The 70,984-nt window shown below is 50.6% G+C and overlaps 1 protein-coding gene across 2 annotated transcripts; it reads right to left on the bottom strand.

The window, feature by feature from the left end:
- Positions 1–26,311: 26,311 nt before the first annotated feature.
- RRM2 (ribonucleotide reductase regulatory subunit M2) lies at positions 26,312–70,632 on the bottom strand. Of its 2 annotated transcripts, none has more exons than XM_088841185.1 (10): positions 70,473–70,630; positions 70,315–70,389; positions 69,815–69,958; positions 69,411–69,527; positions 68,962–69,095; positions 67,260–67,354; positions 67,013–67,146; positions 65,844–65,948; positions 65,646–65,759; positions 26,312–26,514 (listed from the first exon to the last, which is right to left on the bottom strand). In XM_088841185.1, exons 1-10 carry the CDS (start codon positions 70,569–70,571, stop codon positions 26,479–26,481), a joined length of 1,053 nt encoding a protein of 350 aa, XP_088697311.1. In that variant the 5' UTR covers positions 70,572–70,630; the 3' UTR covers positions 26,312–26,478. The 2 variants fall into 2 exon arrangements, with proteins under 2 accessions (XP_088697311.1, XP_055256750.1); XM_055400775.2 differs by lacking the exon at positions 26,312–26,514 and adding an exon at positions 63,519–65,567 and having other exon boundaries at positions 70,473–70,632.
- Between the last annotated feature and the right edge of the window lie 352 nt (positions 70,633–70,984).

Below are 70,984 nucleotides of genomic sequence, written 5' to 3'. Positions count from 1 at the left end.
ACATGTTTAGTAAACCCTGGAGTAGATAAAGCCCTGTTCATGTGTGCATGCTCGTTGTTTCAGTCATGCTCTTTGCAACCCCATGGACGGTATCCCACCAGTCTCCTCTGTCTATGGGACTTCCCAGGAGGAATACTGGAGTGGGTTGCCATGCCCTCCTCCAGGGGATCTTCCTGACCCACGGATGGAACCCACTTCTCCTATATCTCCTATATTGCCAATGGGTTCTTTATCACTGAGCCACCAGGAAAGCCCTAGATAAAGCCATGCTGCTGCTGCTGCTGCTAAGTCACTTCAGTCGTGTCCGACTCTGTGTGACCCCATAAACGGAAGCCCACCAGGCTCCCCCGTCCCTGGGATTCTCCAGGCAAGAACACTGGAGTGGGTTGCCATTTCCTTCTCCAATGTGTGAAAGTGAAAAGTGAAAGTGAAGTCGCTCAGTCGTGTCCTACCCTTAGCGACCCCACAGACTGCAGCCTACCAGGCTCCTCCATCCATGGGATTTTCCAGGCAGGAGTACAGGAGTGGCTTGCCATTGCCTTCTCTAGATGAAGCCATACTCCAGCCCAAATGTGGCAAAAAAAAAAAAAAAAAACACCCTGGGGAATTGTTATAGCTCCTGAATCTAATGATTGGTGTCTTTCTTTAAGTACTGCTTCTCCCCCATTCTCTGTGTTACCTCCTTCTGGAATTCCAGTTAGAGCTTGTTAGTCCTTCTCACTTTACTGGCCACCGTGTATTTTTTTTAATGTTTTTTTATTTATTTGGCTGCACCAGATCTTAGTTGTCGCATGTGGAATCTAGTTCCCTGACCAGGGATCAAACCCCAGTCCCTGCTTTGAGAGCATGGAGTCTTAGCCACTGGAGCACCAGGAAAGTCCCCAACCAGCTACCGTGTCTTTTTATCTCTTTTGCATTTTTCACATACTGTTTTCTAACTCTCTTCTTCTGTTTTTTTAAATTCATTCAGCAGCTCGATTTCCCTCATATTTATTTTCTTTAAGAAAAACTTGTTTGGGTGTACACGCAAAAAAGTGTACCTCATAATTTTATGGCTTGATGAATTTTCACAAACTGAAGCCACTCATGTAGTCAACACATAATTCAATAGATATTACCAATGACCCCCTCTCTTTTATGCATCATTTTTTTTCTACTTTTTGGTCACATTGCGCAAAATGTGGGATCTTAGTTCCCTGACCAGCAATTGAGCCAGTGCCCCCTGCATTGGGAGCACGGAGACTGAATAGTATTCCAATCCAGGTCTATTCTTTCACATATTAATAGATGCTCAGGTTGCTTATATTTTAAGTTATCACAAATTAAACTGTTATGACTGATCTGAAGTAAGTCATCTTTATGAACATGTTTTCATTTCTTGTGGGTAAATATCTATGAGTAGGATTTCTGGACCATAGGTTGGATGTGTGTTTCACTGTGTAGGACTCTCCCCAAGCTGTTGTTTGATTTTCACTCAGCATCTGTACCATAAGCTTTCTTCAGACACCCAAACTCCCAGGTTCCTGAAAACGGAAGTGATACACCTCTCTTCCCACACCCAGGGAAACTAGAACCAGAAAAGTGAAAGAACAGACCCCTCCCCTCACCTTCAAGTCCCCCAGGCCAAGTCCACATGCACAGAGAGAAGAGGAAAGATAATCCCTAAAATCCGTGCAAGATCTGAGTGAGCTGGTCTTTATTGTCTGAAAGTGATGAGAAAACTCTGGGTTTGCCCGAAATATTACTCAGAGCTAGGAAAGAACGATTAAACAGAACATATGGAGGCAGCGACTGGAGAGCCATGAACCCTATTTCCTGTTCACTCCCCTGGTTTAGAGTATCAGAACCCAGCCCCCTCCTCTACGCTCTCAACTTACTTCCCTCCCCTCCCATCTTGGCCTCTGATACCTGGCTACCAGCCTGGACTTGGCAGGACAAGAGCCAAGACTCAGGAAAAGCTGACAGAACAGAAGGGAAGGCAGAACAAAGGAGCCGTGGAGAACGGGCTCTGATTAAAAAAGCTCATTTGGGACTTCCCTGGAAGTCCAGTGGTTAAGACTCCATGCTTCCAATGCAGGGGGCACTGGTTTGGCCCTTGGTCAGGGAACTAAGATCCCACATGCTGTACAGTGTAAAGATAAAAAAAAATTAAAAATACATTAAAAAAAATAAACAAGTTATCTGGACTACAAGTGGAGGACATCTCTCAGGCTACAACTCGACCCCCAGGACCATACCTCTGTCTCTTTGAGGACCCCCTGGCGTCCTCCCAAGGTCCAGAGCGGTTGATTTCTGCAATGCCTGTGAATGCTAGTGGCATGTGTGACATCTCTGAGCTCCATTTCCAGTGCCATCCGTCCTGGAGGAGGAAAGAAAACCCTGAGGTCTTCCTGCCACAGACTGAGCAACTGAACAGAACAACTCAGAACCAGTGCATCAGTGCTAATTGAGCAGATTAGCCATTGCAGAAAGCCAGCAGAGCCAACGGGGTGCGATTCGTTAGCACCCTGTCCCTAATGGCCTCTGCCGGCTCCTCATCCCTGAACCAAAACCAGGTTGGGGTTGGAACTATGCAGGGCTGGCAGGGGGCCCTGCAAGCAGCTCCGGCCGTCCTCCAGAAACTTGGCTGGCTACCACGCCCACCCACCACTTCCTTTCACTCAGCCCTGTTTTCTTCTGGGTTCCCTCTACCTGGAGTGTCCTTCGCTGTTCTCTTCACCTGGCTAATGCCTTTTCATGCTATAATCCTTACCCAGGTATCACCTCCTCCAGGAGGCCTTCTCTGATTCCACAGGTTAGATGAGGGGCCCTCTTCTGGGCTCCCACATCCATCACTGATCAGTCTCCCTTGGAGTCTGCGCTCTGTTGCCAGAGGAGGGGGCCAAATCCCAGATGGAAGATGCCCACCCCTTTTGTCTTGATCACAGAAGGTTGTATCAGGGTTCTTGGGGTGCAAGCATTAGAAACCCACTTTGGCTTCCTTTGGGGTCCCAGGAAGGGTGAATGGCCTCAGCTACAGCAGGAGCAGAGTGCCTCACATCCTCAGGGTCCAGATGGGGACACTAATGCCTGGCCTCTCTGGTCGTACCTGATGGTGGGGGTGGGGGTGGGGAGAGCGTCCTCTGGATGGAGTCTTTGTGTCTCTTCGGTCTGATTTGGGCCACACGCTCCATGTCCTTGACCAGGGTTGAATAGGGCTCCACGTCTGGCAGATCCTTTTATCCAGCAGTCATGTATGGATGTGAGAGTTGGACCATAAAGAAAGCTGAGCACCGAAGAATTGATGCTTTTGAACTGTGGTGTTGGAGAAGACTCTTGAGAGTCCCTTGGACTGCAAGGAGATCCAACCAGTCCATCCTCAAGGAAATCAGTCCTGAGTATTCATTGCAAGGACTGGTACTGAAGCTGAAGATCCAATATTTTGGCCCCCTGATGTGAAGAACTGACTCATTGGAAAAGACCCTGATGCTGGGAAAGATTGAGAGCAGGAGGACAAGGGGACGACAGAGGATGAGATGGTTGGATGGTATCACTGACTCGATGGACATGAGTTTGAGCAAGCTCCAGGAGTTGGTGATGGACAGGGAAGCCTGGTTGCTGCAGTCCATGGGATCGCAAAGAGTCAAGCACGACTGAGCAACTGAACTGAACTATATGTATTACTTCATTCATTCTTCAGAAACAATCTGTGAATAGATACCACTGTTGCCCACCATGGTACAGTTGGGGAAACTTAGGCAAGAGTCAAGGATGGCCATCAGGAAAGGAGAATGTCCAGGCTGGCCCCCCGGCCCCAGGCTTACGGAATAAGTACGTGCGTGTTGAGTGAGTGAGCGAATGCTTCGGAAAACCTTGTGGAGCTGGCGTCTCCGGAGGCAGCCTGCTTCCAGAGCCAGGTGTGGGCGGGTGTTTGGCTCTTCCTGACGGATGAGTGACATTTCCCGGGGCAGCAACAGGAAGCACACCTGTCACTACTTGGGTAATTACTGCTCCCTCACTGGCCTTTCAGCCAAGCTTCGGCCCTGAAGAGTCATCACACTTTCTCGGGCATTCTCAGCAAGAGGCAAAGGAAAGCTTAGGAAAAGAGGGGATAAAAATCTAGGTCGTTTTGCATTGTCGGGAAGGGAGATCACAGCTTCAGAAAATGCACCAGAGACCGAGTGAGGCCAGAGGCTGGGTTACGGGGACATGGATCCCAGAGGCCTGGAGGAGGGCGCTGGGTCCAGGGCATAGGTGGGGCCGACCTGGAGCAGAGCCACAATGGACAGCAGAAGTCCCTGGGCTGGGGTGGGTCACATCTTCCCCATCTTCTCTTTATTTGGGGGGACAGCTGAGCTGTTCCTCCCGATCCTGATCTTCCTCCCAGGTAGCTGAAAGGTCGGTGGCAGTGTCAGCGGAGGACAGTAACAGGGGTGGGGGGCAGTGTCCTGGGGCGTGTGGTCACAGAACACGCACTCCCCTGGGGCCCCTGTCAGTGCTCTGGCACCCCGCGGTCTCTGCCTTGCATCCCATCTGGCTCCAGCCCTGATTCGCCCTCCCTGGTGCTGGCATTTTTCACTCCCCCCACCCCCTGGCCCTGAAGTCCAGCCCCGGTCCCAGTGGGCTTATCACCCTCTACAGTTGTTTCCGGGTACGTGTCTGCCCCTCCGCCCCACAGCATTGCAGACCAAGGTTGCGTTCTGTTCATTCTTGGACCCTCAACACTCACACGGGCTCAGCCCCGTCAGGCCACGCTGGGTGAAATAATGGATGGTTCTGGATTCCTCAAACCCCACCTGACAGCCAGGGTACCATGGTAGGGGCCCCAGGCAGGCTGTCTTACGTATGATCACGGTTTCCTAATTTTCCACCCCCAGGAATGCTCCAGGTCCCTCCGGTGGCTGGTTGCCACAGAAACTGTCTCACATAGGGGCTCTGGGTTCCTGTGGGTCTGTGCTCATCACTGACATGGTTGCTTCCTGGGAATAAACCCAGCTCTCTGCAAGGAGCCAGGAGAACCAAGGAAGGAAGGAGAGACCCCCACCTTACTGCCAACGCCTGGGGTTTGCCATCCGCTGGGGGGCTGTGGATCACCCAGGCCCCTCCTGGCTGCCTTTCTGCCCCCAACCTTCTGCCCCTCTGAGGGTCTGTCCACGGGCCCTGTTGTCTGAGTCTCAGATGTGGACTCGGGTCCAGATGCAGCGTAGACCAGGCAATGTGGTGTCAGAGGAAAGGCCTCTGGGTGGTGCCCCCAGCAGGAATCAGCATTTTAGAAGAGAATTTTGAAAGTTGAAAAGAACTTAAAAGTTACAAAAAAGTCATCTCCAGGGGTTACCTTCCAGGGAGTAGGAGCAAGAGCAGGGCCCCCGGCTCCTCTAAGAGCACAGCCCTTTCTGTCTTGGCCTTTCCTGAGTCTGTTCCTGTCCACACCTCACCAGCTGCTGGTCACCGGCGCAGGCTACAGACAGTCGTGGCCACTGGTGTCCTCTGACCTGCCGCTCCCCCACTGACCCCGGCTCTTGCAGGGCACCTCTGATCTCTCAAGGCAAGAAGCAGAACCCAAGGTGTGTGCCATCCTAGCCTTCTCCCTCTCCTTGGCTCTGCAGGCCCTCCGCCCCCACATCCTGTCAATCTCGTCTCCAGCGTCTCTCAGATCCGCCCTTACTCTCCCCTGTCCACTCCCAGCATGGCCGTCCTGGGCCACACACACCTTCAGCTCTCAGCCGGACTTGTTTCCTGGACTCCTCACACCCTCTCTGCCCGCTTCTGATCTGTTCTCCAGGCTCCGGCTACAGCAATGTCAACTGGAATCAAGTTGAATTTACAGATCCCTTCAGAGAGAATGGACACTACAAAATTTTATTGGGTTTTCCAATGAACACAATATGGTTCTCCATTTATTTAGGTCTTCTTTCATTTTGTTCGTAAGTGATCTATAGTTTCCAACACACAAATCCTACACGTGCTTTCTTAGATTTGCACCCAAGTATTTCATGTCTTCGGAAACTTGTAAATAGCATTTTATTCAATTTTTTATTATTCATGGCTAGTACATGGAAATAGAAATGATTTAATTCTTCTTTTAAAATAGTTATAGATTCACAAAAATTTGCAAAGATAGTACAGAGGCCTTCTGAACCTTTCACCCAGTTTTCTCCAATACTTATATACTTGTATCTTATACTTCCCTGGTGGCTCGGATGCTAAAGCGTCTGCCTACAATTCAGGAGACTTGGGTTTGATCCCTGAGTCAGGAAGATCCTCTGGAGAAGGAAATGGTAACCCACTCCAGTATTCTTGCCTAGAAAATCCCATGGACGAAGGAGAGTGGTAGGCTACAGTCCATGGGGTCGCAAAGAGTCGGACACGACTGAGCGACTTCACTTCACTTCTTATATAACCAGAGTGCACTATCAAAACTAGGAAGCTGACATCGGTACAACTCGTATGTACAGGTCTACGTCATTTTATCATCTGTGTAGATTCACTCTCAAGATACTGTGGAAGTGAAAGTGTTACTCACTCAGTGGTATCTGACTCTTTGCGACCCCATGGACTGTAGCCCGCCAGGCTCCTCTGTCCATGGGATTCTCCAGGCAAGAATACTGGAGTGGGTTGCCATGCCCTTCTCCAGGGGATCTTCCAGACCCAGGGATTGAACCTGAGTCTCCCACATTGCAGGCAGATTCTTTACCGTCTGAGCCACTAGGGAAGCCCCCTCAAGACACAGAATGAAATACAATTGATTTTTGTGTATTGACTTTCTATCCTGCAATTTTGCTAAACTCATTATTTAGTTCTAGTGAGATATCTTTTATAGATTACTTGGGATTTTTTACAAAGATAATCATGTCATATATAAATAGAAGCAGTTTTCTTTTGTCCTTTCCAGCATGGATGATTTTTTTTCTCTTGCCCTATTGCATCGGCTAGGACTCACTCTGCAGGGCTTGTCTAAGGTATCTTTGCTCCCCATGACTCCCCAGCTGGGTCACATTCTCCCCCTAGATCACCACAGACAGCCCTCCTCTGCTCACAGCACCCACCAAGGCCAGGACTCAGCATTCCCCAGGACTCCTCCTGCCTGGTCCTCTCTCAGAGTCGCTGCTCACTCTCTTCTTTCCTCCCATATCCAACCTTCCATCTCCGAATCCCTCCCAGCCTTCTAGGACCATCTGCGGGCTCCCTCCTCCACGCAGACCTCCTCGACACTCAGCAGCTACAATTCCTATCTTCTTCCTCCATGCCCACCTGACAGATGTACCTTGAATTGCAGCTATTTCAGAGCATAGCCTATCACACCTGGCAAGCTCCCTGGGAGCCCAAACCACGTCTCATTCTTCTCTGTAGCCCCCGCCATTGCCACAGGGGCCTTTCCCACTGCCAGCCTCAGTAGGTGTTTGGAGGCTGAAGGATTAAGATTAGATGGCAGGTTGAAATGGCAACCACCACCACCATCACCCTGGGAGGAGTTTTGGAGGGCCACCAGCCTCCGAGTCATCAGCTCTAATTCTCCCCATGGACCACAGTGTAAGAGGCAATGTTATGCGCGTTCCCATTGAAGACAGACACCAAGAGGTTAAATAAATAACTTGTCCAAAGTCACATCCGGGGTAGAACCAGAACTTGAACTCAGGCTTTTGGTTTTGTTTTGTTTTTCCTGATTCTAAAACTGTGTTTTTTCCCACCACACCAGGGAGGCTGGGAGGAGAGCGAGGAGGCAGGTCTGTGATGGAGACAGACAGAGGAGGGCAAGGTGGGGGGTGCTGGGGGAGGCAACAAGGACCAGAGTCTGGACACCAGCCTCACCCCCGAGCAGGAGCCCTGCTGACTTTGCACCAGGTGGAGGTGATCAGAAGAGAAAGCATTTAGGCCACAAGTATGAGCTCGGGCCAGGGCCATGCTGGGCACCGGGAGAAAGCCATGGTCCTCACCTGCCAGGGCTCATGGTTGGATGGGAACATGACACATGCATCCAAAACCACCAACGATGCAGCAGGACGCAGAGGTGTGCTGCTCGCACCAGGAGCTGCAGGGGAACATGACACCAGCGTTCGCCCTCATCCACACACACGTGCCTGCCCAGCCTCAAAACAACTGGAAGCTGGAATCGTTTCCATCCCACAGATGAGCAAGCTGTGGTCCAGGCAGGATGAGGTCTTTGCCCCAAGACAAGGAACTGAATTAGATCTGCCTTTCCTTAGGAGACCTTTCCGTACCTGCCTGGGTGGACTCTCTGCAGGGCCGATTCTCCAGGACCGACGGCCCTGGGGCCAGGTCCATCCTGGAGGCTCGCAGCCTCCTCTTCACAGCTTTCCCCACTCTCTTGGTTACAGTCCCAAGGGATTTGCTGCCCTACATCTCTCTCATCTTTTCCTTTCAAAGACGAGCCATAAGATGAAATGAGGTGTTTTGGAGTAAATGATGATGGCTTGAATTATTCAAACTCCTCCAGATTCTGAAATGAGTGTAATGTGTTTATGTTTGGCATCAAGCATTGAAATGGGCTGAGGGCTCACAGGATTTATCTTAATTTGTGAAATTCCTCTTGGTTGCACGCTCCAGCCCAAGGCCAGCGTGAGATAAATGTCTAGGGACATCAAAAGCAGTGCCCACTTCCCTGATAATCCCCCCTGTACCTTTCTCCCCATCAGGTTGACAGCCCTGGCTTGGTTGTCGGCAATTGCCCTGATAAAGTGCAGCTCCATCCCTCGGCAAAGTGGGGACTTTGTTGCCTGCTTTGCTGAGATCATGAACCCCCAGGTCTGCCGCTGCCCATGAAGAACTTAAAGTTTAAAACGAAGGTGGACAGTTGTCTCTTGTGTAACCTGAACATGGGTCTAAAGAAGGAGATAGAGCCCTGCTGTGTCTGTGGCTCACAGGGCCCGCGAGGTGCCCCAACGTGAAGTAGGCACCAAGTAATGTTGGCTAGGATAGGCTTGGTGCTGGACAGAGTTTCCTGGCCCCAAGCAGAAAGGCCAGGTTCCTGAAGGTATGCTCAGCCTGCATCCTGAAGAGCCTGCTTGAAGGGAGCAGCAGAGGGCAGCAAGCCATGAGGCAGGTTGAAGCCCCCGGCATCCAGCCCCATTGGGAGCTGGCGCCATCCCAGGCCAACAGGAGGGGGATGCGCCTGCCTGGATGCAGCTCTGAGGCAGGAAGGAACATGGGACTTTCCAGCCTCACCTCCTGCACTTGCATCTCTGGCCAAGACTTCCCAAACAGCCCAACCCAATGGGCCCCAGGGGACAGGAGAGTCATTGCCAAGTTGGTCCAGGCCAGCCCCCAGGACCCAGACAGCCAGAGAAGAGCACAGAACGGACGGGTGGGTGAGGGCTGGCTGAAGAAGGAAGGGGCCTGGGCAAGTCCAAAACCTGACACCTCTGCTTGGGCTCCCTTTGGAGCCCTCGGAAGTCTAGTGGCTGTCAGAGCAGAGAGGGGAGGCTGGGGCAGGTCTGCATGAGAGGGTAGCCCTGTGGCGGGGTGGCAGGGGGTGGGTGGGGCAGAAGTCAGAGGTGGTTCCCCCTCATGCAGGTTGTCAGTAGGAGGGGTCTTTAAGTTGGATGCAAGTCAAAGAGGAAGGACCAGAAACTATAAAGTTGGGTCCAGGGTCTGAATGCACCATGTCCGGGCACTTCCTGCCAGGATGGAAGCAGCATCTCCAGGACAGACCCCAGACAGGCTCTACCACCTCTCAGGCTTCCCCCACTGAGTGGGTGGAACTGAGGAGACCAGCCCCCAGCGCCCAGAAGAGGGTGCCCAACTCTTTGGGTAACTCTCTGACTTAGGTTCGAACTTCCTGAGGTTGCTCTACACTGGAAGGATTAAAAACCTTGGCCACAAGTGGGCAAGCTGGGAGCCAGACAAGGAGACCTCCACCCCAAAGGGTAGTTTCCCAAAGCGTGTTCCCCAGACCTGCAATACCACAAGTTGCTGTAGGGAGAGAGGGTTCTGCAGCCACATAAGTTTGAGAAGCACTGACGACTGCTGCCTGTCACAAATTTCCCAGCCTTCTAAAGGTTCTGATAAGTCCTGCAAGGAGGCAGGGAGGCCTATTAAGCTCTGCTGAGCTCAGTCTTCCACAGCCACATTTGACCACAGAACCCTTTCATCACAGAGCATCTGTGGATACTTTGGGCACTGCTGCTGGAAGAAACCCTCTGCTAAAGAGCAGCTGCTATGCCTTTGAGCCATCAAAACCCTTGTCACCATGGCCTTTATCTCCCTCCTGTCATCCCTGAGCCTTTAGAAAGACCCACTTACAGCATCTGGCCCCACTTGGCTGCACAGTGAGACTTAGGGGGAGGCGCTGTCTCTGTGTACAGGCTAAAAGGCTGCCGAGGCATGGTAACAGGCGGCAGCATTTGTCCAGCCCACGAGGAAGGCAAATCTCCAGGGAATGATTAGAGCAGAGACAAGAAACCAGCTGCCCTTCCCACGTGGACAGCCTCCCTCCTCCGCAAGCTGGTGTCTGGGTTACTCGTACCATGCACACAAGGCAGCTGCTATCCTGGAGGGTGGTCCGGGGTCCGATCAGAGGGAGTGTAGTGCTGGCTTTTTCTAGGGTCCTGCTCCCCCATTTTCATCAAGGAGTCCTCCTGCTCTGGCCCAGTATCATGGACCTGGGCAGGACAAGAGGTCAGTCCCTGGGCCAGGCCCAGTCCAGGACTTGAGACTGGGACCCCAAGGCCCTCTTGTGGTTTCTGCCTCTTTGCCCCCCAGGCAGGCAGGTGGGCCAGAGTGGGCTAGAAAGCGGCCCCTGGGTCCTGGGAAGGAGCAGTGACTTGGGGCCTGGTCTCTGGCCCCTGAGATTGCTGAGAAAGGGGGCGCCTTCCCCCATCCTGGAAGTCCCAGCCTCCCCTCCCCTGCAGTAGGAATGGCACCCACTCTGTGCTTCTCACTCCTTCCTCCAATGACCCCCGCGACAGATGAAGGGAATATGTACCAAGTGACATGTTGGTTCCAGCTCAGGTGTGTGTGGCTCCAAAGAAGGGGTTCTCCTCACTGGCAACCCTCACCCCTCCATCAAGGCCTCCATCAGTCCACTGCCCCCAACTCTGCCTGGGGCAGCCACAGGATGGGACAAACCAGAGAAGCTCAGTGGAACAGCTTCAACGCAGCCTCCCATCCTCCCAGCTTCTGAGCAGTTTTGGGGAGCTGTAGCCTCAGGGAATTCAAGTTCACTCAGATCCCCGCCCATCCCGACCCGGCTCTCTTGGGGTCTACCTCCAGGTGTGTCCACTCTGGCCTTAATGAGACCCTCCGAGGATGCAATTTTCAGGCCTGATACCAGATGGCAAGAGAGCCAAAAGTGGATGCAGAGTCCTCAGGGGTCACTGGTCATCAAAGGTCATTTCTGCCATCCTCCTGCCTCTACATTGTTGGGCCTCCATGCTAAGGGTGTGCCACCTGCTGCTGCCTGCTGTCAGCACCATGGCCACCCTTCCACCTGCAGTCCGAGGCGGAGGGTAACAGGAGTCCTCTACCCCAGCAGCAGCCGGGCCCTGGAGGTTTGGGAGCCCACACCCAGGCCTGGGGACAGCCATGGCTTTCTGTTTATTTCCCAGTGTCCTGGCTCTCTGTTTGTCCTCCAGACCCGCCAGGGAAGCCTGGTCAGTGGGACCAGGCCTGGACGCTGCATCTAAGCCCCAGCTGTGGCTGATCTCTGCACAGTGTATGTGAACTGGGTCTGCCCAGTGCTCAGAAACCCAGGAGCCAAGAAGGCCTCATTTCTTCTCTCCTGGCCCCCTTCACAGTGCTGAGACTCAGCCTTCCCTTTGTGGGCAGAGACCCCACCTCCCGCCAGGCACCCAGCCAACAGCGCCCCGCCCTGCTCTGCTCAGTCTGTCTGGGTCTAGCTCACTGTCTACCCAATGCCGCCAGCATGTCACAGGCCACAGCACTAAACCCCAAACGCTGACATAGATTGCTGTGCCACTATGGCCTCTTACAGATAGGATCTTATTAGTCTTCCACAGCAGCGTGGGAGGTTCAGAGAGGCTAAGGAACACGCCTGAGGTCACACAGCTCGTAAACGGCAGGGCCAAAGTTTCAGCCTTTCACAAGGCCACTCTGCCCCTGGAGAGTCTCAGCGCTCTGTTGATCTTATCGCACAGGGCTGACAAGCACAGGCAACGGCTGAACTTCTGGAAATCAATCCATGTTACTGTCTTCTTTGACCTGAAGCATAGCTAGGAAGGAACTCAGAGGGCAATGCCAGCGTCCTGTGAGGCAGACTGCTCTTCTCACAATACCTTTATGTACCAGGAGAACCCAGCAGTTTGTTCTTTGTAAGGAAATGTTGAAGTTACTTTCCCTCTACAGTCAGAAATGGTCCTCGTGGTAATGAGTGAGTGGCCAAAGTGTTGCTCTGGGAAGAGCAGGTGAGAGAGAGGACTACAGAGAACGGGAAGTGAGCTTGGAGATGCGTATCATCAGCACCATCTCCATCACCACCGTCTCCAGCATCATCACCACCATCTCCTTACCATCACCACCATCTCCATCACCACTGTCTCCAGCATCATCACCACCATCTCCTCACCATCATCACCATCTCCATCACCACTGTCTCCAGCATCATCATTCCCTCTGTCACTGACCTTCAGCTATCACTGAATCCACTGAATCCCTCAGGCCCCAGCATTCACAAAAGACAAGAGCGAGGAGAATGTATGGAGCTCAGATCTAGACATTAAGATACAGTTCCAGAAGACTCAGGGCCCTTTGTCCCTCTGGCCCCATAGTTCTTCATGGCCACAGGCTTCCAGTGATCTCAGTAACTTCACGGGCTCCAGTGGTTGAGACCCTGTGCTTCCACTGCAAGGGCTGTGAGTTGGATCCCCGGTCAGGGAACTAAGATCCTGCATGCTGTGCAGCACGGACCCCCCAAAAAATAAAAGAACTTCACAAGTCCCCCAGGTGAGGAGAGAAAAGCCAGCTTCTGCCTCCCACCTGCCCTTGTCCTTTCCCCGGCTTCCCCGACAACCAGTCCTACTTCTGGAAGCTAATTAGTTACACGACCAGTGCCGGCCCCTCTCATGTGCATGAGTTCATATAACTTTACAGAAACCCTGCAAAGTCTTGGGCCCATTTTATTAATACAGAAAGCATTTATGCTCAGGGAGTTTGGGTAATGTGTCCACGGCCACCCCCTGAGTGAATGCTGCAGTCACAGCCCTCAACAGAGTACTCGGCCACCACCGCTTCCTACAGTGACCTTTCTGGCCCAACCGGCCCTGCACCCCTCCAGCTTCCCAGTGGCTCTGGGAATCCCACTTTGAGAACAGGTCCAGCAGGAAGTGATGAGTCAAAAGGTCAGAGGCATGGAGCAGGGGGCCGCCTCCCCCTTCTCCATCCCCGAATGTCCTCACGGAGGCGGGCCAGCAATGAAGACGGAAGGGGGCTGACATTTGTCAAGTCCCTGTGTTGTGGCCCGGGCATCAACCCATTTAATTCTGGACAAACTGAGGAGGTAGGCGATACCATCCCATTTTATAAAGAGAAATCGGGCTCAGAGAGGTGAAGTGACTCATCTGGGGTGACACAGATAAACACATGGGCCAGAGCCTCTGCCTTTCCAGCGGTCTCAGTGACCCTCAACCCCTGCGACCCAGGATGCACAGACACACCGTCAGGGCACCCTTGTCTCCCCAGACACAGATCCAGATGCAAAGAGCCTTTCTCTCTGTTGTTTCCTGCTGGTTTGGAATGACTGAGGTTGAGAGGACTCTAGCGCTGCATTTTAACCTCTCCTCCAAACTCCCCCCGAGGCTTGTCGAGACCCTGGACGGAGGGGGATGGTGTCGTCCCTACCGCGGCTGTCAGGTCAAGGAGCGGCAGTCCCACAGACAGAGCCGGGAGCAACAGGTTTCTATGACAACCGAGCTGCAGTTGTCCATAATTATAATTAACTTGAGAGTTGCTCATTCTCCTTCTTGGAAGGGAGGAGGCCGCAGTGGGAAGCAGGGGTCGGTGATTCTCCAAGCCTCTGGGTTACTCCTGGGTTGGGAACCTTCAGGGCATGGGCCATCCAAGGTTGGGGGGCACCACTGAGTTAGGCAAAGATCCCCCCAGGGGTGACCCTGCCACCCAGCACCACAATGACCTCTTTCAAGCTCTCTTTAGGGGACTCTGGGGGCCAGGGGCTGAGTCGTGGGCACTGGACCCACCTGACCTGGTGTCAGAGCACAGCCTCGCTGGACCTGAGAACACGAAGCACTGAGGTTTTCCCGAGCCCCTGTGGAGGTGGGAGTGGACCAAGGCGAGAGAGGGGTAGTGGCCGAAATAGCCAAGCCCCCGACCCCATCCTGCCTCATCCGGGGCCCAAGGAATAAAACTGAAGGCTGGTGTTCACTGAGCCAGCCCCAGGCAGAGCCCCGCGTCTGATCCCAGGAAACGTCTCAGCCACCTCTCAACTGTCATCAGACCTGTTGGGCAGGCAAGCCACTGAGGCAAGGAGGGTCGGGGTGGACCAGGCAGCCTGATCTCTGCCTGCGCCATGGGCCCTGACCCCCTCTAACTGTCGTACATGTTGGGATTCATGGAGGCTTTAGTTAGAAACAGAGAAAAGACTCTGCTTCCAAAAACAGTTGGAAAATCATCATTATGGTCCAACATCCCCACTTTACAGATAAGGAAACTGAGGCTCTGGGAGAGGTGAAGTGAGCTGTCTGAGATCGCATAGCTCTGGTCAAGGCATCAAAAAACCAATTCAGTCATCCATTCTAACTGCTTACACCTGTACAGTGATTCATAAAAATAAGATTTTTAAATTTAGTTTTTTATGGAAGTATAGTTGCTATACGTTATAAGTTACAGGTGTAAAATACAGTGATTCACCATTTTTAAAGGTTATACTCCATTTATAGCTATTATAAAATATCAGCTATATTCTCTATGTAGTACAGTATATCGTTGAAGTTTATACCTAATAGTTTGTATTCTTACTCCTCTGCCTCTCCATAGCGCCACTTTCCCTCTTCCCACTGATAACCACTAGCTTGTTCTCTGTGTCTCTGTTTGCTTTTTGTTTGTTACATTCATCAGCTTGTTGTGTTTTTAATTGTAGGGTTTTTACGTGTAAGGTTATGAAGATTTCTGCTAAGGTTGGGCCAACTCTTCTTGACTTCATAACAATGCTCAGGCTGTGCTGGACTTGTCTATGGCCAGTGCCCACTGCTTCAGCTCGAGGGAACTTCATTGAAGACAGGGGATGGAGGGAGAGTCAGCTGGGCTGCCTGCCCCCCAGAAGATGAGACTGAGGGTCAGAGAGGAGGAAGGCAGGTTAGGGGAGACTGGGGAGCACAGGGGAGACAAAGGGACAGAGAGACGAGGTTGAGAGGCCAGAAAAAAAGGAGGCTCTGGGACCTGGAAACTTGTATTTGCAGGAAATTCTCATCCTCAAGAAAGTATTCAAGGGTGTTTTTTTTTAATGTATCCAGACTATTCCAGAATATCGTCAATCATATTCACAGATAAAATGATAGCTCTGGAGTGGCTTCACGGTGATCCAGATTTGGGAGAGAAGAGGATGGAAGGGGCAGGACCAGTCACCACCAAAAGTGAAAGTGAAGTCGCTCAGTCGTGTCCGACTCTTTGCAACCCCTTGGACCATAGTCTACCAGGTTCCTCCATCCATGGGACTTTCCAGGCAAGAATACTGGAGTGGGTTGCTGTTTCCTTCTCCAGGGGATCTTCCCAACCCAGGGATCGAATCCGGGTCTCCTACATTGTAGGCAGTCGCTTAACCGTCTGAGTCACCAGAGAAGCCCCAGCCACCACTGGGCCCCATCGAAGAGCAAGTGGGCATGGGGCTCACCGCACCATGCTCTCTATTGGCGCGTGCGTTTGAAATTTACCCCATGATTAAAAAAATAAAAAATCCTTTTAACAGTATGTAGTCAACATAGTCCAGATTTTTTTAATGAATAGATTTTCGTACCTAGTTTTCTTTATAAGAAGAGTAGATTAGTAAAATGAGTGCTGTCACCTGTCCCTTCTCAGCTGCTCCTTCTTTGCCCCTCCCCAGTGTTTCCCATCTCTGTCTCTCCCTTCCTCTCTCTCCCCGTCTGCCCTCGCTCTCTGCTCTCGGTCTCCTGCCTTCTCTCTCTCTGTCTCCCCTCCCCGCCACCCGTCACTGCCTCCATCCAGGAGTCAGCAGCCAAATTCAGCAGCTGCATACCGATTCTCCTCTGTCTTTCTCCAAAATACTTCTTAAAATATTGGCACAAAAGAAAAATAAAAATTAGTCAAACAAAATATCACAAGAACCTTCCAAATCCATCCTGTCCTGGCCGATTTGCTATGAACATTAAGCTTGATGACTTGGCCGTTTGTCCATTGGGTTCTGGAGAGCCTCTTGAGGGTACACTGGCTGCTCGAGAGCTGGTTCTCATGGCAGAGACAGGGCTGACCCTGGTCTCCTATCTGGAGACCTGTGCTGTCCTGACACCCACAAACACTATGAAGAAAATCTGAGTTCCATTAATACTACCTGGGAACGTCCCCTCCTTTCCTGGCTTAGTTTTCGCATCTATAAAGGAAGAGGGAGCCTGAGATGGTCACTAAGCCCCTCCCTGCCCTGGGAGGTGGTGGTGTCCCCCGTGCTAACCTTGTTGCAGGGACGGTTGCGCTTACAGGGCTGATGGTGTGTTCTGGAAGACTCCTGGGAGAGCTCAGCGCTCCCCTCAGGCCCTTCCCCAGCCCACTGCATGGAGTCATGGAGAGAAATGCAAGGCCAGGAGGGGCTACACGGAGGTTTCAGCTCTCGCCAGGCTGATGCCACAAGATGGAACCTCCTTTCTTTTTTGCTTTTTTAAAAAATCAGTTAATTTATTTTTGGCTGTGCTGGGTCTTCCTTGCTGCGTGAGAGCTTTCTCTAGTTGTGGTGAGCAGGGCTACTCTTGACTGTGGTGCACAGGCTTCTCATTGCTGTTGCTTCTCACCGACTCAATGGACATGAGTTTGAACAAGCTCCGGGAGTTGGTGATGGACAGGGGGCCTGGCATGCTGCAGTCCATGGGGTTGCAAACAGTCAGACACGGCTGAGCGACTGAACTGAACTGACAGCAAAGGTTCAGAAGGTGTAGCACACAGGCTCAACTGCTCTGTGGCATATGGGATCTTCCCAGACCAGGGATCAAACCTGTGTGCCCTGCATTGGCAGGCAGATTCTCATCCACTGTACCACCAGGGAAGCCCCCCCAAAACCTCCTTTCAACTTAGCCCTTCTGTCTGGGTCCCTTTCACCCACGCCGGTCTCAGGTCACAGGAGCAGCAGAATATTCCCAAGTGTGAGCCTCCCAGGTGTGTGACCAGCTGTCCCAGTTGGCCCAGACAGAGGGTTTCCCATGATGCTGGACTTTCAGGGCTAAAACCAGGACAGTCCTGATCACCCTGGGCAAGCTGGTTATGGAATTGTTGGTAAAGAGGAATAACAGAAGGGAAATAAGTTTAAGCTTATCGTGATTGCCCAGCTTAGGGAGATGAGGAAAGAGGAGGCTGTTTATGAACTGCAAGTCCTGTGATTAAAATAGCAAAACCCCAGGCCTGTGCCGGTCAGGGAGACCTGATCGCAAGAAGGTTTGCATGTCTGATGATACTAAATGTTGTCTGAGCCAGAAAAGGCAACGGCACCAATAGGAAGAATCCTGCTTCTGTGAGTCAAGCAGCCAGTGAGATCCAAGATCCTTCTCTGCCTATGGAACAAGGAAAGTGGCTTACCCAGGGAGGGTGGGGGCCAGGAGACCCTGGCCCCAAGGGATCTGCCACAATCAATGCTGCCTGGATGCCTGCTTGTACTCCTCCAACTTCCAGGGGTCACAGCCTGAGGCCACGTTAGCGCTTCCAGCCCCAGGGCGCCTGTAGGACCTGAAATCCTTGGGCCCATATCTGGAATGACAAGGTGGTGGGAAGCTGATTCTGCACCTGTTTTGCCTACTGTACTCAAAACACAGACCTCCCCCACTTTTGTAAGAGCCTGTGTTTTACTGGTTGTTGTTCAGTCATTCGGTCGTGTCTGACTTTTTGCGACCCCACTGACTGCAGCATGCCAGGATTCCTTGTCCTTCACCATCTCCCAGAGTTTGCTCAAATTCATGTCCATTGAGTCAATGATGCCATCCAACCATCTCATCCTCTGCCTCCCTCTTCTCCTCCTGCCTTTAATCTTTCTCAGCATCAGGGTCTTTTCCAACAAATCGGCTTTTTGCATCAGCTGGCCAGAGTATTGGGCTTCAGCTTCAGCATCAGTCCTTCCAATGAATATTCAGGGTTGATTTTCTTTAGAATGGAATGGTTGGATCTCCTTGCAGTCCAAGGGACTCTCAAGAGTCTTCTCCAATGCCAGAGTCTTCTCCAATGCCAGAGTCTTCTCCAATTCTTCAGTGCTCAGCCTTCTTTATGGTCCAGTTCTCACATCCACACATGACTACTGGAAAAACCATAGCTTTGACTATATGAATTTTTGTTGGCAAAGTGATGTCTTGCTTTATTAATATGCTGTCTAGATTTGCCATAGTTTTCGTTCCAAGGAGTAAGCGTCTTTTAATTTCATGGCTGCAGTCATCGTCCAGAGTGATTTTGGAGCCTGAGAAAATAAAGTCTGTCACTGCTTCCACTTTTTCCCCTTCTATTTGACATGAAGTGATGGGATCGGATACCATGATCTTAGTTTTTTGAATGCTGAGTTTTAAGCCAAATTTTTGACTCTCATCTTTCACTTTCATCAAGAGGCTCTTTAATTCCTCTTCACTTTCTACCACTTTTTTTCTGAGTGGTTATGTGAAATCAAATCTTCTGTCATAAAGACCAGATAATTCATACAGTTCCCTCCAGTTCTTTGTTATCACCACTTCCTTTTGTCCCTGGAAAACGGGAATGCATAGGTGGTGAGCTGCTTGATCTTCTCAAATTAAGTGGACCTTGGTCAAAATGTATGACCAATTATGGTCAAAGCACCAAACTTATGAACTGCTATTTTTGTGGTAGATTAAAACAGAGTCTACGGTATTCAATAACCCTGCTCACCCAGTTGTCATCATGACCTCAGGGTGGGGAAGAAGTTGCAGGTGGCACAGAGGCACGTAACCTGAGCCCACCAACACATACCTATAAGGGTGGAGTCACCCCTGCAGTGGGACTGGGAGAAAACCTGAACCGTGAATCCAGAGGGAGGGACTGACGTGAAAATGAGTTATTCGATGCTGAAAAAAGATCTCATGAAAAGCAAGGTGTGATGTCCATCAAACGTGAGCACAATCTTAACTCGAGGTCACACTGAAAATTAGAAAATATTCTCAATGGAATAATAAACTCCTCCAGCTCAAAACATATGTAATGCAACTACAGTAGCACTAAGAGGGAAATCCCTAGCCTTAAATGCAGAAAGACAGAAGGACTGAAAAGTAATGAACTCAGATCCATCCCCAGAAATTACAAAAGGACCAGAAAAATAAATCCAAAGAAAGTAGAAGGAATAAATAGAATAAAAACACAAACTAAGAAACAGAATCAACAAAACCTGAAGTTGGTTTTCTAGAAAGACTGAACAAATGAAGAGACTCCTGCAGGGAATGATTGAGAAGAAAAGGAATGACAGTTTCTGCGGGCAATTGCAATTCTGCCTCTTACGAGTTATGTGTCTTTGGGTGAGTGAGTTAACCTTTCCAAGCCTGCTTCCTCATCTTAAAATAGAGAAATATAATATCTGCTTCACCAGCTATTATGAGAATTCAATGCAGTAATGTGTCTCGGTCTGGCAGGAATTAGAAACTAAATAAATCATAATAGCTATTGTCATGTGGTGTTGGTAGTCCCACACGTTCTATCAGAGCCCCTAAGTGCTACAGGAAGACGGCAGATGGAGCACCACTTCCTGTCTAGGAGGAGTCGTGGAGGAAGGACTTCCGGGCTAAGCCTCTAAGATTAGGATTTAGTAGAGGAAGGAGAACCATGCAGGCTAACAGCATAGTGGGCAGGAGGCAGGAGGCTTCAAGACCTCAGTTGGTCACTTCCCCATAAAATCCAGCTTGAGGGGAGGAAGGGCCAAATTCATCCTGGGGGGGCGGGGGTGGTGCGCTCTGTGAAGCCCTGGGCTGACATTTGAGGCCAGTGTTGAAAATACAAATGGGTCTGGCTCATGGGTTTCATGCATTATGCAGCCAGGGTAAATAATGAATGACTTGGAAATTTTCTTATTAACCATTTGGTTACGGATGTCTCGCAGGAGTTCAAAATGCAATGGTCTTATTCAGCCTGTCTCTAGGGTTAAGAGAATGATTTAATCATAATTCTCTAAGGCTGGGACATTCTCTTGTCTCATGTCTCCACTGAGACATTTTCTGCTGGAGACAAGTGAGCAAGTTTTCAACAGATGAAGTCAGTTTCTCCCAGAAGAAAGTTCTTACCAGACTCTGTTCACTTTCTTGAAGGACTCCATCCATATAAGAGGTGACACACACTCTGTGTTTCCCAGAAAAGGAGAATTAGGTGAGTCTGGAGTTGGTGTTAGCCTGTAAGTTCCCAGGTCCTGCCTCTGGAGAAAAAGAAAATTAATCCATTGTGTCCTCTGCCCAAGGAAGATCAGCAATGGGGACCCTCTTGGGGGGAGGCTGGTGGAGTGAAGCACCTCCCTTGCCTGAAGGGATATCTCCAGACAGAGGGGGGCTCTAATCTCCAACACAAAGAATTAGGAGTGGTCCTCCTGGAGAAGGGAATGGCCACCCACTCCAGTATTCTTGCCTGGAGAATCCCATGGACAAAGGAGCCTGCTGGGCTGCAGTCAATAGGGTTGCACAAAGTCGGACATGACTGAAGCGACCTAGCGGGCACGCATGCACCAGAGGGCTCATAAGAAAGTCTTCCAGGTCACAGGAAAAGTTTGCATTAAAATACGTTATCAGCAGTCACCTATGACCTTGGGCTCCTCTAAAAACAGTCAAGAGGGGACTGCCATCCCACCCAGTAACTGCACTCCTGTGTGAATTTATATTCACACAAAAATCGGCACCCGGATGTCCAGAGAAGCTTTATTTGCAACAGGTGAACACTGGAAATAACCAGATGCCCTTTAAAGGGTGAATGGTAAGCCCACCCAGCAGATCTGTGCCACCAACACTCGTCGGAAACAGCCACCTGACAGAGCTCCAGAAAGCCACACTAAGCGCAAAAAGCCAATCCCAGAGGGTTACATACTGCTTTGGTCCATTTATCTCCAGCTGTGATGACACAAGAGGAAAGACGGAGAACAGAGTCATGGTTGTCAGAGAGGTGGGGGTGGGCACTGGGTGGGGCTATGAAAGAACAGCTGGAGGGAACCTTGTGATATTAGCACTGTCGAAGGTGTTGGAGCCACTGACATACCCAGGTGATAAAAGTACATAGAACTAAATAAACACACACGCAAATACAAACAAAACTGGGGAAATCTGAATGAGATGGGTAGACTCTACGGATGACCTATTGTACCAGTGTGTGTTATACTTCAGTGCTATGGTATGCATACTAAGTTGCTTCAGTTATCTCTGACTGTTTGTGACCCAATGGACTGTAGCTCGCCAGGCTCCTCTGTCCATGGGATTCTCCAGGTAGGAATACTGAAGTGAGGTGCCATACACTCCTCTTCAATAAAGACCTTTAAAGAAGAGAAAAAGCATTTCTGCCTCAATAAAGGAACAGAAAGCCGAACAACGCCATGCTAGCAGGGTTTTCTGTTTATATTTGGATTATGGGCATATTTTCCTCTGTATGTACGTCTCCCTCCTCCCTGGGAGATGTCAGGCATCTCCACCTCCTCCCGGCCTTGCTTTCCTTCTCTACCTGAGATTCCAGGTGAAACTCCAAGGTGCCCCACAGCCTGAGTGCAGTGGTGCTGAGAGGGGCTGCTCTCTCCAGGGAGGGGTCTGCACTAGGCGTGGCCTCTGCCCAAAGGAGGAAGGGAGGGCGTGGGCTTCAGAGTGGACCATGGAGAAGGGCCGCCCAGTGCACCGAGGGAAGGACCCAAGTGATAGGCTGACCCGAGGATTAGTTTCGGCAGCAAGAACAGCTCAGCATCAGCCACTGTCGAGCCTGTTGGGGATGCAGTGGGGAGAAGGGGACACCAGAAAAAAGCAAGGAAGTAAAGGAAGGGGATCAAAGGAGAGGGAGAGAGAAGGCGAGAAAGAATCGGAGCCACACTCAGCTAAACCCCCAGAGTCCAGGTGGCTCTCCCCGTGGCCCTGGAGTGGGGGGAGGGGCTGCTGCTACTGTTCTCCCCATTTCACAGATGAAGAAAGTAAGCACAGAGAGTTGAAATCACCGGACTCAGGACATAACTCTAGTAAGTGGCAGAGCTGGCCTTAAACCCAGGCAGCCAGAAGGGCTCTGCACCTGCTTTAATGCTCTGCTGTTGCCATCTTGAAACCCTTAAGCATGTTTGAGCCACGGGCTCCACGTTTCATCTGGCAAGCTATGTCTCCAGTCCCGGTGTGTTCATGAAGCAAACACCCCAGGGTCTCCCCACAGCAGGAGGGCCTTCTAGAGGCCATGCCAGCGGCTCAGAAGAAAGAAGTGAGGGTCTTGACCACAGCATGGGGAATGAGCATCCACTGGGCTGGCCGGAGGCCTGGGGAAAAGTCACTGGTTGTCCTTTAAAGCTTGAGAGGCATCACTCAATTCCTTTTACAATTTCATTACTGGAAAAATCTATCAGCCCTGGGGGCATCCTGCTCACAGAATTGAACTAAAAACAGAAGGATGCTCGTTATGTCTTCTTCAAGCTCCGAGCTGCGCTGTGTTCCCGTCGGTCACTGCTGAGCAAAGGGTGGAGAGAAAGCCTTCCTCTCCTGCTGCGGCCGGCCTGGCTGCCCTGAGGCTGGAGACAGTGGGGGAGGCCCCGTGGGGGCCAGCATGGTGCCGGCCTCAGCTCCATCACCTCTTTTCGCCAAGGGTGGTGTGGGGGACAGATTGGCTCCCCGACTCTGAGCCAAGAGGCTGTACGCAAACTCGTCCAAGGCCAACACAGCCAGCGAGTGTCCAATCAGGGTCTAACCCAGGTTCACCTGACTCTAGAACTCAGGCCTTGTTAATGCACCTTGCCCCTCTCTCAATACAGTCATGCTCAGACACATGAATAGGGACTTCCCTGGTAGTCCAATGGCTAAGGTTCCACGCTCCCAAGGCAGGGGGCCCAGGTTCAATCCCTGGTCAGGGAACTAGATCCTGCTTGTCCCACAACTGAGACCTGGGCAGCGAAACAAATATTTTTTAAAACGAATAAACTACATTATAATTCTTTAAAGGAGCTGTGCTGCCTCTCTAGGCCTTGGCAGATGGGGGCGCCCCATCTGGAGGGGTGTGGCCCCCACTCCCCCTGCTACCCCCGGCCCTCCCCCAGGTCTCCTTCCAAGACGGTGAATACCCTGCACCAGGACTTTCTCCCAAGTCCTCCCAGGTCCCACCAGGCTGGGGACACCCTCACAGCCTACTGCACTTTCTTTTCATCCAAAGTCCTCAGGGCCAGAACTTTTGTCTGTTTTGTTCGCCACCAAGAGTCTGTGTCCAGTTGGAGCTTGACACACAGTTCAGTTCAGTTCAGTTGCTTGGTCGTGTCCAACTCTTTGTGACCCCATGGACTGCAGCACACCAGGCCTCCCTGTCCATCACCGACTCCCAGAGTTCACTCAAACTCATGTCCATTGAGTTGGTGATGCCATCCAGCCATCTCATCCTCTGTTATTCCCATCTCCTCCCACCGTCAATCTTTCCCAGCATCAGGGCCTTTTCCAGTGAGTCAGTTCTTCGCATCAGGTAGCCAAAAGATTGGAGTTTCAGCTTCAACATCAGTCCTTCCAATGAATATTCAGGACTGATTTCCTTGAGGATGGACTGGTTGGATCTCCTTGCAGTCCAAGGGACTCTCAAGAGTCTTCTCCAACACCACAGTTCAAAAGCATCAATTCTTCAGTGCTCATCTTTCTTTATAGTCCAACTCTCACATCCATACATGACTACTGGAAAAACCATAGCCTTGACTAGACAGACTTTTGTTGGTCAAGTAATGTCTCTGCTTTTTAATATGCTATCTATGTTGGTCATAACTTTCCTTCCAAGGAGCAAGCGTCTTTCAATTTCATGGCTGCAATCACCATCTGCAGAGATTTTGGAGCCCAAAAAATAAAGTAGCTCTCTGTTTCCACTGTTTCCCCGTCTATTTGCCATGAAATGATGGGACCAGATGCCATGATCTTAGTTTTTTGAAAATTGAGCTTTAAGCCAACTTTTTCACTCTCCTCTTTCACTTTCATCAAGAGGCTTTTTAGTTCTTCTTCACTTTCTGCCATAAGGGTGGTGTCATCTGCATATCTGAAGTTATTGATTTTCCTCCTGGCAATCTTGATTCCAGTTTGTGCTTCATCCAGCCACAGGTGACACTTAATTTTTTTTTTTTTAATGAGAAAAAACTAGTTGAGTGATGGTGGCCCTGGGGAAGTGTCCATGACCACTCCTGCCTCTGACCAGCTGACCGGCTGATCTGCTCTGATGCCCAGGTGAGGAGAACACTCCTTCAGGGACCCAGGACGTCACTGTGCTGTTCCTGACACGAGGCCCAGGGCCATTCCTCCGTGGCTCCCATTACCCTTCTGCTCAGGCTGGTCCAGCGTCACAGGCCACATCTGAACAGCCGGGGTGCCAGCCCATGCCCAGTAGCCTGCCGAGCCCCTGCCTCCTTCACAGGCAGGCTCCTCTTTAACAGCATTTACTGAAATGCCCTAACCCTGCAAGAGAGGTTTGGGGGCTGGACTAGAAGCAAGACCTCAGAGGCCACCCAGCACATGGATCACGTCTTCCCCATTCACAGCCAATCAGCAGACAGTTTCTTTTCGCCCTCTGGAGCATCTTCCCTACTTTTCCATGAAACTCCATGAGAGGGTAGGTTTTTACTCTTTCCTTTATTTCCAGAGCATGAGATGGTTGGATGGCATCACCGACTCAACGGAAATGAGTTTGAGCCAACTCTGGGAGATGGTGAAGGACAGGGAACCCTGGCATGCTGCAGTCCATGGGGTCACAAAGAGTCAGACACGACCAAGCAACTAAACAACAATGCCTTCCACAGCCCTGGGGACAGAGGTTCTCTGTGCAGAGAGCAGATGAAGCCGCATGTGAGCTGTGAAAGGGTTGGGCCTTGATGGCCTGGAAGCCCCATCCTCCCCGCTGTCCCCGGTGTGGGTGCTGAGCCCAGTGGAGGCCTGCACACGTCTGCTCAGGGCAGACAGTGCCCTGGGGTGACCTCTCCCTCCCCTCACCAGGCCTGGGCCTGGCCCGCTTCTCACAGCAGCCTGTGGCCCCGAGGTACAGCCCTTGATTTGGGGCTCTTTAATGGATGCTGTCTCTCCAGGCCTCCCACGTTGCACTGGCTTTTTAGAACAGCATCTGATTTCTAATCAGGCGTTCATCTCCCGGGCTTTCAAGAGGCCAAGTCTGGGAGGGTGTAGAGCCTGAGTCTCACACTCTCTCTGCTGCTCAGAGGCTTGTGGGAGCCTCACAATTCCTTCCAGTAGGAAGGCAGGGTGGAGGGAAGGAGCCAGGAGGGGAGAGGGAGGCCCAGGCCTTAAATGACCCACCTAGCAGTGGGGCCTGTGTCTGTCCCCTATTTAGGCCCAAACTGACTGCAGCCACCAAGGGAAGCTGGGCTGATCAGTCACCCAGACTTCACCAGGCATCTCCCCCCGCCACACACACACACAACACACCCGAGACAGGGAAACCAGACTGACAACACAGTCCATCCAGCTACCTCTTCCAGCATCAGTAGCTTAGACTGAAAGCCCCACTCTGATTCCAGCACCCACAGGCTGGGGAGGGGGCTGCCTAGTTCCCCCACCAGCTGACCTCAGAGCCAGTCAAGGGATTGTTCAGCAGCCTGGCTGCAGGACCCCTTCTCGGGAAGGAAGCATGTGTTACCACGATCTACCAGCCGACTCCCCGATCATGATATATTCATGCTCTGTGTCTCAGCCACCTGCTCAGCCTCAACAACAAATTCCCAGCTCCAGCCAAGGAGGAAAGGTGACAGATAGTTGGGAAAGCTGCAAATGGGTCATTCTGGAAGATGGGCGGTGTGACAAGAGATCCCAGCAGGTGCAAGAGCTCCTAAATGGGGAGTCTGGGGTTTCCTGAGCCCTCCTGAGAGCAGGAAGCCTGCAGAGAAAGGCAGACCTTGTTACCGAGTCCAGGTTTGCTCTGCTTACTGCATGACAGGCCAATAAATCTGAGACGAGGTGTTAAGAAAAGGAAGGGACTTTATTCGGCTAACCAAGAAGATGGCAGGCGAGAGCCTCAAAATAACCATCTTGCTGGGGTTCTTTTATGGATCAGAGATGGCAGGTGAGGGAACAAAGTAAAAAGACTATTCAGTCCTTGCGCATGTCCCCTAGAATGGCAAGCCTCAGACAGGGGGATGTGTTTGTTTTACTTCCTTACCGTCCTTCAAAGGGTGGGCATATAGGGTTACTGCTGGGGTCAGGTTATCTTCCTGAGGCAGGCCATTATGTCTACCTACAAAAACAAAAGCAGCAAGATGAGGGTTAAAATCACTTGTAAAAGAATGAAACTAGAACACTTTCTAACACCATACACAAAAATAAACTCAAAATGGATTAAAGATCTAAATGTAAGACCAGAAACTATAAAACTCCTAGAGGAAAACATAGGCAAAACACTCTCTGACATAAATCACAGTGAGATCTTCTATGACCACCCCCCAGAATAACGGAAATACAAGCAAAAATAAACAAGTGGGACCTAATTAAACATAAAAACTTTTGCACAATGAAGGAAACTATAAGCAAGGTGAAAAGACAGCCTTCAGAATGGGAGAAAATAATAGCAAATGAAACAAGTGACAAAGAATTAATCTCAAAAATACACAAGCAGCTCATGCAGCTCAATACCAGAAAAATAAACGACCCAATCAAAAAATAGACCAAAGAACTAAACCAACATTTCTCCATAGAAGACATACAGATGGCTAACAAACACATGAAAAGATGCTCAACATCACTCATTATCAGAGAAATGCAAATCAAAGCCACAATTAGGTACCATCTCACGCCAGTCAGAATGGCTGCTATCCAAAAGTCTACAAAAAATAAACGCTGGAGAGGGTGTGGAGAAAAAGGAACCCTCTTACACTGTTGGTGGGAATGCAAACTAGTACAGCCACTATGTGTGGAGATTCCTTAAAAAACTGCAAATAGAACTGCCATATGACCCAGCAATCCCACTGCTGGGCATACACAGCGAGGAAACTAGAACTGAAAGAGACACATGTACCCCAATGTTCATTGCAACACTGTTTATAATAGCCAAGACATGGAAGCAGCCTAGATGTCCATCGGCAGACAAATGGATAAGAAAGCTGTGGCACATACACACAATGGAATATTACTCAGCTATTAGGAAGAATGCATTTGAGTCGGTTCTAATGAGGTGGATGAGACTGGAGCCTATTATACAGAGTGAAGTAAGTCAGAAAGAAAAACACCAATACAGTATATTAATGTATATATATGGAATCTATAAAGATGGTAACGATGACCTTATATGTGAGACAGCAAAAGAGACACAGAAATAAAGAACAGACTTTTGGACCCTGTGGGAGAAGGCGAGGGTAAGATGATTTGAGAGAATAGCATTGAAACATGTATATTACCATATGTGAAATAGATCACCAGTCCAAGTTTGATGCATGAAACAGGGCACCCAAAGCTGGTGCTCTGGGACAACCCTGAGGGATGGGATGGGGAGGGAGGCAGGAGGGGGTTTGGGACGGGGAGACACATGTACATCCAAGGCTGATTCATGTCAGTGTATGCAAAAACCACCACAATACAGTAAAGGAATTAACCTCCACTTATAATAAATAAATTAATTTTTAAAAGAAAGAAAAAAAAAAGATGGTTAAAATCACAGAAGATCCAGCATGAATTCAAAATTAACCTTTCCTGATTGCATCCTTACCCCGTCCCTCCAGGACAAATTCCCTCTAGGAATGGAATTCATCTGAGCCTGGGACACGCAGGGCGCTCTCCTGAGGGGCCTTAGTGGCAGGAGTAGGTGGGTTCCCCTGTCCAGTGGGAGAGAGCTAGGCAGGCCTCCTGCAAGGTGGGACTGAAGCTGCTCCCCTGGGTTCACTCACTTTGGGTTACTCCCAGTGGGGAAGGGGCAGGACCCAAGCTCGGTAAACTGGGTGTCAGCCAAGGCCGCTAGGGCCCTCAGGAGCTGGGAAAACCTGACTCCCATCTCTCTTTGGTCCTGAAGTCAAATTTGCTTCAAGACTTCAGACCACCTGGGGCCTCCAGGATCCTGCTTCCACACCTCAGGGAACCAGAGAACCTGAAGTTCCAGTTTATTTACACAGCTTTCAGGAGCCAATGGTCTCCAAGAAGACTCTGTAAAGGGCATTTGTTCCCTGGTGGCTCAGTGGTCAAGGATACACCTGCAATGCAGAAGACACAGGTTCAATCCTGGGTGTGGAAGAGCCCCTGGAGAAGGGAATGGCAACCCACTCCAGCATTCTCGCCTGGAGAATCCCATGGACAGAGGAACCTGGCAGGCTACAGTCCGTGGGGTCGCAAAGAGTCAGTCACGACTGAGCAGGGCCTTTTTTGTTCTCATGCCAGCAAGTCTCCAAGTAGCAGCAGGCCCTGCCAGTTTCAGAATGTCCTCTTCTGAGAGGACCCTGGTCTCCCCCAACCGCCCCCTGGCCCCCCACCCCCCACCACACTTGCCTTCTCATCTTTTACTGTCTCTGCCACAGAATGCAGACTTGTCTCATACAGAGCATCTTTCCATCTTCTCTGTTGAGTTGGTGCCAAGGACATCTAGGCCTCAACAGGGCATATGAGGGCATCCTTGGGAACAGACAGTCCCTTTCCTAACAGCAGTTCTGGAACCAGTAGTTAATCCAAGACGCCTTTCCCTCTTGTCCCATGTGTATGTATGTGCGTGAGAAATCACTCAGTCATGTCCGACTCTTGGCGACCCCATGGACTATTAGCCTCCAGGCTTCCCTGTCCACGGGGTTCTCCAGGTAAGAATATTGGAGTGGGTTGCCATTCCTTCTCCAGTGGATCTTCCTGATCTGGGAATCAAAACCCCGTCTCTTATAATGGCAGATGGATTCTTCACCACCAGGCCACCTGCAAAGCCCCCATGTGTGCAATTGTACCTAAAAAGGAGGCTTCAACCTGAGAAATTATAAAAAGAATCCGGTAGCCAGGGAGTAAAAGGCTGACTGCCTACTGATGAATGAAAGAGACAAACAAACACGTACAGAAAGAAGACTTTGCAGAGTTTCCATCATCAGACTAAAGATAGATGCTTCTGGAAGGGGAGCTGCCATCAATCTCCTCCCTGGGGGTTGAGGATTCCCTCCAGGAGAAGACACAGGACCACTTGTATAAACAAAGTGGTAAGACATCAAGCTGTCTCATCTCTTAAAGCCTGTAGGTCTTCCCTAAATAAACTCATTTTTTCTTTCTGTCCCTCCCCTCCCCTATTGGTAGGTGTATGACCCCGTCTCCAGTTATTAAGCCACTTCTTCTGTGCTTGCATCGGTATGTGAATCTTTTCTCTTGTTCATCTGTCCCCTTGTCAGTTAGTCACAGGGCCCCCTCCTCTGAAGCCAGATCTATAGAATGAAAGTTTTTCCTCCCGACAATTTGATGTGTCACTTTGGGAGCTGTCTCCAAGAAAGCCCTGGAGACATTTCCTCTGGGCAAGCAGACGTTTGGCCAAAGGCCTTAGCAAATGCAAGGAGACAGAGGCAGGGCTTTGCGTGGGAAGAAAGATCAGAACAGCAACAGTCATCTTCAATTTGGAAAATGGGAATGGGCAGGCCATATACAAGGGCCATGAACTACATTGGGAGCACACTGCCCCTGGAGCCGGGGACATTGGCCCTGAGCCCATCTCTCCCATCTCTGTCCACCCAGCCTGATTTCTCCTGTCCCCTGACCTCCCCTGCAATGGACAACCAGGCTCCAGCTGCTCTGGTCTGGGGACCCAGTCTCTGATCCATGTAGGAGGGCTCTGGCTGAAGCCTTGACCCCATGAACACTCTGCCTCGCTCCCCAATCCTCCTGCCCAGGCGCTAAGCTCCCATTTTGCCTCCAGTTCCTCTGGCCCAGAGAGAGGGGCAGAGACAGAGGCAGGAGACCCAAGGGAAAGAGGACCTTCACAGCTGCTGTGTCTTGGGCCCGCACCCGCCCAGGACAAGGCACGCCCCATCGGTGGAGAAGATCAGCAAGACAGGATCATTGCCTTCGAGCCCCGAGGGCCCCCTGAAAGCAAGCCCACAGACATACAGCCACCTCACTGCCCAAGAGGGTGCCCACCTTGGCAGGAACTCCAGACCCTGGCCTGCCCAGGCTTGCTCTCACCTGTGTAGGACATGGGCACTGGGTACAGAGGAGGTATCTGTCCATCCTCATAGCCCGCAGGGCCAGAAGGTGTCTGGGAGCTGAGCAGTGAGGTCCAGGAGCGAGGGGAGGGCACAATGCCTAGGGACACCTCCTCCCAACCCACGTAAGGGATCAGCTCACAGGCTCTCATTCCTTTCTCACCCACTTGCTAATTCATGCCTTAATCTGACCACTACATCCTCTAACAACCATTTGCCGGGTGTCTACCAGGCAGCAGATCTGGGGAAACCGAAGCAAGTAAGACTCAGCGGCAAAGGGCATAGTGGAGGGATGTCCTGGCAACCAAGTTCACAGCTGAGAGATGCTCCAGAGGAGCTGAAGGCAAGACCGGAGAGCACGGAGACCTCACGGGGGAGGTGGCATCTGAGTCCGGCTCGAGAGAGGCTGGGGCAGGCCTCTGTGACAGCTGTCAATACACATGCTTCGGACAGAATTGTACATCCAGCTCTTGAAGGCACAAGCTCTCATTCCCACTGACATCCGCCCTCAGCGAAGGGAGGGGCGCTCTGTGAGAGACACACTCGAGTCTTTACAGGGCAAGTGGACCTCTCCAGGACCCCTCCAGACCTCACAGGTGGGGAAGGCTTGCCCCAGGAGAGACAGTGGGTGCACCAGTTCCTCCTGACTGAGTCCACCTGGTGGAATGTTCAAACACTGCAGGGTGCAGCACACCTGGCACCGGGGCCTGGGGAGTGCCTTTCCCGGCCCCACAGGGCAGCAAACATGCTTGGGCTCCAGAGTCAACAAAGCCAGCCTGAGGCCCCAGCACCGCCCAGCAGGCCTCAGTTTCTCCAGCTGTAAAATGGGATCATAAATCATCGTTTTCCTCTTGGAGCAGATTGGAGGATTAGCAGAGACCAAACATTTCACCCACTTGCCACAAAGGGTGCCCTTGACCCTTGCCTACCCCAAGACAGAGGCCCTGGTCACAGGCTGCGGGGGTCTAGGGAGGACAGAGGCTGTTAGGAGCCAGTGGCTGACATACGTTGCCAGGTTGGCAGGAGGCTGGGGTATGGGGGCGGTTGGTCCAAGGGAAGGAGGGCAGAATCTAGGAGATGGACCGCAGCCCATACTGCAGGGATCCAAGGAGCCTCCCACCCCCCACACTCCGCCACCCCCTGGGCGAGACATTCTGTCTGCCTGGCTCTCTACCCCGCCCTGGGCTCTGCAAGGCCTGGTTAATTTAGAGGAATCATTCTAATCAATTAGATGAAGTGTAAAATAACTGCTCTATGCTCTATTCAGGAAATGGGGCCTGTCATCTTTAAGGCTTTATTGAAAAGGCATTCAGTTCAATTCAGTTCAGTCACTCAGTCATGTCCGACTCTTTGCGACCCCATGAACCGCAGCACACCAGGCCTCTCAGTCCATCACCAACTCACGGAATTCACCCAAACCCATGTCCATCGAGTCGGTGATGCCATCCAACCATCTCATCCTCTATTGTCCCCTTCTCCTCCTGCCCTCAATCTTTCCCAGCATCAGGGTCTTTTCAAATGAGTCAGCTCTTTGCATCAGGTGGCCAAAGTATTGCGGTTTCAGCTTTAGCATCAGTCCTTCCAGTGAACACCCAGGACTGATCTCCTTTAGAATGGACTGGTTGGATCTCCTTGCAGTACAAGGGACTCTCAAGAGTCTTCTCCAACACCACAGTTCAAAAGCATCAATTCTTCGGCGGTCAGCTTTCTTCACAGTCCAACTCACATCCATACATGACCAAGGGAAAAACCATTGCTTTGACTAGACGGACCTTGGTTGGCAAAGTAATGTCTCTGCTTTTTAATATGCTATCAAGGTTGGTCATAACTTTCCTGCCAAGGAGTAAGCGTCTTTTAATTTCATGGCTGCAATCAGCATCTGCAGTGATTTTGGAGCCCAAAAAAATAAAGTCTGACACTGTTTCCACTGTTTTTCCATCTATTTCCCATGAAGTGATGGGACCAGATGCCATGATCTTTGTTTTCTGAATGTTGAGCTTCAAGCCAACCTTTTCACACTCCTCTTTCACTTTCATCAAGAGGCTTTTTAGTTCCTCTTTACTTTCTGCCATAAGGGTAACATGAACATTTCATGCAAAGATGGGCTCGATAAAGGACAGAAATGGTATGGACCTAACAGAAGCAGAAGATATTAAGAAGAGGTGGCAAGAATACTGTCTAGGTTAAGATGGAATTTTGTGTTCCCAGCAGGTAGGCAGCGGAGAGGGCCATGGGAAAGCCGATGAACAGAGCTCCCCCGGCGGGGCTCTGCCTGCCTCAGGCCACCCTCCTACTCGACCCCACGGGCAGAGGGACCACCAGGCCCGCCAGCCCACCGGGAAACTCCCTCTGTGCCTTCCACCACCCTTTCCTCCTTCAGACACCGTGGACTGTGGGAGGGCCACTGTACTCGAGCTCAGCAAAGTGGACAGAGAAGCCCTAGGGAGCCACAGGGCACACAACACACACCCGCAGTGAACAGGGACCCAGATGAACCCCGAGTCCAATCAGTCGCGTGTCCTTTCCAGTCTCTTAGTGGGGAGAAGCCTCCGTGACCTCTTCACCTCCTTCGTCCGTCGCGTTTTGACTCCACTCCTACCATGGGTTACCCAGGAGAGGATGCTGGTCATATAACCCTGAGCGCCTATCAGCACATTTACAGAGCTTGTTTCAAACCATTTTATATCATGTAGGCGTTAACTTCTTATCTCTCCTGTACAGAAGGAGCAGCTGGGGTCAGAAACAGCAGGTCCCCTGTGTGGTGCTGGCAGCCCAGCTAGCTTCACCCAGCCTCCTCCTGGCATGGAACAGGGTCCTGGGGACATCAACTCCCTGGCCACGGATCCTCAGGGGCCACCACTGCTCTCAGCCAGGCCACCCTCTGGAAACTTCATCGCTCAGGATTCCACAAAGGTGCTCAGTGGGAAACACATTTGGCATCTCCAAAATTTCCTTAAGTGTCAAGATTAAAAAGTTAAAGTTAGTTGCTCAGTTGTGTTCAACTCTCTGTGACCCCATGAACTAAAAGCCCACCAGGAGCCTCTGTCCATGGAATTTTCCAGGCAAAAATACCAGAGTGGGTTGCTATTTCCTTCTCCAGGGGATCTTCCTGACCCAGGGAAGACCTAGGATTGAACCTAGGTCTCCAGCATTGCAGGCAGACTCTTTACCATATGAGCCCCCAGGGAAGCCCCATGTCGAGATTAAGATAACCAAAAGATGAGACTTCCCTGGAAGTCCGGTGGCTAAGACTCCAGGCTCCCATTGCAGGGAACTGGGGTTCGATCCCTGATCAGGGAACTGAATGCCACATGCTGCAGTGAAGACCCCGAGTGCCACAGCTAAGACCAGGTGAAAGCAAATAAATAAATATATATAAAGATAACCAAAAGAATAGAGTGACTGTCTTCTGAATGGGGAGAATGCAAAGCCTTTAGTTCGAGGAACAGCCAAAGGATAAAGGAATAAGACAAGAAGATTCCTCTCGTGGCCCGGGTAGCCTGTTTCCACGTGCATGCTGGTATGGCAGCTGCATTCTCACCCCTGGGGACCAGGGGAGTGGCTATACGGGCTGGGAGACCCCTGCAAGGCCCTGGGCTCCTCACAGCAGACCTGGGTCACCTCTAGGGCTGGTTTGCTAGCCACACCCACACCTGTCCCCTCTGTTTCTGCCCTGGAAGAAGAGGGTCTGTCTCTTCTATCCAGGTGTAGGTATTCAAAATAGTTAACAACTGACATGGTCCAGCACAGACCAATAGCACAGATGTCAGCCTGGCAGCCTTGCTGTGAGCACTGGTTGAACCTAAGCCCTGACTCTCTCATTCAGCCGTGTGGGAATAGAGTCATTCCTCTGTCTCCTGCTGGCAAACATGTGGCTCAGCGTGACCCTGAGCCATCATATTGTAAGGATGATGATGTTAAACTCTGTTAAGCACTTACAAAGTGCCAGTCCCTATGCTGAGTATAGTAGTTCCCATCGCTTACCTATGAAGTGGGTGTAATCATTATCTTGACTGAGAAATAAGGAAACTGGGGATCAAAGTGATTATCACACAGCCGCTGAGAGGTGGAGCCCTGATGCAAGCTCAGGCAACAACTTCAAGGCTGGGACCCTAACACTTGTTTGCTTCTCTTTATTTATTTATTTTTTTAATATTTATTTCTGTATTGGCTGTTGCCGGGTCTTAGTTGAGGCATGTGGAATCTAGTTCCCTGACTAGGGATTGAACCCAGGCCCCCTGCATTGGGAGCACGGAGTCTTAGCCACTGGACCACCAGGGAAGTCGCTGCTTCTCTTTAAAAGAAAATAAAAAATGAAATATGCACCTTGGACTCCATTTAAAAAAGGTAGGAAGGCACATCCTCTATATTGAAAATGCTGTCTAAACAGCCACACACTCAACCAAGCTTTCATTATGGGGAGACTGAGCTTGCATGGACCCTAGTTTCCAGATGCTGTAGCAGAGATAAAAAGCATTCATGACCCACCGGGAGTCAGGCCACTGTGTACCACAATGTACCTAGCTAAGAAAAGGCTTGGGAGAGGTTAGGGAGCATCCCTAATGCCACAGAGCTAAGAGAAGGCACAGCTGAGATTTGAACTGCCACCTCTCTGAACTGGAAGCCCAACAAGGCACTCAAATTAGAATTAGAAATTTTTAGGACTTCCCTGGTGGTCCAGTGGCTAACACTCTCCGCTCCCATCGCAGGGGGCCCAGGGGTTCGATCCCTGGCCAGGGAACTAGATCCCACACGCTGAAACTAAAGATCCTGAATGCTGCAACTGAGACTTAGCACAGCCAATTAAGTAACTATTGGGGGAAAAAAAAATTAGAAACTTTCCTCTGGTCCAGGCAGAAAACTGGGACGGGGAGGAGGAGGGTGCAGCCACAGCCGAGAAATGGCCAGAGGACCAGGGCCCGTGCCTGGCTGCGGGAGCCCTCTCCTCCGGCCCTTCCGGCATCATCTGCTGTGGACCCCTCGGCTCCCACCTGTCGTTTCTGTGATGGATGGCTCTATCTGGTCCTTTTGCACAGCCCTCATTCCGCAGACTCAGGGAAACCGAATCCCCACTCAGACCCTCGGTGACTGGCCCAACGTCACACCACCCACCCCTGCAGCCTGAGCGAGCACAGCCCTCCTGGTCCAGCCCGGGCTCTGCTCCCTCCTGATGGCTGAACCCAGCCACCCCCTCAAAGGCAGGCCTAGCAGACGCCCCGCTTTTTTTTTTGCCGTCTTTTCTCCCAGTTCTGTGCCCTTTGGTTCTCCCGGGAACAGGCTGTCATTCACCATGATTAGCTTGCCTCCCCTCTCGCCACAGCCAAGAGCTAATCGTCCTGATTTCCTTCCAAGAACGGTCTCTCTGAATAGCCTTCGCAGGCACAATTAGGCAGGTTCAGCCTGGCTTTCACACTCCCAACTCTGAAAAAAAAAAAATAAAATCAGCCAGGAAGCGGGGCCTCTCGGAAGTTCTCTGAGAGCTCCTTTGTGCAGGGAACAAAGAGCACACATAATTACCTGCTTAGCTGATGAGCACTGGACCCCAGAGCCACACTTGCAGCAGAGCGGGGCCCGCCAGCCCGCCCCACCAAGACCCCGTCAGCAGCTGTTCCAGGGAGCAGCCAGCGGAGCGCACCTGCCTCTGGGACGTGCCTTGGGGATGGCGGTGCCCTCAAGGCCCCCTCCCCAGTCAGGCCTGGCCAGCTGCAGCCACAGGCCATTAGTCAGGGCCTGGTAAAACCCTTATAGCTCAGCTGGTAAAGAATCCGCCTGCAATGCAGGAGATCCCAATGCAGGAGGTTCAATTCCTGGGTCGGGAAGATCTGCTGGAGAAGGGATAGGCTACCCATTCCAGTATTTTTGGGCTGCCCTGGTGGCTCAGCTGGTAAAGAATCCACCTGCAACATGGGAGACCTGGGTTGCATCCCTGGGTTAGGAAGATCCCCTGGAGAAGGGAAAGGCTACCCACTCCAGTATTCTGGCCTGGAGAATTCCATGGACTGTATAGTTCATGGGGTCACAAAGAGTCGCAAACAACTGAGCAATTTTCACTTTCACTTTTGCAGAACCCCACTCATGCAATGCTGGAGCTGCAAGGCCAGTCACCTCACTGGCGTGATGGAGGACCCAGGGTCAGAGAGGAGAAACATCCTGCCCAAGGTCATGAGGCCAGTCCAGGACGAGTCCCCACTCGGAACCCAATCTCCCTGCACGTGTGCTCACCTCGTGCTGACCATACAGCTGGTTTGAGATGCACAGTCATCTTGGCCAGAAAAAAGCAAAGGCTTCCAGCCAACTAAAGAAAATCGTTATTCCCATTGGACTGGCACATGCCTCAAATTGTTGACAGGCCGAGGAAACTGTTGCTAGTACTTTGCATGGGGACAGAGAGGGGGTCCTTTATCTCCATGTGGAGAAACCAAGATCCAGAAGGAACTGATTCAACTCAGATAGCCAATAAACGGCAGAGCCAAGACTTCTCCTGTGTCCCCTGCTCCCTGGACCAGGGCTCCCATTGAATATCTGACACTGCAAACTCCCAACACTGTACCTGCTGTCCTAACGGGACAGCATGTTGAGTGACTTGGAGAGCCCATGCCATTGACAGGTGGTTCCAGACGGTCTCACTACCCAACAGCTTTGGAGACTCAGGAGCTTGGGAGAGACCAGTACAGGCGAGGGACCCCTGGCGGTCACTCAGCTCCTCACTGAACTGTGTACCTGGACCAGCCCCTCACCTCTTCACACCCCCGCATGCGCATGCAGGGAGGGTCATGCCCTCATGTATTTGGGAAATGCCACATCATATTCTTCTCCTAAAGCAGTAAAGGCTCGGAGCAGTCCTGCAGGAAGGAAGCCTGATGAACTGTTTCAGTCCAGTGATCCCTAAATCTCATGCCTCCTGGAGCTGGTTGCTTGTTTTTTTTTTTCCTGCCTGCATTAGTAGAATCCTGATTTGGAAAACATCATTGCGAGCCCACCTGTCCGTGAGGTCCTCATGGAAAGACCCTGCATCCCATCTCAGGATCCCTAGCACAGAGGCCACAGGGCTGTGAGTGGGACTGAAGGGGAGAAGAGCCTCAAGGAGGGTAACCCCAATCTTGTGAGAATCAGAGGAGCAGACCCTAAGCAAACACTGCCAGCCGAGGGGAAGGAAGAAACAAGGAACTCAGAGTGCATCCCTGACGCTGAAGGGCAGGGAGCAAGGAAGAGCGAGATGCCGTGGTCCCTGGGGTCCCCTGGGTGTCGCTGTGAGCCCCTGGGGTCCCTTGGGAGATGCAATGCCCCCCTAGGGTCCCTTGGGAGTTTTCAGTGACTCCCTGGGGTCCCTTGGGAGTTGCAGTGGCGCCCTGGGGTCCCTTGGGTGTCACAGTGGCCCCACGGGGTCCCTTGGGAGTTGCTGTGGCCCCCTCCTGGGGTCCTTTGGGGCTGAGCAAGAGACAACCAGGGAGCATGTAGTGACCACTTTTCACAGCTCTTCTACCACTCAAGCTTGAACTAAGGCCATGTCCGCTCACCGGAGAAGTGGTGCCATCCTATTCAGCAACAGACCCCTTTGAAAATGTCACCCGCCCCCTCTCACCTCTCAACACCAGCTGTGACTAAAAGCAGGACTAGACTTGATCCCCATTTGAAACTGACATCTGTCTCTTGGCCAAAGAGTGAGAAATAAATGACAAATTAATGGAAGAAGCCAAGAGAGTTCCATCCAGAGGGCTAAGGCCCTGCCAGCCCCAGGGGCACCACTTTTTATGAGGCACAATTCTAATCACGAGTGGGTCCTCCGGAGGTGAAGGAGTGGGGCGTGCCCAGGGTGGGTCCACGTGGCCTCAGCTTGGGAGGCCGGAAGTACCTGCCATGCCCTCTGCCAGGAGCAGCTGGCCAAGCTCAGGGCAGAGAGCTCAGAGCTCCGGTCAAATGCTAGGCTGGTTGTTATTCGAATTTAAATCAGCCTGAGAGTTCAAGAGGCCCTATTACTCTGGACACAGAAAATGAAATTAGTGAGCACAGCCCACGATTGCATGCTATTTTCATTCTCTGGATAAGGAAGTTTGGAGGTGGGAGGGCGTCAGTTCCCAGGGCAGAGTCTAAACCAATCTGCTTAATCATAGCCCGATTATGTGCAGTGAGGAGGGTGGGGGGAGACACAGAGGTGGCTCAGGCACAAGCTCCCCTCACATCCCAGAGTTCAAGAGAGAAAAGTTCAGGCTGCAGCCAGAAAGATACAGCCATGACCCCTCCTTGACACTCCCATAGCCCCAGGGGTAGAAATGATGTAGTGAGATGGTGAGTTCACAGGTTCAAATCCTGGGTTGGCCACTTACAAGCTACATGACCTTGAAACATAAAGAGGATGAGCCAGAGTTTATTAAGCACATGTCTGTGCCAGGACTGTGCTAACTGCTTTATGTAGATCATGCAACTGTTCTCCCCACCACCCACCAAGACCTACTGTTGCCATTTCACGGATGCGGAAACTGAGTACAGAAGTTAAATGATCTGGATATCCTGGTCCTTGAATCTTTTTTCTTCTATAAAGTCAAGGTAGTCACCCCATCTCCAAGGTTTGAATACAATAACATTTACAAAAATAGCTAGCACCGTATTTGACACGCAATAATGTTTTCTGAAATGCATTCATGTGTTCATTATCTCTTTATTAATTCATGCAACCTCTTATTTAAAATAAAAGGGCCAGCAATGGTGCTGAGATGCCGACAGCAGGCCCTCCATAAGGCCAGGGCCCTCCATAAGGCAAGTTCCATTAGAATGCGTGCGTGTCCCCTTCACCCCCTCCCCACCACGTCAAGCTAGTCCTTACTCCTGCAGAGTGAGGGGTAAGACTGAGTATCAATCCCTCTCCCAGGATTATTCACAATTCTAAAAATGGAAACAACAAAAACGCCAATCAAAAGTAGAATGAATAAGTTGTGGTGCATTCACATGGTGGGATACTCCCTACAGCAACAAAAAGGACGGAGCACAGCTACATGGAAATGTGGATGAGTCCCACACACGTGACACTGAGCCGAAGAAGCCAGATGCCAGAGCAGATGTCTTATGATTCCGCTCATGCTCAGCACCAAGCCAGGTGAGACCCACCTCAGGTGATAAGAGTCAGGGCCTGACCACGCCTGTGTGGTGGGGCCACAGGGCCCGGGAGGGGCTTCCTTGAGCTGTAGCATTCTCTTTCCTAATTCTGGAGCTGAGATCCCAATGCATTCACCTTGTGGAAAGGCAATTATGCGGGTGCATTTTTCTCTATCGTGAAACCTGGTTTTAAAAACGTGTATTAGACACTGCAGGATAGCGCTGTTATAGACTGTGAGATGCCTGTGTATGATGATCAGAGGGGTCAGGACTGGACAGTGAGTGTCCAGGACATCAGGGGAGCTGGGAGGCAGGGGAGAGAGGAGAAAAAGGCTCAGTCCGGGGCCCGCAGGTGTTCAGAGGTCAGAGGACCCAGCAGAGGAAACAGAAGGGGGGCAGCAATGCTTGTGGGAACCTCGGAGGCCATGGAAACCCCTCGGAGCACTTGCTCTGGGAGTCCTCGAAGATGGGGATGGACCGAGGGCCCATGTTTGGGTCTCACAATGTGAAGGTCACCTGATAAGAGCATTTCAGAGGTGAAGAGGGGACTAAAGCCAGACTACAGCCTGCTGCAGAGAAAAAGGAGGTGAGGAGAGGGGCAAGACCCAACGGATGTACTGTCTTCCCAGGCTCACCTCAACGCTGCCGCCTCCAGGAAGCCTTCCATATGGTCCTTTTCCTTTCAAGGCCACACCACTTTATAGTCACTCATGGCTGTCCCTGCCATGGGAGCTGGGTGCTCCCCCAGAGCAAGGACTGTCTCTTTGATCCCCTGATCCTAGCACACAGCAGGCACTTCAGAAACCTTAGTGCCTCTCTCTCCCTCCTCAGATCACAGAAGGAAGCTCTGAGACTTGTCCAAAACTGTTCTCCCATGTAATGAGTCACCCCTCCCCAAATAATTGTTGTTTTTGTACTGCTGTGTGAAGATTATTAGTATAATGATGAGACCTAGTATTTCATTAATTTGGCGGTGAATTGTATTGTCACAGTCATTAACTCAGCGATGGCAATTTTAATTGAATCCAGCTCCTTGCGCATTCTGTCAAAACCTCCAAAAACCATGTAACCCAGAACCTCGTTTCAGAACAGACCGAATATCGAATTCATGGAATTCATGGAAATCTGCCTGCAGTGACTGTTCTCCGGGGTGAGGAAACCCAAAGACAGCAGGCACACAGGTGAGCCCAGGGCAAGGCTAACAAACTCTCCTGCCTCCCACACAAGACCCCCTCCACTTCCTCTAGACCCCAGGGGCCTCAAGGGCAAGAACTGGGTGGGAGTCTCCTCTCTGCTCCTCGCCGGGCTCAGGGAAACACCCTGTGTACAGCATGTCCGTGCTCCGAAAACAGTGGAAGAGCAGCCTGGGAATGGAGGAAGGAAGGGCCCAGCGCCCAGCAGCACAATTTTCAGTCCACAGGAGGGACAGGTGAGATAACATGGGTCTCTCTCCAGCTCACATCAGGACCCTGGCCCTACTCTAGGCTGCAAAGGCTGGGGGGAAGCTGACCAAGAGCCTGGGGTGACAGGAATTCATCTGGCTTTTCACTACTGGGCCTCACAGTCTCTGTGCTTGAACCAGGCATGACCTCTTGCTTGCTAAGTCACTGGTGGCTGAAATTGGTTGGCTGTCCTTCAGGAGCCCCTCAAGATGGCACTTACCCCTCGACTGACCCTACTCACTGCTGTGCCAGAATCAGAATGGCTTGCAGGGAATACTCACATGAGCCAGACTCAAATAACTGATGTATAAACCAGAAGCCATGTTTTGTTTTGTTCTGTTTTTTTAACGGACAATGAGCAACTGAGGTGTGACAAGGATTTGGCTACTTTCTCCCAGAGATGCAATCCTCCGTGTCCTCTCTCTGGACAGGGTCACAGGGCCTGGGAGGTCCCAGGGCACCAGGCACAGCGTCTTCACCTGGCCCCTGCCCGGCTCTCCTCTCCTGCTCCCTGAAACGGAGAGGGCTTCAGGGCCCTCTAAGTTGCTGAAGCTCTGGTTCCACTTTCTGCTGAGACCACTGCCTTTCTTTTTCATTGTAGCTCCTCACCCTGGGGCTTTGGGGGAGAAAGTCCCAGTCCAAGCAATGGGCTGAGCTCAGCAACTGTCCTCCCTTCATTCCATCCTTGTGTCTGGAACCCAGAACAGTCAAGGCTCAGGAAAAACGACTGAATGGGTGGACGAATGAACGGGCAAGGCTCCTTTCTCTCTTCCAGTAGATGAGCACTTCTCAGGAGTCAAACAGACCTGGGGTGGGGGGATGAGGGCTGTCTGCCAGCCCTCCAGACGACCCAGATGTGCCTCACCTGAAGAAACACAACTGGATGCCCACCACCAAGGAGCATACAGCAGAGCCTGCCCCTTTTCGCTCACAGTGCTCACTCAGCATCCTTTAGGTCTTCCGGGCCTGCGAGCTATTCCCCTCTAAGACTGTGAAGTCTGTCCCATAACAGACTGACTTGAATTTAGCTTTGAGAGTAGCTATCCTTCCAAGGTTTAGATGCGCTCCTTAGGGTGCCCTCAGGGCACTTCCCAGGCAGACCTTATCCAGTAGAATCCAGTCCTTGGACAGTAGGGTGGGACAGGGACTTTGGATTCAGATGGTCTGGTTTAGAAGATGACCTGTGTGATTTTCTACAAGTTCAACATCACCAAAACTTAAAATTTTTTATTTTTAAGACACTGTAAAGAAAATGAAAAGGGGAGGCACAGATTGGAGGAAAAAATCCACAAACCATATATCTAAAAAGGACTGGTGTCTAGAATGTAAAGAACCTTTAAAACTTAGTAAGACAGAGGATTTGAATAGACAATTAGCAAAGATGTGCAAAGTTGTCAGTCATTAGTGAAACATACATGAAAACTATGGCAGATACACTTGACCCCCACTTCAGTTCAGTTCAGTTCAGGTCAGTCGCTCAGTCGTGTCCGACTCTCTGCGACCCCACGAATCACAGCACGCCAGGCCTCCCTGTCCATCACCAACTCCCGGAGTTCACTCAAACTCATGTCCACAGAGTCGGTGATGCCATCCAGCCATCTCATTCTCTGTCGTCCCCTTCTCCTCCTGACCCCAACCTTTCCTAGCATCAGAGTCTTTTCCAGTGAGTCAACTCGACCCCCACTTAGGACGGTTAAAATTAAAGACTAGCCACTAGAGTCAACTCTAGTTGTCAACTAGAGTTCTCACATTGCTCCCTATGCTCATTGGCAGGGAAAAGGAACAGTCACTTTGGAAAACAGTTTGGCCATTTCTTGAAAGTTAAAAATACACCTACCATATCACCAGCCATTTCTGCATCTGAGTTATTTGCCCAAGAGGAATGAAAGCATACATTCATGAAAAATTTCTACATGAATGCTTGTAGCAGCGTTAGTCATAACAGCCCCAAAATGGAAATGGCAAAAATCCATCAAGAGGTGAATAAATAAATACATGTGGTATATCCATACAGTGGAATACTACACAGCAATAAAAAAGAACCCTCATTGTACACAACTGGGTAAATTTCAAAATAATTATGGTAAGTGAGAGAAGCCAGTTAAAAAAGAAATCACATGATCATGTTCTACTTAAATACATTTCTAGAAAATGCAAACTCACCTATAGTAACAGAAAGCAGATCAGTGACTGCCTGGGGACAGGGTGAGGTGAGGGTAAGAAGAAGCCTGAAGGAGAAATTACAAAAGGGTGAGAGGAAACTGGGGCTGGGAGATGGAGATGGTCACTAGCTGGGCTGTGGGGATAGTTTCCTGGGGGTATGTGTGCGTGCGTGCGTGTGTGCGTGCCTGCAAAGTCCCTTCAGTCGTGTCCAACTCTTTACTACACCATGGGCTGTAGCCCACTCGACTCCTCTGTCCATGGGACTCTCCCATGGAGAATCAGTTCAGTTCAGTCACTCAGTCGTGTCTGACTCTTTGAGACACCATGGACTGCAGCACACCAGGCTTCCCCTGTCCATCACCAATTCCTGGAGTTTGTGCAAACTCATGTCCATTGAGTCGGTGATGCTGTCCAACTATCTCATCCTCTGTCGTCCCCTTCTCCTCCTGCCTTAATTCTTTCCCAGCATGAGGGTCTTTTCAAATGAGTCGGTTCGTGGAGAAAACTAAAGTGGGTCGACATTCCCTTCTCCAGGGGATCTTCCCAATCCAGGGATTGAAGCCCTGTCTCCTATGCCTCCTGCAATGGCTTTTGGGTTCTTTACCACTAGCACCACATGGGAAGCCCTCCTGGGTGTTACATATGTCCAAACTTAATATATCGTACACATTAAATACATAGAGGTTATTGTATGTCAATAGTACTCAATAAAGCCAAGGAAAAACAGAAAAAAGAAAATCACTCCAAGCTAACAAGGAGAACATCTCAAATTCCAAAAAGCAGAAATAACATAAAACATTCTCTAATCGCAGTGCAATAAAACTAAAAGTTTATGACAAAACCTGGGCGGGAGGGCAGGGAGCAGGGAAGCTACCATCTTGAAGGAGAAAAATTTTGTTAACTCATGAGTCGGAGAAGATGCCCACACTCAAACTGCAGAATATGTAGAAATAATAATAAAACACCCCAAACCAGACCCTACAGGATTCAGCTAAAACAGTCCTCATAGGAAAACCCATGCTCTTAAAAACTTATATTTAAATTAGCAGAACAACAACAAAGGAAATAAATTATAAATCCAAAGCTGGAAGTAAGAAAAAGAACAAAATCAACCTATGTGGAAGGAAAGAATACAAACAAAAGTGAACGTAGTGGGTTAGAAAAGCAAGGCCCAGGAAGGTCCTTCCTGTACCAGTGGGCACAAAGCACTGCCTCCCCTCCTCCTCCTCCCTCCCCTCTGAGCTCACCAGGCACCTCAGGGCCTGCTCTACCCCTTTGACACCCCAGCTCTCCAGCCCTCCAAAGCTGACCCACCTGAGGGGGAGGGGATGAACACACACTTGGGAGTGGGCATGGGAGGATGGGGGCAGGAGGTGGGATGGAAGAGCTCACGGGGCAGCAGGCTGTCAGGGCCCCAGCAGAGGATCCACCCCGCACACTGGCTGAATGGACTACCTGGCAGAGAGCAGACACAGAGTCCATTCACTCCCCTCCCCACCCTCTAGAGCAGTGGTCCCCAACCCTTACCACACATCAGGTCTGCCAGGGAACTTTAAACACGCCCAAGTCCTTCCCCTAGAAGCTCGGGTTTCATCTAGTTGCAAAGTGAAAGAAGTCGCTCAGTCATGTCCAACTCTTTGCAGCCCCATGGACTCGTTCATGGAATTCTCCAGGCCAGAATACTGGAGTGGGTATCCTATCCCTTCTCCAGGGGATCTTCTGAACCCAGGGATCGAACCCATCTTGCAGGCTTCTTTACTAGCTGAGCTACAAGGGAAGCCCAATTGCAAAAGCCAGGAGCAAGTGAGGAGAAGCAGCCCAGGCCACAGAAGGGAAGGTGGGCGTGGGAGCCACCCTGGAGTTCAAATCCCTTCTGCCTTTATGAGCTGTGTGACCTCAGTCCAATACCTTGCCCTCCCTGAGCCTCAGTGTTCTCAAATGGAAGAAGCATCCCAGATGATGGGAGGGGATCAGCAATAACACAGGTAACTGTTTAGCTCAGCACAGGTACCTAGGAGCATATGACAAGGCAAGCTGGCATCATTGGCTCCCCCGGGCAGCCTCCAATTCCTGCAAGGCAGCTGGGCTCCAGGACTACCTGTCATAGCTGGGGAGTCACAGAAACCCCTGGGGGAGACGCTGGCCTGCAGACACAGCTGCTATGGACCCCCAGTCCCAGCCTCCAGGAGACTATTCTGGTTCCAATTCAGAATGCCTGGCTCCTGACTCAATGGGCTTTGTCCCAAAGATGTAATTTCTATTTTGATTCCACTCGACATTTAATGAAATGACTTTCAGACACCACGCAGCGTGCCTGAGTTATGAAACCACATCTTCTGGATCCCATACTCAGCCCAATCACAAGGCCCTTCTTGTTGCTTCAGGAGCTGCCCCATGTCCCCCGAGGGAGCTGAGAATGCCCTGGGGGGGCCAAAGCCTGCAGCACAGAACCTTCGCTCTGCTTGATCAGGGCCTGGACCCGCGTCTCCGCCGGCTAGAGCATGACAGCAGCCTCCACCCTGCCTCCTACCCCCATCTCCCTCTCTCCAACCCATCGCTGTTCAAACTGCAGATTAAAAACTTCCAGGGAGACAGGAAATCAATGGGGAGGGTTGCAAACAGCACTGTCAGAAAAACAGATCAGAGAGAATAGGATAGAAAACACTGGAATGTATCGGGTGTGGCAAAAGTGATGGCTGATGCAAGACACCCTGCCTGTGGGGTGGACACCAGGCCTCTGTGAAACGAGCATAAGACTGAAAGATGTGGCTCTCACCCATGACCCTTGATATTTCTGAAATGCACACCTGAACGTGTCACTTCCCAGCTAGAATTCAGTGGCTTTAGGGACAGAGTTCAGATTCCTCAGGATGACATCAAAAGCCCCCTGAGCCCCTCATTCCACCCCCATCCCCACTAGAGAGCAGGGGTATCCAGGCCACCCAGCCCCCACCCCCAGAGGTCTCAAGGGCAGGACCTAGAGAGCAGGGCATGACATAGTAAGTCATCTCCTAGGTGATCCCAATCCACCTGCTGACCTCCTCTGGGCTAAGACCACTTTCTAGATTCTACAGAAGCAAAGATATGAATATTTCTGGAAGCTTTCTATTCAAAACAAAGTGGTGATGGTGGCAATGGTTTAGTCACTAAGTCATGTCCAACTTTTACAATCCCATGGACTGTAGCCCACCAGGCTCCTCCATCCATGGGATTTCCCAGGTAAGAATACTGGAGTGGGTTGCCATTTCCTCCTCCAGGGGATCTTCCTGACTCAGGGATCAAACCTGGGTCTCCTACATTGCAGGCAGATTCCTTACCATTGAGCCACCAGGGAAGCTCCTCAAAAGAAGTAGACCAAGGGCTTCCCTTGTGGCTCAGCTGGTAAAGAATCCGCCTGCAGTGTGGGAGACCTGGGTTCGATCCCTGGGTTAGGAAGATCCCCTGGAGAAGGGAAAGGCTACCCACTCCAGTATTCTGGCCTGGAGAATTCCATGGACTGTATAGTCCAGGGGTCACAAAGAGTCGGACACGACTGAGCGACTTTCACTTCACTGGCTATTAAAAATAGGAAGGCAGGCAGCTTTCTGCAGCTGGACCACTGCCCCAAGGCTCTGGAAACCTCTAGAACCAGAGGGATGCCAAATGCTACTCTGCCAGCAGCTTCATAAAGCCCAGTGGCCACCGTACCACGTGAACATCTGGACAAGCCCAGGTTCCAAGAGAAACTGAAAAAGAAATAAACTGAAGACTTCCCTGGTGGTACAGTGGACAGGAATCCGCCTGCTGACGCAGGGGACATGGGTTGGATCCCTGGCCTGGGAAGATCCCACGTGCCATGGAGCAACAGTGAGCCACAACTACTAAGTCTGTGCTCCAGAGCCTGGGAACTGAACTACTGAACCAGCCTGTGTTTTGCAACTACTGAAGCCCGCGCATCCTACCGCCCCCCGGGCTCCACAACGAGAGAAGCCACCTCAACGAGAAGGCCCTGCACAGCAACTAGAGAGTAGTCCCTGCTCACCAGTCCTAGAGAAAAGCCCCCACAGCAATGAAGGCCCAGCACAACTGAAATAAATTTATTCTAAAAAAGAAATTCCACTGGTCACTGACTCCTGAACCCGAGGTCTCGGGCACTGGCTGGTCTGCATTCTCTCTGAGTCCTCAGAAGGGTGCACGGCCAAGGAGCTTGAGGACACCTGCGGAAGGAAGTTCAGGTCCCTGGCTCTAAAAGCTTGAAGCTCTGTTCACAGGACAGTCTCCAGAAGGCCTTGTGAGTGCAGAGGAGGGATGGCAGAGACATCTATAGCATCTGAGGATGCAGGTTAGCCCCGAGGGTAAGTGGGGAGACGGGCTTCCCAAGTGGCGCTAGTGGTACAGAACCCACCTGCCAATGCAAGAGACATAGAGACGCAGGTTCAATCCCTGGGTTGGGAAGATCCCCTGGAAGAGGGCCTGGCAACCCACTCCAGTATTCTTGCCTGGAGAATCCCATGGACAGAGGAGCCTGGCGGGCTACCGTCCATGGGGTCGCACAGAGTTGGACACGACTGAAGTGACTTAACACTCAGCACTCGTGAGCGGGGACGGTGCGGAGAAAGAGACCCAACCATTATCTCACTTAACCCCTGCCGTGTGCCCCCCAGCTCTGGCCCGCTACCAGGTCACAGACAGCAGTTCCCCCAGGTCAGTCACTCACTCTCTCATTCATTCATTCAACAAACATCCGAGAGAATCCAGAACGCCAGGCCTGTGCCCGATGATGTCCGGTGGTACCAGGGCACGTGGCCCCCATCCCTGCCCTCAGGGCACTCACTACCCGAGGGATTGGGGCGGGGGTGGAAAGTGACAGATAGTTACCATTCTGTATTATAAACACTCAAAGCCGCAGGCACACAGAGGCGACCCCGAGCCCAGCCCCACAGTGTCTGAGTAGCACCAGGGGAAAGTGACCTGTTGGACAGGTGCTGAGGTCCAGAAGCCCTGAGGCTCGGTGCTGGTCAGATGGGGTGAAGCCAGCGGGCGCCTGGGCTCTGGCAGTGCGAGGGCAAGGGAGGCCCATCCTTTGATCAGCTTTCTAACAGATCACCTGGAGGCTACATGGAAAACGGACTGGAGGAGGGCAGAGTGAGGGAAGACTATTTTTGGGGGGGCTCCAAAATCACTGCAGATGCTGACTGCAGCCATGAAATAAAAAGACGCTTACTCCTTGGAAAAGAGTCATGGCCAACCTAGACAGCATATTAAAAAGCAGAGACACTACTTTGCCAATAAAGGTCCATCTAGTCAAGGCTATGGTTCCTCCAGGAGTCATGTATGGATGTGACAGTAGGACTATAAAGAAAGCTGAGCACTGAAGAATTGATACTTTTGAACTGTGGTATTGGATAAGATTCTTGAGAGTCCCCTGGACTGCCAGGAGATCCAACCAGTCCATCCTAAAGGAGATCGACAGTCCTGAATATTCATTGGAAGGACTGATGTTGAAGCTGAAGCTCCAATACTTTGGCCACCTGATGTGAAGAACTGACTCATTGGAAAAGACCCTGATGCTGGGAAAGATTGAAGGTAGGAGGAGAAGGGGACGACAGAGGATGAGATGGTTGGATGGCATCACCGACTCAATGGACATGGGTTTGAGTAGACTCCAGGAGTTGGTGATGGACAGGAAGGCCTGGCGTTCATGGGGTTGCAAAGAGTCGGACACGCCTGAGCCACTGAACTGAACTGAACTGAAGGTGGGGGAACCGTGAGCATGAGTGCGGCCATAACCCAGGAGCAATGGCCAGGATCTCCACTGGGAGGGGCTGCCTGGGAGCCTCTGGGACTGATTCCCCAGGGTGGTGTGGATGAGGGAGACGGTGGAGGGGGAAGGCTCCCCTCCTCGCCACAGCAGGAAGAGCCGCTCCAGCAGCTTGGACCTCTGACCTGGAGAGTTGGGAGTTCGTAGAGTGAGGCAGCTGTAGACGGTGAGCATCTTGGGGATGCAGCTGGGGGAGTGGCGGTGGAATGCCCAGGCGGAGATGTCTACTTGCATGTTAGGTCTGGAACTTGAGAACCTGCGTTGAGGTGAGAGTTACGACTCCACAGACAGGCGTGCAGACGGCCTGGGGAAAAACCCTGCAGGAGAGACAGGAGAGGGCACAGGGAGGGGTGGGATGGGGGAGGCAAAGGGCACCGAGGAGGAGCCCCCAGAGCAGAGCCCAGAGGACACAGGTGAGAACTAAAGGGGCCTCAAGGGGGCAGCACATGACAGACCTGAAAGTTCAGAGCGCCTGCGCTGGGTCGCCCCAGGCTCAAATGCCAGCTCCTCCCCTTACTGGCTGTGTGACCTTCCGGAAAAAGCTGGCTTAAAGCTCAACATTCAGAAAACTAGGATCTTGGCATCCGGTCCCATCACTTCATGGCAAATAGATGGGGAAACAGTGGAAGCAGTGGCAGACTTTATTTCTGGGAGTTCCAAAATCACTGCAGGTGGTGACTGCAGCCATGAAATTAAAAGACGCTTACTCCTTGGAAGGAAAGTTATGATCAACTGAACTGACCTTCAGGAAGTGACTTAACCTTTCTGGGCCTCCATTCCCTCGCTTGTTGTAAAGGGATGTTGTGAGGAGCGAGTGAGTCAGTATATGAAAAGTGCTTTGAATGGTGCGTGAAAGTCGCTCGGTCGTGTCCGACTCTTTGAGACCCCATGGACTATACAGACCACGAAATTCTCCAGGCCAGAATACTGGAGTGGGTAGCTGTTCCCTTCTCCAGGGGATCTTCCCAACCGAGGGATCCAACCCAGGTCCTCCGCATTGCAGGCGGATTCTTTACCAGCTGAGCCACAAGGGAAGCCCAAGAATACCGGAGTGGGTTGCCTATCCTTTCTCCAGTAGATCTTGCCAACCCAGGAATTGAACCCAGGTCTCCTGCATTGTGGGCAGATTCTTCACCAGCTGAGCGACGCGATGTATCAACGTTAGGGAAAAGAAAGCAAAGGCCCAGTGTCTCGGGCACATAGTGTCAGGGGTGAGGTGGGGAAGAAGCCAGACTGCGGGGGAAACTGAGGCAGGGATGGGGAGGGGCGGGGAAGGTAGTGGAAACTGCAGAGGGCTGGATGGGCGGAGCAGGGAGAGGTGAACCATCGGACAGGAAGGGATGTCGCCCCTCCAAGGACAAGATCCAGGAAGGACAAAGAAACCCAGCCCAGGGCCTGGGAAACATCCCGGGGGCCCAAGCCCTGACCCAACCCCTGTCTGGTGCCCTGGCAGTGCTGGCTGACAGGTCACAAAGGCCAACCCTGCTCACCCTCCCTCTGTCCTCCTCGCAGCCCTCCCACCCCAGGTGAGACCACTGGGGCCCAAACCGCTCGCTTCCTAGGAACGCAGATTCTTGAGTCCCCAGACAAGCAGGGGCCCATGGGGCAGCGGGGGAAATGCATGGAGACCCACGGTGTCCACAAGCCATGCGGCCCTGCTGACCACACATCGAATAGCAGAGGCTGGTGGGACCCGGAGGGCTGGGCCTGGGCCAGGTCGGGGCAGAGGTGCCCTGTGCTGGGGGACAGACTCGCTGCTGCCCCCCAGCAATAGTCAGGGGCGCCCACAGAGAGGGGAAGCAGGAAAGCACCCCAGGGAGCAGGTGCAGGCCTTTAGTGCCTGCAGTCGCCCGCCCCTCTGCCCTGGGGACCTGGCGTGTCCTGCTCGCCCTCCGCCAGCCACACCCCTCCTCCTGCAACCTGCTGTGTCCCTCGTCCCCCGGCCTCCCCAGCCGCTCCGGCTGCCCTTCTCCTTCGCCACCTTTTCCAGCCTCATGGGGAAGCCCTCAACCTCCTCTCCCCTCGCCTACACCTGCTTCCTGACTTTAGATCCCACCCACCCGTCAAAGCCCCCCAAAGGGCTGTCTCCAGCTTAGTCAGGTCTTCTCTCTGAACTCCAGTCCAACCTTCTCACCTGCCTGTCCAGCTCCTGCTGTGCGCGTGCAAAGTCGCTTGCAACCCCATGGACTCTAGCCCACCAGGCTCCTCTGTCCATGGGGATTCTCCAGGCAAGAATACTGGAGTGGGTTGCCATTTCCTCCTCCAGGGGATCTTCCTGACCCAGGGATCGAACCTGTCTCTCCTGCATTGCAGGCAGACTTTCTACCACTAAGCCACCGGGGAAGGCCTCCTGCTTGTGTACCCAGTAGGCACCTCAAAGGTAACCTGCCCAGGATAGGCCTCCCTCCGAGCACCCTGCTCTGGCTACTTCCTCTGATTCCTGGCTCACACCACAGGTGGCCCTGAAGCTAATCCCATATGCTTTGTCTTCAAAATCCAGACAGGACATGGCTGCGCCCTCCGCCCCTCCACTGCCCTCCCCACCCAAGCAGGTCACATTGCGTCACCTGGGCACCTGCAACTGCCTCTGAACGGGTCTCTGGCCTCCACCAGGAGATCCCAGCTGATGACTGACACACAGAGAAACAAGAGTGCTCCTTTGACATTGGAAGACTGATCCCAAACTCCCCACGCTCCTCATCCTATAACAGAGAACAAAAGCCAAACTCTTTCCCCGGGGTTGCAAGGCCCCACGCAACCCTCCACGCACAGACAACCCCCACCCCTGGCCCACCACCCACTGACCTGACCCTGTGTCCCACCTCTCGTTCTGCTCTGACCGCTCAAAGACAACGGAGGTTCCTGCCGCAGGGCCTTGGCACTTGTCTGGCAGCCGCTGGAAATGTGCTTCCTTCCTTTAACTGCGTGCTGTGTCCCTCTACTCCTCCTCCCATTCCTGGGAGAGAGCCCTTCGCTGACCACACACCGCAAAGAGCACGTGGCCTTCCTGGCGCCCCCCTCCTGCCCTGGTCTTGTCCAGAGCGCGGCCACTGCCCAGTGTACGGCAGAGCGGTGAGTCCGGGTCAGCGGGTTTTCTGTCTCCCCACCAGCACATGCTCTGCACTCGGGCCCGGGCTTCATCTGCTTTGGCTTCCTAGTCTCCCCGGTGCCTGGACCAGCAAGGATACACAGTAGTGCTTGGATTAATGGCCTCCCGGCCCCAGGACTCACCCCTCCTCTGGACAGCTAGGTCTGCCTCGCCTGGGCTCAGTGTTCCTGACCCTGGACTGTTTCTGACCCCGACTCCCTCCTGCTCTATCCATCCCAGGTGTATGGAGGGGGCTTTTCCCCAGCCCCCTACTCCCCCCTCTCCAGAGATGATCACACTCCCTCTCTGTGACCTTGGAACACAGGACACTAACTCCGTGCTCCCGGACTCCCCCCATTCAGTCATGTCACGATCTATCTTCTCGCTGCCTCTGCTGGCAGCAACCAGGGATGAGAAGAAGACGCGTCCTGCCCAGAAGGGGCTGGCAGTGTCCCCGGAGAGGCCCTACGAGCAAAGGGACGCCATCCTAGCACAGCCCACAAAGGACATCACAGAGCATGGCTGGCTAGCGCCAGCTGTCTGAAGCCCTGAGGGGGACCCAATGGGGGTGGTGGGGACAGAGGGTGCCACCTGAAGTCAGGCTCTGCCATCTGCAGACTGAACTCCTGTGAGCTTGGGTTGCACACAGTAGCGCGGGACTTAGCCGGGCTCAGTTCTCTCAACTGAAAGAGGCTTCAGAGCATCCCCAGTCCTCCCCCAGCCAGCCCTTGTGACAAACGCAGCGGGCTCCCGGGTCCAAGCCAGATCCAGAACCTTCTGAGCAGCATCGAGAGGCCACAGCAGAGGAGAAGGTGCACATAGCAGTCACCAACGTGGCCTAGCAAGCGGCAGCCTGGGGTCCTCAGTCTCCATGTAGCCGGCACTTCCCGCCGCAGCTCCAGGACTGGGCCCTCTGCCCTGAGCTCCTCGGGGGCCAGAACCGCCATCCGCCTGGTAGATGTGGCCCTTCCTTGCTGCAACTGCTCTTCATCAAAAATTAAAACAGAAACGCAGAATAGAAAGCCAAACGGCTCTCCCTCCCACCACTCCAATTTCACTTCTGTATTTGTGATACCCTGTCTTTATCCAGATGGACCCATATTTCTAGATCACTTATGTCACTGTTACCACCAGCCACATATAATTTTCTGTTCGGCTCTTCCATCTCCCATTACTCTGGAACCAGCTTCCCACATTGCAACAAAGGCTTCATATTTACCATGTGTAATGACTAGTTAGTACTCCACTGGGTCCATACCCCGTGATTTATTTTAACCATTCCCCTTCTGTTTGACATTTAGGCAATTTCCAGCTCCAGCTCAACTTGGAGATGGAAGGCTGAGTCCCCTGTTAAGAGATTTTGGAAAGAATGGGAGGATGCAGCCTGCCAGCTGGCATCCATGGAGGCCTTCCACCTGCAGAGGATGCAGAGGAAGCAAGTCATGGAGCCCTGCGTCCACACTTCACTCACAGGCACAACCACAAACCCACCGACAGACAGCAACCCCCTTGCCACCCTGGTCCGTCCCCCTCCGGCTGGCTCCATATCTTTCCATGGCTCCCCGTGACCGGACTGCTGGGGCAAGTAGACCCCCCCTTAGTCTGGCGCTCCAGGGCCTGCCCCACCGCTTCAGACTCCTCTCTTCTCTCCCACCAGGTGCTTCACGCACCACCTCTGCCACCACCCCTCACCCCCAGACCCACACAAGGCCTGGGGTGACCTCTGCCTTGGCACTTAGTGTCCTTTGTCATTGCTGTGCTGGCAGAGGTCACAACTGACTCTCTGGGAGGGGACCCTGAATTGCAGCATGTATCCATTTCCATGGTGTAAATACCAAAAGCTGATTCTGAGCTACCAAAGTGATGTCACTGGTCATGGAACTGGAAAGAGATGCCCAGTAACATGCAACAAATGGAGAGAGCCCGAGACGCACGGAGAGTGATAGTGACACGTAGTAAGACAGACTTTTGACTATTGACCATGCTTCTCTTTAATATAATTTATTTAATTGCAAGTTTATTTAATTTAATTTTTAGTAGAAAGGCAAGGGGCAAAGTGGTTGTCTGAGGAGGCCTTACAAATAGCTGAGAAAAGAAGAGAAGCAAAAGGCAAAGGAGAAAGGGAAAGATATACCCATCTGAACGCAGAGTTTCAAAGAATAGCAAGGAGAGATAAGAAAGCCTTCCTCAGTGATCAATGCAAAGAAATAGAGAAAACAATAGGATGGGAAAGACGAGAGATCCCTTCAAGAAAATTGAAGATACTAAGGGAAACTTTTTTGTAAAGATAGGCACAATAAAGGACAGAAATGGCAAGGACCTAACAGAAGCAGAAGAGATTAAGAAAAGGTGGCAAGAATACACAGAAGAACTGTACAAAAAAGGTCTTAATGACCCAGATAATCACAATGGTGTGGTCGCTCATCTAGAGTCAGACATCCTGGAGTGTGAAGTCAAGTGGGACTTAGTCATCATCGCTACGAGCAAAGCTAGAGGAGGTGATGGAATTCCAGCTGAGCTATTTCAAATCCTAAAAGATGATGCTGTTAAAGCGCTGTACTCAATATGCCAGCAAACTGGGGAAACTCATCAGTGGCCACAGGACTGGAAAAGGTCAGTTTTCATTCCAATCTGTGCTCATTTCACAAACTAGCAAGGTAATGCTCAAAATCCTTCACTAGGCTTCAATAGTACGTGAACCGTGAAATTCCAGATGTGCAAGCTGGATTTAGAAAGGGCAGAGGAACCAGAAACCAAATTGTAATCATCCACTGGATCATAGAAAAGACAAGGAAATTCCAGAAAAACACATACTTCTGCTTCACTGATGAGATGGGAATACCAGACCACCTTACCTGCCTCCTGAGGAACCTGTATGCAGATTAAGAAGCAACAATTAGAACCAAACATCGAACAACGGACTAGTTCAAAATTGAGAAAAAACTATGTCAAGGCTGTATATTGTCACCCTGCTTACTTAACTTATATGCAGAATGCATGAGTGCATGCTAAGTCACTTCAATTGTACCAACTCTACGACCCTATGGACTGTAGCCCTCCAGGCTCCTCTGTCCATAGGATGCTCCAGGCCAGAATACTGGAGTGGTTGCCGTGACCTCCTCCAGGGGATCTTCCTGACCCTGGGATTAAACCTGAGTCTCTTATGCCTCCTGCACTGGCAGGTGGGATCTTTATCACTAGCACCTCCTGGGAGCCCCCATATGCAGAGTATATCATTCGAAATGCTGGGCTGGATGAATCACAATGGAATCAAGATTGCTGGGAGAAATATCAACAACCTCAGATATGCAGATGATACCACTCTAATGGCAGAAAGCAAAGAGGAACTAAAGAGCCTCTTGATGAAGGTGAAAGAGAAGGGTGACAAAGCTGGCTGAAAACTCAACATTAAAAAAACTAAGATCATATCATCTGGTCCCATCCCTTCATGGCAAATAAATGGAGAAAAAGTGGAAACAGTGGCAGATTTTATTTTCTTGGGCTCTAAAATCACTGCAGATGGTGACTGCAGCCATGAAATTAAAAGATGCTTTCTCCTTGGAAGAAAAGCTATGACAGACCTAGACAGTGCGTTAAAAAGTAGAAACGTTACTTTGCCAACAAAGGTTGAACTGTGATGCTGAGAAGACTCTTGAGAATCCCTTGGACAGCAAGGAGATCAAACCAGTAAATCCTAAAGGAAATCAACCTTGAATATTCATTGGATAGACTGATGCTGAAGCTCTAATACTTTGGCCACCTGATGTGAAGAGCTGACTCATTGGAAAAGACCCTGATGCTGGGAAAGACTGAAGGCAGAAGAAGCAGGTGACAGAGGATGAGATGGTTGGATGGCATCACCAACTCAATGGACATGAGTTTGAGCAAACTCCAGGAGATCGTGGAGGACAGGGAATCCTGGCATGCTGCAGTCCATGGGGTCGCAGAGTTGGCCATGACTTAGCAACTGAACAACAAAAACAATAATTTTTAATAATGGCTGTAATTAACAACACTTGGTGCTATGGGCTGAATTGAGCCCCCTCGGCCAAAATTCATATGCTGAAGTCCCAATCCCCATTACCTCAGAAGTAATGAAGGCTACATGAGATCATAAGGGTGGACCCTGATCCAATCTGACTGGTGTCCTTTTAAGAAGAGAATAACACACACATAGATCAAGAGACAACCACGGTGAGAAGGGAGTAATTTGCCAGCTAAGGAGAGAGATCTCAGGAGAAACCAAACCTGCCAAGAACCTGATCTTGGACTTCTAGCCTCCAAAACTGTGAGAAAGCAAACGTCTGTGTGCAAGCCATCCAGTCTGGGGTCTTTGTTGTGGTGGCCCTAGCAAGTGAATACACTCAAAAAATTCCTGAAAATGTGCTAACCAACTCCCGAGTGGGCACTTGCTGGCTCCAGCTGACCCTTACTGGCCATCTACCACTTGCCCATTTCCTGACTTGATCGTGGATCCCTCAAGAGCAAGATCCTGCCTCACTCAGAGGTCGTCAAACACTTTTTAGAAAGGGCCAGAGAGAAAACATCTCAGCTCCACACACAGCACAACCTCTGTCGCAATACATAAACAAGCTATGTGGCCATGTGCCGGAGGAAGCATCCAGTGGGTGCTTCATCATCTCCATCTATCATGAAATTTTATTCTTTTGATATATTTTTAAACATTTTTAGCTCAGAGTCTGTAAAAATTAGGCATCGGACCAGATTTGGCCCCAGGGCCTGGTGTTCTGACCCCTGACCTTCAGTACGTCCCTCCCCCAGCAGAGGGAGGAGGACTCGGTTAATGTTTGATGAACCAGGGAGGGATGGAATGAAGGTCCGCCAGCCTGCCCAGCATTTCAGTCAGCCAAGGCCCCTTCCGGGCAATGTCAGGAATCTTTTTTTAATGCAAAATGTTTTTCTAATGTGCCAAGGGAAAAAGAGCTTTCTGAAATATAAATCAAATCTCTCTGCAAGGCAGACCCATCCCCTCCTTGCTGTCTCTAACATTCTAAGTGATGTGTCTTAGAAATAAAATCCAGTAACTCTTCCATTAATAACTTCTGTTTACTGAGCATCTCAAAACTATGTCACATCAAACCTAAGGAGACAGAACTGCTGATCACTGGTTCCCGGGGGGCTGGGGCGGAGGGGAAGTGGGGAGGGGCTGCTGATGGGGTACAAGGTCTCTTTCTAAAGTGGGTTGTATAACCAACTCTGTGACTATTCTAAAAACCACTGAAATTGTATCTCCGTAGAGCTGCTTGAAAAACACACCAGGACTAGAGCTGCCTAATTCTCACAGTGAGTTTCTGACCCCAGTCTTTGCTGCTGCTGTCCCTGCAGTGACAGAAGCGGGCTTGGCAGGAGGGAGGCCCCCCCGCGCCCAACTGCAGGCCTTCCCAAGCAGGAGTGCAATGTTGGGGGGGTGGGTCCCTGGGGTCCCACAGGAGAGGTTCTCCACCCCAAGGGGAGGCACAGCGAGACCCCACACAGGCAGCCAGGCTTCTAGGTACCTTCTGGAAGCAACTGAAAACTTCCCATTTTCCACCCCCCGAGGGTGGTCACTGCTCCCATTACTAAACCTGGGATTCAACCTTCCTGGTGCTTCGCTGCGAGCTTATTTGCGGGACTCAGGCAGAAGGCAGCCAAGAGTGGCTCCAAAGCCTGGGCTGGTGATGACTTTCTCTGATTTACAACAGGGAGGTGGGCCACAGGCCCACAGTGGCAGAGTGCAGCCTGCCCACCGCACCAGGTACACAGAGAAGGCAGGACAAGTACAAAGGCCCCTGGACAAGGTCCCTGAGCAGCAGGAGCAGCTCCAGAAATGCTTCTTGGGACCAGCGTGGCGGCCTGGGTGCCTGTCCTCACATAAAGGAGAACAATCACCCCCAAGGGGTAAAGGAACAGAGTATGGCCACGGGGCCAGGACACGAGTTCCAGTCCTGGTCGGCCAGTGTTTATCTACTTCCGGTTCCCAGCAAGGCAGGTGACCTCCCTGTGCCTCAAGGCTGTATCTGTAAAATGGGTCTAATTCTCCCTGCCCCAGGGTGATTGTGGATGACAGGAACCCAGGGCTGTTGTGAACTCATTGGCTTACTTAAGGGAATAGTTTGGGTGTGGACTTCAGGCATGGCTGGATCCAGAAAATGAAGTCACGAACACTGTTTCTCTGAAAATCAGCTCTCTTTTCCCATGTGTGGGATGCACTGTCAATACAGCCCTGCTTCATGGTTGAAAGGTGGCTGCAGCAGCCCCAAACCCTCTGTACCCTAAACCCCAAGGCCTGGGGGAAAAACAGGGCCTCTGCTAGCCCAAACCAAATGCAATCCCTAAGCCTGGCTCTGGCTGGCAGTACCAGATCCTCCTTTCAAGCCATCTGACCACGGTGACTGTGGTCACGGGACTTTGACTGTGAGCAACAAGGGTGGTCAGTGGCCTCCGGTGGGAGGAGGGGGTAACCAGCCTTCCAAGTCTCTCAGTTCAGTTCAGTTAGTTCAGTTCAGTTGCTCAGTCGTGTCCGACTCTTTGCGACCCCATGAATCACAGCACACCAGGCCTCCCTGTCCATCACCAACTCCCGGAGTTCACTCAAAGTCATGTCCATTGAGTCAGTGATGCCATCCAGCCATCTCATTCTCTGTCATCCCCGTCTCCTCCTGCCCCCAATCCCTCCCAGCATCAGAGTCTTTTCCAGTGAGTCAACTCGTCGCATGAGGTGGCCAAAGTATTGGAGTCTCAGCTTTAGCATCAGTCCTTCCAATGAACACCCAGGATTGATCTCCTTTAGAATGGACTGGTTGGATCTCCTTGCAGTACAAGGGACTCTCAAGAGTCTTCTCCAGCACCACAGTTCAAAAGCATCAATTCTTCGGCGATCAGCTTTCTTCACAGTCCAACTCTCACATCCATACATGACCATGGGAAAAACCATAGCCTTGACTAGACAGACCTTGGTTGGCAAAGTAATGTCTCTGCTTTTTAATATGCTATCTAGGTTGGTCATAACTTTCCTTCCAAGGAGTAAGCGTCTTTTAATTTCATGGCTGCAATCAGCATCTGCAGTGATTTCCAAGGCTCTACCCACTCCTAAAGCAGATTCCATCTTGCAGAGCCAGGAGGGACAGCAGCACTGCCCGCCACGTCACAACCCGATTCAGAGGGTGCAGAGTTAGAGGCCTCCTATGGGTCACAGGAAGTCTCAGGCAGAGTGTGAATTCTCAGGTCAAGGGCCACACCCAGGAAGACTCGTCCCCAACCCCCAGACTTGCAGGGCCCTGCTGTCTGCACACCAGCCTGTATGCAGGAGCAGTCCCCTGTGTCTCTTCCCCTGCTACCAGCCTGGCCTCAACCCCTCACCTGGCTTGTCCCCAGGTGAGTCTGGCCAAATTGCAAAACTTGCCCTGCTCATATCACGAGCAGTGATGGGTCACACCTGGCGAGCCTACCCTGGCCCCAGAACCCTGCTCTGGTACCGTCTGGATGTGGGAGGACGGGCATCCTTGGACTCTGACTATGAGGACAAGTCAATTCCGGGAAGTTACATGACTACCTCAACATTACCCACTCTATGAACTCCCTTTAGAAATAAGGTGTCCTCCCATCCTGCCCTCCATGTCTCCTGTCCCTCCCAACTTCCCACCTACTTTCGGGTAATTCCTTACAGCTACATCCCTGAGGGTCACTAATTCACCAGCCATGTGGCTATTTTCTAAAGCCCTAAGAGTTTGAATCCCAGCAGCGCTGTATTCTTAGAAATTCCAGCTGGTTCTTTAAAAACCTGTTATTTCTTTATAGTTCTGTTCTTTGTGGTTTGATTCACTTTTTCCTTTGATCACGTGTGTGTGTCAGTTGCTCGGTCGTGTCCAACTCTGCAACCCCATGGACTGTAGCTGTACATGGGCTCCACTGTACAAGGGATTCTCCAGGCAAGAGTACTTATTATCTTATTAATCCACATTCTTGAGATTTTTATACCCATTGTTCCTAGTCATGTGGCTTGTTGCTTTGAATGTTTTTTTAAAAATAGTATTTTATTTAACTTTATTTGACTCCATCGGGTCTTAATTGCAGTACCCCAGTTTCTCTCTAGCTGTGGCACACAGGCTTAGTGCCCTGACACATATGGGATCTTAGCTCCCCAGACCAGGGATCGAACTCACCTCCCCTGTATTGGAAGGCGGATTCTTAACCACTGGACCTCCAGGGAAGCCCTTCCTTGTATGTTCTTTTATGTGGGAACCACGCACAGCTGGGTTGGGGGTATGCATCTCCCACAAGTTTATAGACCACAAATCTAAGAGGTGCAGGCCTACCTAGGGTTTTGCCTTTTTCAAAGTCCAGAAAGATCAACACCCTCATCCTCTCCCCAGGGCTAGTGGGATTATTAGACTCTATTTCTATTTCAACATCCTGCTTTGTGCAGATGTTTTGGTGCTAACTCCTCCCCTAGTGACAATCAACCCCTCCCAGCTAACCCAAGGGTGTTTGGCCCTTTACCCTGATTTCTCTAAGGAACCAACAAGAGAAATTGCCCAACGGGGCTTTTCCAAGCAGTTTCCCAGGGTCACTGTCTTTGTTCCCAGCATCTGAGAATCTCCCTTTCTTAGGAAGTCAGCAGCCATTTAACTTTTATCACTGGGAGGTGTCTGAAGCAGGAGGGTTTTCAGGCGCCATCTTGCTGGAGCAACACTTTAATCTTTAGAGCCAAACTATGGCTTCCCTGGTGGCTCAGAGGCTAAAGCGTCTGCCTCCAATGCGGGAGACCCGGGTTTAATCCCTGGGTCGGGAAGATCCCCTGGAGAAGGAAATGGTAACCCACTCCAGTATTCTTGCCTGGAGAATCCCATGGATGGAGGAGCCTGTGAGGCTACAGTCCACGGGGTCGCAAAGAGTCGGACACGACTGAGCGACTTCACCTTCACTGTTTGTCCAGTAGTTATGTACAGATGTGAGCGTTGGACCATAAAGGCTGTACACCAAAGAATTGTTGCTTTCGAACTACAGTGTTGGAGAAAACTCTTGAGAGTCCCTTGGGCAGCAAGATCAAACCAGTCAATCCTAAAGGAAATCAACCTTGAATATTGATTGGAAAGTCTGACGCTGAAGCTGAAGTTCCAATACTATGGCCACCTGATGCGAAGAGCCAACTCATTGGAAAAGACACTGATGCTGGGAAAGATTGAAGGCAGAAGAGGGTGACAAAGGATGATGGTTGGAAGGCATCATCAACTCAAAACTCACAGACATGAATTTTGAGCAAACTCCGAGGGCTAGTGAAGGCCAGGGAGGCCCAGTGTGCTGCAGTCCATGGGATCGGACACAACTGAACAAGGTGGTTGTAGTTACTGAAGACACTCCAGGGAATGACTGTGCCCAGAGAGTACACCAGGATGGGGAGTCCCCTCTACAGAAGGGGATGGGGTGAATAGGATCCAAGCAAAGTCTTTGCTGGTCTGAATGGGCCAAGCCATGCAATTGTGTGACCTCAAAGCTGCGATCACTCACTGAGGGGCTGGGATTGTCTTGCTCTGCAGTTAAGACATTATCAGGATCTTAATCATACTGAACAGCTCCCTGGCCAGAAGGGGAAAGTGAAAGTCGCTGTCATGTCTGACTGTACAATCCATGGAATTCTCCAGGCCAGAATACTGGAGTGGGTAGCCTTTCCCTTCTCCAGGGGATCTTCCTGACCCAGGGATAGAACCCAGGTCTCCCACATTGCAGGTGGATTCTTTACCAGCTGAACCACCAGGGAAGCCCAAGAATACTGGAGTGGGTATCCTACCCCTTCTCCAGCATATCTTCCCAACCCAGGAATCAAACCCAGGTCTCCCACATTACAGGCAAATTCTTTACAACTGAGCTATCAGGGAAGCCCCTCCCTGGCCAGAGGGCACTTATAAATACCATCTAGCTCTGCAAGAAGCCAGTCCTCAGGCTGGATCACAGGCCAGGCAATGCCTGGCAGGCAAGGGGAGGCTCCCACCGCTGTTATGGTAGCCGGGCTGGGCCACACCAAGGTAGCAGAATCCCAGGGATCAGGAGTGATTAAATGCGCCTCCTACTTAAGTGCTGGGGCTCAGTACATCTGGAGCCCAATCAAAGCACATCCAGTGAAACCGAAGTGGGATCCAGGTTACCAGGTTTTTTAAAGCCCATGGGTGATTATAATGCCCACCAGCATTGAAAACCACTGGTTTGAACCATATAAAGTCCATCTCTATGTCAAATGTTTCAGAATCTCCCAAGGTAAATTCATTAAAACTGTGGGCTCCCTAGTTTCACCCCCAAGATCAATGCAGCAAAGGCAGTTCAGGCCCAGTGGTCTGACCACTGATTCAGGTCCTCCAAGTGAAGTACGGGGCGGATATCTGAGGGCTCGGGCAGCCAGCATAGATGGACCGGAAGAAAACATGACCTTGGGCTGCCCGCTTGGAGGCTAATAGTTGATGGTCCTTAAAGCACAGCTGCCTGGAAGTAGCTGATGGTGCTTTTGGGATAAAAGGCAAAGCTCCCCACTGAGACTGCTCCAGGACATAGAACACACTTCTACACACTCCAAATGCCAGCACAAATCCAATGGCATCCACCAGCCACTCCAAGGGCATAATCCTTGGAGGCTGTGTGATAAGATAGTTGTTGTCTCTTGTGACTCTGCGGACTATAGCTCACCAGGCTCCTCTGTCCATGGGATTCCCCACCCAGGGACTGAACCTACATCTTCTGTGTTGGCAGGCAGATTCTTTACCACCAAAGGGAAGCCCAAGCTCCAAGACAGGAAGTGGCTAAAATCTGTGCCTTTTAAGTGAACATTTTTCATAGGAGTACAGGGAAGGAATCTCAGTGCAATGAAGCAGAAAAAAAGCAGTTGGGAAGACTCATCTGTAACCCCGCCTTTACCAGGGAAAGCAGTCTCCACACTCCTAAATGCTCCCCCTTCAACCAGCATCCCAGCCGGTCTCCCCTGGTTTGGCTCCAGAACTGCATTCTCATCTAACTGGGATTTACTTAGGAACCCAGCTTCCTCCTGAGGGAGGGTTTTGTCCTCTGCCCCACCTGACACCCTAACAGTGCCCGGCGGGGAGCCTGCCATTTGCTCAATGAATGACTGTACATCACCAGTGGGGACACGAGTAATTCATTAGTTTAAGGATGCACAGCTGAAGGGAAGTGGGATTGTCCCAGGAAAGGGCATTTACAGACAAGAGGAACAGTCTGATGAGGGCCAGCAAAGCAAAACCCTAGTCCAGGAGACCTAGGCCCCCGAGAGGTGGCTTGCCTGAGGCTGTGAGCCATTCAACTCCCTTGCTCCTGGTTTCACAAACCTACGTGCATTTTGGCAGATGCTTTGGGGCATCACATTTCAAGTGAACCCGTTTCTCACACCTTGTGCTAGAACAGCCACACAAAACCCCCTCCCCAGAACTGCAGAAAGCAAATGAACCCCTAGGCAGTATTTATGAAATACTTTTGTTTTTTCTTCCTGGATTGAAACACAAATGTTACCAATGAACTAACACAAGAACAGTTTTATTGAAATCACTGAACACTTGTGCAGTACTCAATATTACGATTTTGAGACGTTTTAGACAAAATCTGTTTCCCTTTAAACAGATGAGGAAACCGGATCTTAGTTGGTGGAAGTTAATGCTTGTATCACACAGCTAATGGGAGGTAGAATCCTAAAATTTGCTTCCAACTTCCACCTGTACCTGACCACGCCAGCTAAAGTGTTTATTTTTTGTGTGTTGCCTAAGTTTAAGGACCATAGAATCTGGATTAACTTTACAACAATAATTTAAAAGACAGAGAAGGATCCCATATTACAGAAAATTTTAAATCAACTATTTTACCATTTATACAATGAAGAAAACTGACAATAGGACAGGCCAGTGGTCAGCCAACACATAACACAATGTATTAACAAACAGCCAAAAGATTGATGGGTGTCACTTATTTCCTTCCATGTTACATCTTGCCTTTTTTGGAGGGAGGAAGGAATAAAAAGGCAGACTGATTCAAACCAGCCCTATTAAATATACCAATTAAGTTTATACTTTCTTTTCTGAAATGAATATTTGAGTGGATCGTGTATTAATTATTCACAAAACACTAGTTTTCTACTGCAGTTTAAGAATCTAGCAGTTGATGCTAAGGTTTAGGCAAATCCTAGAAGTCATTGCACTGAACGGTAACTACTCAATTATGAACTAGAAAATAATACTGGGTAATTATTTCAAAGTATAAACTACAAATATAATATTAAAAAAACAGATAGTAGAAAACTTTTCTAACTTAAAAGTATAAATGGTTAAGCCAACAGTACCTACTTACAAATTTCACAAAATCAGAATAAACAGAATAAACTTTTAGGAGGGGACATTTCAGTCCTGCCTTTATCACTTAATAGGAGAAAGATCTTATATAGGTGGGTCCTTTTGTTCAAGGGTGATTTCAAAACCAACTTACAATGTTAATATTATATCTTGGATCCCTGCTAAGAAGACTCTTCAAGGATCTTTCATACTAACTTGAAGTCGAGGAACACACAATTTGAGAAACTAAATGATACAGCTCCTCCCGCACACCCAGGTTACCTACAGTGAGCCTGGATCTAAGCTTTAGTTTCTAGACATCTCTCATCTCTTATCCTTAGATACTCAACCTGGGCTCTAGAACAAGACACCAACTTGTGTTCTAGAGGGCACCATCTGGCTGATACTAATACCTAGGCGTGCACAGGATTGAGTCAAAAAGCGCTTCAATTCAATTCATTTAAGAAAAGAAGAAAAATAACATGCTTAGTTTACATAGGCTTAACCTACTCTGGTCGCCTCATAAGTCTTGAATTGGCTCCCACTACTGGTAAATAGAATACCTTTGCATTTGGTGCAGAAACCAACAAATTTAGGTAAAATCAAGCCTTTACCCTGACAGTTCAAACCATGTTTATTGGTGTGTAAAGTGCCAGTTTTATATACAAGTCATAAGTAAACTTTAAAATCTGCTCAGAAGCAGTGAGTCTGACGTTCTTCCTATAGCCTTGTGGCGGTTACTCTTTAATCTTTCCGGATCAAACTCGCTGGAGTCCCTACACTTGGAGGCCAAGAAAGCAGCTCTTAAGACCCAAAGTAAGTCCTGTTCAGCTAGCCTGCTTGCAAAAGCCAAACACGGACAAGATCTTTCAAGAACCCAAGTAGCTTTTGACTACTTTCCATCTAGGTGACCCCACTACCATTAACAGGATTGATTTTGAGGTAGCTACACAGTGCTAAAGATGCCATTAGTGAACATGATGGACAATTCATGGTGTAGCTCGTTGATATGGTTCAAGAAGCTGATTTTTTTCTTTTTTGATGAGAAGGAAAAAAAAAAAATCAGCAAGGTAAGAGCACATCTTCAGGTCACTTAGAAGTCGGCATCCAAGGTAAAGGAATTCTCTGTCGGACTTGACATCACTCCCATCCTCTGATACTCGCCTACTCTCTTCTCAAAGAAGTTAGTCTTCCCCTCCAGTGAAATATTTTCCATAAAGTCAAATGGATTTTCTACTCTGAAAACCTGAAAAGGTTCATAGCAAAACATAAGCACAGAACACCGGTTTCAGAAAGAACCAGAGGGCTACCCACAATACTTTACCTTGCTAAAGCCCAGCTCCAGCATAAGTCTATCTGCCACGAACTCGATGTACTGCTTCATCAAAGTGCAATTCATCCCAATGAGCTTCACAGGCAGGGCCTCTGTGAGGAACTCCTAGGGGCCAGAGCACAGTTTCTCAATAAAACGGAAGCATTAAGAGGTCTTCTAGCAAGCACAAGGCCTCCCCATGTTACCCACCTGTTCTATCCTAACTGCATTGACGATTATTTCTTTTACTCTCTGTTCCGAAGGTTTGTGCAACAGGTGTTTGAACATCAGGCAGGCAAAGTCACAGTGCAAACCCTAGAAGAAAAAGGTTTAAGGTCACCAACAGAGCAGTAGACTTCTATCATTAACGTGGAAGAGGAAACTGTGTTAGGCTGGCATTCTTGTTAGACATCCTGTGTGGTCAGACTAAAGCATTTCAAATGTCAAGGGGAAGATGACTCAACTGCTGTCACCTAGGCAGGCCCCAGGCTGGGCCCTCAGTGCTGCCCCTAGAGGACAGCGAGACAGGTCTGGTCCTCACTTCTCCGTGGTTGCCAAGGAGTGGGAGGCACTTTTTCTCAGCATTCTTCCTTCCTACAGCCCTGAGCTTTAACATTCACCACCACTACTTCCAGCAGGAAAGGCAAAGCTCTGAATAGGCTAGTTAGTTTTTAGATTGATAACCTAATGTCTGGGAAATTAGTAATAGTAATGCAATTTCAAGTGAATCAAGACTGCAAGTCTTAGTGCATTAAATCCCAAGTAATGTTGATGGGAGTGGTTTCCCTGGTAACTCAATGGTAAAGAAATCGCCCGCCAATGCAGGAGATGCAGGTTCGATCCTTGGGTTAGGAAGATCCCCTGGAGAAGGGAATGGCAACATTCTAGTATCTCTTGCCTGCAAAATTTCACAGAGAAGCCTGGCCGGCTACACGGTCCACAGGGTCTCAGAGTCAGACATGACTGAGAACACACACACCCAGACAACGCTGATGGGAGTTATATAGAACATCTGGGCACCTTTACTTTCCTCTGGCATTTTAATCCAAGTGCATTCAAAGACACACTGGACCAGAATGGATTCACTGAGATGTTTGCCAACTAATTTTGAAGCACAGAAGGATCACACAGAAGACCAGGTAGAAATAATATTACTTCCCCTAAAAAAAAATTCCATACATAGGGAAATACCTATGTATACTGAGAATATGAGTAAAATAATTTCAGCAAATTATTTCATTCTCTGCCAAGATGCCTATGGTTGAATCCACAAGTTAAATGTGCATTTAAGGCAATCTCACATCTTGGGTTCCCTTCAGTGAACACGGGGTTGTAGGTGTTTGGGGTACAGGTCAGCCTATTATCTGAATTAGACCCACCTCGTCCCTGCTAATAAGCTCATTGGAAAACGTGAGGCCAGGCATTAGTCCTCGTTTCTTGAGCCAGAATATCGATGCAAAAGAACCGGAAAAGAAGATGCCTTCCACTGCAGCAAAGGCTACCACACGTTCTCCTACAGTTAAAAACGAAATATTTCTGTGAGTATCTGCCTGTGTTCATAGGAACAAACCAGTAACATCACTTAGAAAATGCAGCTCAGGGGTAAGTAGGGCCAAGGTCCCTTACCATATGTAGCTTCTTTGTCCCCAATCCAGCGCAAGGCCCAATCTGCCTTCTTCTTCACACAAGGCATCGTCTCAATGGCGTTGAAGAGAAATTCCCTGGTAGGCACACACAGATGATCAGTCATTCTAGCAAAGACTTCTAGTATCAGCTTCTAGGTAAGAGCATTGGGACCAAGACCAATTTGGGATTCAAACTGAAATGTTTTCTTTTTACTAGCTTGCTTTTTCCTCTAGTGTTTTAGAAAAAATATCAAAAATCCATTTGGTTTATGTTAATAAAATTTAGGTATTCATTAGTTCATACTGAGCCCCACAACCTCAGTCTGTTATATCAAGAGTATTGATTGGTTTCATTATTTCAAGTTCACGTCATAACAAGGTCCACAGGCCCTATCTTTAAATTCAAATAACTGCAAAAGCTTAACTGCTAGGACTGCTTAAGCTATGCTGACCATTGTCTCCCTCAGTTGATGCCCTAACCCCCTACACAATAACACTGTGCCAATTATTTGGGCCCCAAATGGCATAAATATATAATAAAATAATTGAAGTCAATAAACAACCTGCCATTGCTTTCACTTTATAACTCTGCTACATCCTTGATCCCAGGTCAGAAAAGCAAGCCAACTGGCCCTACACTCACCAGGTCTTCCTCATTATCCTCTTCCTCCCTGTGCCTACTTTGGGAGTCCAGATTCCCCTGCCTGTCCCAGTGAGCTTGTTTTCATCAGACCTTGGGCTCCTTTTATTCTCTTTCCGTCAGCCTGGGTCTTGCCTCTTCCTAGCTTTCAAAGCTCAACCATCAGGCCTTTCTGATCCCACCCTTCTGGTAATCTATTCCAATCATGCCCTACCTTTACTTTCTTTTTTCATTTCCATCTGCAAACATGTTCAAATCGTTTTACAACCCTTCCCCCACCCCCACAGAGTTTCCTCCATCCTGCTGGCCTTTCAAGTCACCACTCATTTTCCCTCTTCACTTCCTTCCACATCATCTACAAAAGGCTACTCCTCAGCTTCACCATTCCTGTTCTACACAGGCTCTTGTCAGAAGCTGACCTAAGTATCTAGACTACTCAAACGCCTATTTCTAGTGCTCCCCTCCTCTCCAGTCAATCCTGACAATGTAAAACAGGCCCTAAGCTACTTACATTTCTTCTCTGTTATCCCCCAATATATACTATCATTTCAGGCAAATTGTTGTGTGCCTGAATTAATTTCATGGTTCACTGCTGCCTCTGTGCTACTTACCATGCAATTCCTCCACTTATATATTCCTAGGTCTTATTTTCTATATTATGTTGCAAGCCCCTTAAGAGGCCGGTTTTATCTTCAACTTTGCATCTCCATCCACTCCACCCTGCGCCAGCCTCACACTGTAGGTTGACAGATTTGCCAGACATGAAAACTATCAAACCTAAGTTTCAGCTCATTAGACAGCCTCTTGTTTTTTCAGAAGGCATTAGATTGGATGTTCATTAGTATGTTTCCAGCTCCAAAAAGACGGAGTAACCTTATAACTGTTTTTAGCAATTGACTAGTAAAGTGAATTTAGGCCTGTTCTTAAGAACAGACATGACCTTGGGTGCTAGGAATTTCTTTGACTTGCTTATTTTAGAGTCATTTTTCTGTCCCTATATGATTTCAAAAAGTAACAACTAGTAATCCTAAATATATTGGCATATCACCACCGAAATACTCACCTTTCTTTGGAATCTTTAATGTAAGTGTCAATGAGGAGACTATACATTTCAGAATGTATGTTTTCCATGGCAATTTGGAAGCCATAGAAACAACGGGCTTCCGTAATCTGAACTTCTTGGCTAAACCGCTCCACCTAGTGGTAAAACACAAAGATCAGTTTAAGGAAAATCTACCAGCAGCAATTCAGTCAATGAACACTGGTTGCCTCACACTTCCTTTTTGGTATCATTATAAGCTAGACATAGTAATTCATTTTCATTCATTGCAAGGAAGACGCACTCAAGACATATATGTGAGAAAATGCCATAAAATATAAATCTTGGTTATATACACACACGCACACTGTGCAAAATTTTAAAAGACAAAAAAGAGAATTGTTAGAATTGTTGTTCTCTCATAAATTTTGAATAAAGGTACTTTTTCTGGAGTGGGGACGGGGGGAACTCACCAAGTTTTCATTTACTATGCCATCACTTGCTGCAAAGAAAGCCAGCACATGGGAAATAAAATATCTCTCCTCAGGCTTCAGGGCTTCCCAGTGCTGAATGTCCTTGGAAAGGTCCACCTGAAATACAGAAGTTCACAAAGAGTTCATGCCGGCAGGTCCCTCACACATATGCCTAACTGTTCAACTTTAATAAGTCTACTAGCACCACCTGATTTATATACCCCTCACATATTCTGCCAATTTGAACATCTCACGTCCTGAGTGAACAACCTTTCCAAAGAGGAGCAGGGAGGACAGCAAAGCATATTTCAAACATGTTATATAGCCGGCCCAGCTGGGGTCTTCCTCTAGAGAGGCAATGGGCAAAGGGTCTTTTAAGTCTCCTAGTTGCTGCATCTGATTACCTCCTCAGCTGTCCAAAAGGAAGCCTCAGCTTTCTTATACATCTGCCAAATATCATGGTATTCGATAGGAAAGATGACAAAGCGGCGGGGATTTTCTCTCAGAAGTGGTTCGTCCTCCACACTGGGGGCAGATAGCTTAGGGTTCTGCTGGGAGAGAAAAAGTAAGGGGAAAAAAAAAAGTTAAGTATAGGGCGAACCATGAAACTGTCATTTTCTTTTTTCAAGCAGAATGCCTCCAATGATCAGAAATTTCATGGGGCTAAATGTAAGTCGGTTGTCATACTTGGATTCTATAGGAGTATAGAGAAATAGGAAATGTCCAGATGTGCAGTGGTGTTGGGGAGGGAACAGACTTTGGCGGGAAAGCAGCGCGGGCCCGGGAGAGGTGGGTAGGGTTTGAGAGCAGACAATGAGGCTTTGGCGCCAAGCAGGCTCCGCCCGCACTGCCTTGCCTGTAGCGCCCCCTCGCCGGGCGCCCCCGCCGCAGCCCACCTACTCACCGGCTCGGAGGGCTCCTGGAAGATCCTCCTCGCCGTCTTGCTGGCCAGCACGCGGGTCCCGCTGAGGGAAGGGGGCTGCAAGGAGGCGCGTGGTCAGAGGCCAGCCCACGCACCCACCCACACACAGGACCCGCCGCCTTGCCCCCCGGGGCGCTCACAGTGTTCTCCTTGTCCGCTAGGCTGAGTCCCTTCAGGGGCGAGAGCGGCTGCTGCTGCGGGTCAGCGATGGTGGCGAGCGGGACGCGGACGGAGAGCATGGTGGCAACAAGATCAGTGCAACGGGGTTGCGCGCGAGTCCCGAGAGCCCCTGCACGGCCCCGCGGGGGAATATTTAAAGCCCCGGGCGCCGGCCCAGTGGGCGAGGCCACTTCCCCATTGGCTGGATCCCGGCTGGCCCCGCCCACCCCACACAGATTCAAGCGCAGCGCGGGAGAGCAGGCTGGCCTCTAGTCCCTGCCCTCCCGGGACCCCCCGGCGCCTGCCCCTCCCAGGGCTCTGGGGGGCCGCTGGCGCCGTCGCCCGCCTCCCCGAGGGCCTCGTCGGACAAAGGCTGCCTCCCCTGTGCGCTCTGTGCGCTCTGTGCGCCCTGACGGGCGCGCGGGCTCTCGTGCGTCCCCGGGACGGTTTGGGATTGAATGAAGCAACGCGATTGGAGCCCGCCGGCCCGCGA

Source organism: Moschus berezovskii, chromosome 11 (genome assembly GCF_049115385.1).
Source record: "Moschus berezovskii isolate FMDL1 chromosome 11, NW_MosBer_1.0, whole genome shotgun sequence".
NCBI lineage: Eukaryota > Metazoa > Chordata > Mammalia > Artiodactyla > Moschidae > Moschus > Moschus berezovskii.
This window is presented reverse-complemented; position numbering and strand designations above follow the sequence as displayed.

Excerpts from the sequence above, each read along its gene's own strand:
- RRM2 (XM_055400775.2), bottom strand. The coding sequence starts at position 70,571 with ATGCTCTCCGTCCGCGTCCCGCTCGCCACCATCGCTGACCCGCAGCAG. Across the intron at positions 70,390-70,472 it reads TAGCGGACAAGGAGAACACT|CCCCCTTCCCTCAGCGGGAC; the intron begins GTGAGCGCCCCG and ends GCCTCCTTGCAG. Across the intron at positions 67,147-67,259 it reads GGACAAAGAAGCTACATATG|GAGAACGTGTGGTAGCCTTT; the intron begins GTAAGGGACCTT and ends TTTTAACTGTAG.